The following is a 72089-nucleotide window of genomic DNA, read 5'->3' as shown; positions in this document are numbered from 1 at the left end:
AGGAGATGTGCAAATTGGACAAATAGCAGTCACAGACTGCCAAATCAACCGCAGAAATAAGTACAATTCATTGTAACTGTTTTATGCAAATGCTGGAAAAAGTAATACTTCAGACACAATTAAGTACTTCAAATAAGCAAAGATCAATAACTTTCATACTAAAAACAATATTGCCTATACATGCGGTCTGAAGTCCTGACCTCAAAGACTGGCAAACAAACTCAAATGCTATAGTACTGATGTCCATAATTAATATTTCAATTCCATCAGGACATTTCACTTACATTTTTAAGTCTCCCCAGCGTTACTTTTTGCTTTCGCGTACTACATATCAATGAGCAACTGCTCACGAAATACAAATAATCTTACTTTAACATTTACTATATAACGTTTCGTGGTAATTGCTGTGTTTTCAGTTTTCACACATACTATGCCGATGATACACAGACGAGAGACTCAGCATAAACACTCTGGTTTATTCTAAGCTATGTATACTTTTGTTATGTCTTAATAAAATATGATAACAACAATGTTATCTTGTTTACAGTTTGTATTGCTTTGGATTGCTGTATTGTTATTATGCGTCATACATATTGCTTACAACAATATTTTGAATGATGGAAGCATGTACTTTGAGTGCTTGAGCGAATGGTATGCCATAAAACCGACAGCGTTAGTGTTTATTAGGTATAGATATTAGTGTTTAAAGCTGATTTCCGTGTATGAATTGCCAAAGGATACCAGCTGTGTATCTCCTGAAGTATTTTAGCTTCAATTTGTATCTTTATCAGATCACCTTCATCTCACTGAGATATGTTGTCCAAAACTATATGTGTGTAAAAAAAAATGGTCTGACATAAGATTATTTCAAGTCACCTCCAATCAATTCTGGACTATTTGCCTCAGTAAATTCAGTATTTGGACTCGATGCCATGCATTTTTTTCTAAAATTGATAACGAATATATAACACATAACATTACAAGCCTTACATACACTCATTGAACGACGGACAAAAACCAATACAAAGACTTACTGGCACTCAACATAATACGGACATATAGCATTACAATATCTAACTGGCACTTAACATAATACGGACATAAAGTATTACAATACCTAACTGATACTCAATGGCATACGGACATATAACATAACAAGGCCTAATTGACACTTAACACAATACGGACACATAACACAACTATGCCTAACTGGTACTCACTGGAATACGGACACATACAATTACAATGCCTAACTGACACTGTACACAATACGAACACATAACATTACAATGCTTACTGACACGCAATGGAATACGGACACATAACATTACAATGCCTAACTAACACTCAATGGATTATGGACACATACCATAACTATGCCTAACTGATACTCAATGGCATACGGACACATAACATTACAATGCCTAACTGACCCTAAATGGCATACGGACACATAACATCACAAGGCCTAACTGACACTCAACAAAATACGGACACATAGCATTACAATGCCTTACCGACATTCAATGGCATTCGGACACATAACATTCCGATGCCTAACTGACACTCAATGGAATACAGTCAAAAAACATTCCAATGCCTAACTGACACCACTCAATGAAAGACGGACATACAACATCACAATGCCTTACTGACACTCAATGGAATACAGTCACATAACATAACGATGCCTTACTGACGCTCAACCCAATACGGGCACATAACATTACAATGCTTGACTGACACTCAATGTAATACGGACATATAGCATAACAATTCCTAACTGACATTCAATGGCATTCGGACACATAACATTCCAATGCCTAACTGACACTCGATGGAATACGGACATATAACATTACAATGCCTAACTGACACTCGATGGAATACAGTCAAATAACATTACAATGCCTAACTGACACTCGATAGAACACATTCACATAACATTACAATGCTTACAAGGCAATCAATGGCATACGGACACATAACATAACAATGACTTAATGACATCCAGTGGAATACGGACACATAACATAACAATGCCTAACTGACATCCAGTGGAATACGGACACATAACATAACAATGCCTCACTGGCACTCGATGGCATACGGACACATAACATGACAATGCCTAACTGAATCTCAATGGAATACGGGCACATAACATTACAATACTTAACTGACACTCATTGGTATACGGACACATACCATAACAACGCCTTACTGGCACTCGATGGCATACGGACACATAACATTACAATGCCCAACTGACACTCAATCGCATACGGACACATAGCATTTCTATGCCTAAAAGACACTCAATGGAACACGGGTACATAGCATAACTATGCCTAACTGACGCTCAATGGAATACGGACACATAACATTACAATGCCTAACTGACGCTCAATGGAATACGGACACATAACATTACAATGCCTAACTGACGCTCAATGGAATACGGACACATAACATTACAATGCCTAACTGACACTTAATGGAATACGGACACATAACATTACAATGCCTAACTGACGCTCAATGGAATACGGGCACATAACATTACAATGCCTAACTGACGCTCAATGGAATACGGACACATAACATTACAATGCCTTACTGACACTCAATGGAATACGGGCACATAACATTACAATGCCTAACTGACGCTCAATGGAATACGGACACATAACATTACAATGCCTAACTGACGCTCAATGGAATACGGACACATAACATTACAATGCCTAACTGACGCTCAATGGAATACGGACACATAACATTACAATGCCTAACTGACACTTAATGGAATACGGACACATAACATTACAATGCCTAACTGACGCTCAATGGAATACGGACACATAACATTACAATGCCTTACTGACACTCAATGGAATACGGACACATAACATTACAATGCCTAACTGACGCTCAATGGAATACGGGCACATAACATTACAATGCCTAACTGACACTCAATGGAATACGGGCACATAACATTACAATGCCTAACTGACGCTCAATGGAATACGGACACATAGCATTACAATACCTAACTGACGCTCAATGGAATACGGACACATAACATTACAATGCCTAACTGACACTCAATGGAATACGGACACATAACATTACAATACCTAACTGACACTTAATGGAATACGGACACATAACATTACAATACCTAACTGACACTTAATGGAATACGGACACATAACATTACAATGCCTAACTGACGCTCAATGGAATACGGACACATAACATTACAATGCTAACTGACGCTCAATGGAATACGGACACATAACATTACAATGCCTAACTGACACTCAATGGAATACGGACACATAACATTACAATGCCTAACTGACACTCAATGGAATACGGACACATAACATTACAATGCCTAACTGACGCTCAATGGAATACGGACACATAACATTACAATGCCTAACTGACGCTCAATGGAATACGGACACATAGCATTACAATACCTAACTGACACTTAATGGAATACGGACACATAACATTACAATGCCTAACTGACGCTCAATGGAATACGGACACATAACATTACAATGCCTAACTGACGCTCAATGGAATACGGACACATAGCATTACAATACCTAACTGACACTTAATGGAATACGGACACATAGCATTACAATGCCTAACTGACACTCAATGGAATACGGACACATAGCATTACAATGCCTAACTGACGCTCAATGGAATACGGACACATAACATTACAATGCCTAACTGACACTTAATGGAATACGGACACATAACATTACAATACCTAACTGACGCTCAATGGAATACGGACACATAACATTACAATACCTAACTGACACTTAATGGAATACGGACACATAGCATTACAATGCCTAACTGACACTCAATGGAATACGGACACATAGCATTACAATGCCTAACTGACACTCAATGGAATACGGACACATAGCATTACAATGCCTAACTGACGCTCAATGGAATACGGACACATAGCATTACAATGCCTAACTGACGGCTCAAATGGAATACGGACACATAACATTACAATGCCTAACTGACACTCAATGGAATACGGACACATAACATTACAATGCCTAACTGACGCTCAATGGAATACGGACACATAACATTACAATGCCTAACTGACGCTCAATGGAATACGGACACATAACATTACAATGCCTAACTGACGCTCAATGGAATACGGACACATAACATTACAATGCCTAAATGGAACTCAATTGAATACAGACATATAATATCATGATGCCTTACTGACTATCAATGACAAACGGACACACAACATTACAATACCTAACTGACACTTAATGGAATACGGACACATAACATAACAATGCCTTACTGACACTCAATGGAATACGGACACATAACATTACAATGCCTAACTGACGCTCATTGGCATACGGACACATAATATTACAATGCCTAAATGGAACTCAATTGAATACAGACATATAATATCATGATATCTTACTGACTATCAATGACAAACGGACACACAACATTACAATGCCTAACTGACATTCAATGAAATACAGTCAAATAACATTACAATGCCTAACTTGCACGCAATGGAATACGGACAAATAGAATTACAATGCCTAACTGACACTTAATGGAATACGGACACATAACATTACAATACCTAACTGACACTTAATGGAATACGGACACATAACATTACAATGCCTAACTGACACTCAATGGAATACGGACACATAACATTACAATGCCTAACTGACACACAATGGAATATAGACATTTAACATTACAATGCCTAACTGACACTCAATGGCATACGGACACATAATAGTACAATGTCTAACTGAGACGCAATGGAATGAACTATCTTTGTTCTTTATGTGTGTAAACCTTTGCTTTCCAGTGTGCAATTTCCTTAAAGATGGGATTCAATCATATGAGTTATAACTCAACTAAAAACAGCCGTCAAAACAGTCGGTACGATCAAAGTTTTTTTTGTAAAGCTTTAATCACTGTTTATCTATGTTGTGTATTTATGAGACAATACATATATTGAGTTGGGAATTGCTTGTGTTTTGCTGTTTGTTTTATTATCTAATAGAAGGTATTTCGAAGTGCCGGTCCAGCAATCGTACACGGGACCACTGCTTGCAATATATATGCAAAAAGCTACAGAAAAATGCTCAGTAGCAAAACGTTTAAACATAAACCCGGTTTAGTGGCAATGGGCAATGCCAAAGACATAGAACACAAATTCACAGACAAGAAACATAGAACAGCACACAACTCTACAAACAGCACAGTGCATAAATACTATATATATTTATATAAATAATTGGTATGTTTATCAAGAATTGTTAGGTACCGCCTTGGAACGGTCAGTAAAATGTAAATTTACTGGGGGTTTAAACCAGTTTATGTGCACAAACCTCACTCTTATCCCAACAATTCTTAATAAAGATAAAACGCAAAAGATAAATCTTATCAAAGTATGCATTAACTTGAGGAAACTTATCAATAAAACAAATAATAATAATAAGCGAAAAGGTAAACCCCAAGTACTTCAATGATAAGAGATCCCAACTCTATCTGCAGACGGAGGGAAACAATTCAGAGCACCTAATGCAAATACTTTTCAAAGATACGATGCAGTCATCGTTAGAAACCAAAAATATCACACACAGTCTGCCTTAAAAGGTTTTACACACAGTTTTACTGTGTGATCATAGAGTTTCATAATAAAAAGCATCATTGTACTAAAACTAGGAACAAATAAAGAAAAACATTATTAAAAATAAAAGCAACTAGTATATGCTATTCTCTCCTTCCAAATGATTTGAAAACGTAAAATATTTGAAGAAATTTAAGTCACAGCCAAAACACTCGGGAGTCAGTCAACACTTGTCCGCGAAAAACGGTTTTAAAGATAACATGAATTAGCAAATTATTCATAAAAATCAAAGCACTGAAAGTTTAGTTATGAAAGGGTGCTATATTCAACCCAATATTTTGTTTCAGGTATTCATCTTCAAAAACAAGAAGGCAAGTGCTCTTCAAAATATTGCCTTTATATCCACGGTTTAAATAAAATCCAAGTAATTCATTAAGTCTATCTGTCCAACTACCTGCTGGAAACATTTTAATTTTACGAATTTTCTTTAAAACATCACCATAAAAATCGGGATGAGCAATACTATCAGCAATGAGCGATTTAAGACTACTAATGTACTTCTATATGAGATTATAATGATCATTAACAAATTTTGAGAAAGTTTTCCTTAATTTAAAATTTCGGAAACCCTGTTTTAGAAGTTTTTGCGTCATAAGTTTACTGCGAGAGCTGATTTTTTTTTTACATCTGTACATATTCTAGCAAATCGAATTTACTGTGCAATAAAAACACCATACGATGGTTAAATATGAACATCGCCATCTAAAGAAGGGTAATTAATTATTTTAAAATTAAAATAATCACGTTTATCATAAAGATTGATGCTCAATATATCTTCCTTTACTTCTAGTTGCAAATCTAAATATGATGCTTTTAAAACGGATATATTAGATTTATTAAGTTGCAATTGTGAAGGGTATATCGAATGAATGTTATCTGTAAACACAGGATTATCTAAACTTAGAATATCATCAATATATCTAAACGTGCTATTGAATTTATCAACAAGAGCTAGATCTCCAGACTTAAATAATTTTAACATATATTCACTTTCATAGCAGTATAAAAAGAGGTCTGCAAGTAAAGGTGCATAATTGGCTCCCACTGGAATTCCAATAGTTTGCTTATATATACATTTACCAAATTTCAGAAAAGAATTATTGAGTACAAAATTTAAAACTTCAATGACATCTGTGCATGTCCAATAGATATGTTTATCTGAGCGATCATTAGTAAAAAAAAGCCTTAACATTAACTGCCATGTAAGAAGTTTTCTCCCTCGCAAAAGTTTTTTCGATAAGAGTAGTCAATTTGTTTGTAACTAAAGATTGTGGAATAGATGTATAGAGCGTTGAAAAGACATACGTATTAAGTACTGAGACTTTTTACCGTCTATTTTCAAAATCATTAACTAAATCTAAAGAATTATTGATAGACCAAAAGAGATTAACTCCAGAATTCTCATAAACTTTACTACAGTATTTTTTCACATGAAACTTTATAGCAGTTAAGCAGGATGTAAGTAAAATTGAAACTTGTTTAGTAGAGCAAGAAATAGAATGAACAATAAATCGTGATTTATACGGATTTTAATGCATCTTAGGCAACCAGTGTATTGTAGGAATGTTATCATCATTAAAAAAAATTGAAGTCAGACGCTCTACCAATGGCGCTAACTGCCCCGGATGCCGCACATACTCTCTGATCTTTGCGACTCAGTACATTATTATAATATGATAATAACTAATACTGATTATAATAAGATTGAAAAACATAATCGTCATCGTCATGCTTACAAACGTATTGTTACATCCTTATTACTATCGAGTCGCAGCAATGATGATGTCGTAAATTAAATTTGGGTTATACTTTCGCACTAACCTTAGCGATGAAATGTTGCATGGTTTAGTTCCAAACTGAGCTGGCTTTCCAACATTTATTGGTAAAAAACCCGTTGCTGCATCTCTGAATCTGCTATCCAGGGTAATGAAATAAACTATATATGTTTCGTCTTTGACATAGCATCTTGTAAGAGCTTTCTTAAGTCATGTTGTTCCAGTAGCGGCAAGTCACACTGGAATTGGCTGAACGACGAGTTGGATGGACTATTTAATCATTAGATATAAATGAGCTGCTGAAAACTCCGGACGATTTAATTTCCAATCAGTTAATAGACAGTAGATTATTTGAATCAATAAGAGCTTTATTTTACAGAAACTTATTCAATTTTGTAATTGAATCTTAACTTAATGTGCAGATTTTTTTTATTGTTTTAAATAGCTGCGATTACCATCATATTATTTCAATAAAGATGTTAGGTGGACTAATACAGGGTTTGAGCTAAGAAATTGTATTCATTTTAATGTATTAGAAGTGACATTTCCATTCCTGACTTATTAGAAATTACTAGTCACTATCATACCTGATTATTTTTGCCCATTCATGTGTGCTTTTTTATATATGTTGTCAAATGAATTTCAAACCGTCTTTCAAATATTAAAAAAAAAAACTTAAATGACCATGGTAAAACAACCTGTATTCATGTAGACCTGTTCAGTGTGTGTATACCACGCGATAAATTGCGTCATAAATGCTCCGTCGGAAGGCAATATAATGCTTCGGATCATGACTTTAAACAAAGATAACTGATATTTCTTCACCATTTTTAGCACAGTCTACGCCGCTTACGGAGCCCCACCTTCGGTCTTTTACCAGAGTTTGATTGAGATTTTAGTTTCTTAAAACACTTCGACAAACCTTTTCACAATACGACCGTCTGACGGAGCACTGTCAAAACATTATTTGGGAAACAAGTTTGTCGAAGTGTTTGATGAAACTAATCACCTTATCTTTAAGCGGCATAGACTGCCCTTTTTTTTAAAAATGGTGAAGTAAAAGAAAAGTTATCTTTGATTTAAGTCTTTATTATAATGGTGCCCTCCGAAGTAGCATTTATGACGTGGTATACACACACTGCTATTATAATGTTCTGAAATAAATGTTTGTGGTGTTGTATTGTTGTAACTGATAAACCATAAAACAAGACAAAATCTAAATCCCCTACTACCAACTGGTTGGTATCATCCGGCCCCATTTTTAGAACATTCCTACCCCGTTATAAAACAGGATCTAGCTAAGCTTGCTAGTTTTGTTTTCAATGACAAAGAATATGTAGTTTCCTCCTTTTACAATATGTTGATACTTTTTAAAAGAAGGTAGTTTAAGGATATACTATGAAGAAAAACTCTGAAAATTGGTTGTTTGTTGCCTTATTCCTTTTCGAGCTTAGGGTCATGCATTTCTACTTAATTTGGTGAGACGTTGAATTGGTCAACGCTTATTTCATGTTGTGTAAAATTAAGTTGCAGCATAATATGATTTGGCTAAATGAAATAAAATACGTAAACCTGTTACGATTAAGATGTTTCGAGGTATTTTGGCATGTAGTGGTATTTGTTTAACATAACAATGCGATCCATTCTTCTTGTTTTTATGTTTAAACTATAACTTATAGTGTAAACAAAGGCGCATATCATGATACTCGCCATCACTGTCAAAAACGTTATCATGACAGCTTTAATCGGATGTGTATACAAGCTTGCGCTATCTGTATCACTTGGGGTCACCATATTCGCTATACTGTGTTAAACATGTGCTAAGGTGTGCATTAAATATGGATGTTTCTTCCCTAGGTAAGATCTTGTAAATTTAATATTGGTGATTTCGGAGTAAAAGACAGATGATATGGAAAAAGGATTGCTTATCTTGTTGCGTTTTTTGACACGTCCGTGTATTTAACACATTCTATACAACTGTGTTCGGATTGGCGATGTCATGTTTACAAACATAACACCTTCATGTATAATCGTCGGAATTGGCTATGTCTGCTCTTTCCTTACTTGATGTGTTATGTTTTGCCCGATGTCAAAGTTACACAGTCATAGGCTTTGTGGAACTTGCGATGGATGAAGGGTAAACTAACATATAGCTTTGAGATTAAAAGTGGGCACCATAAAATATTTTTTGTTAAATATTATTGAGTGAAACAGTAACATATTTACACCGTTGTGTTTCCATGAGACTTCTTAAATATTGTATGTGCACAAGTAGACGGAAACAAAAAATATGATCTTTAGATACGGATTTTCAAAATTCATGTTTTAATTGTTTTCCATTGTTTTGTTGAATAAATGTGTTTTTAAAGATGCAACTTTTTTCAAAACCCTTAAAATGGGTGATGTTATTGTTATCAGGGCAAAGCAAAAATGACAGTAACAGTAACAAAAATGTTCTGGCTTCCTTTTTTATTTAACTCATACACAGTTCAATGAATATGCAATTCGTTCCTGACAATAAATTGTCAGATTCTTTTGAAAATGGCGTTAATGGAGTTGATCAAGGTTGAAGAATTTTCCAAGCTACTTTGTTTATTCTTATAGTACATACTACAGTTTGAGAAATAATTCAGTACGTTTACATGATTAGCGAATTTTACAGACAGCAAACTGCGGACACTAGTAAAGGAGGCTGTCGACGTCAAAGCAAAAGCATACTGCCCTTATAGCAACTTCCGGGTTGGCTGTGCTGTTCTTACAGCTGATGGATCAATATATACAGGTAATTGCGATGTTTAATTTTTAAAAGAAATACTTCACACAAGTTGTCAAAAATGTCGCTTAAAGCTGCACTTTCAAATATTGACTGTTTTGACAATTTTTTTTGTCTTGGAATGAACCAATTTTCGCGTTAATATCTGGAAACCAGTGATACAAGACAGGTGATAAATGATCAAGTCGCGGTTTTTCATAATTACGTTCGAAAATTAATATTTTATGGCTAAAAGCGTTACTAACGCTTGAAGAAAAATGAATTCTTCGAAAGTGTCCAATTGGGATCTGTTCTATTGTGAGTTATCTTAAATGACCGGCTGTCAGCAATAAAAATATATTTTGTGTCAAAATGTTCCAGACAACACAATCAACATGTCTTGCAGGTTCTTGATGATATCTTTTCATACCTACCCCACCCGTTTTTGAAAAAGTTGTAACCCTAACATTTCTGTTTTCGCCTGACATGCCCTTGCGGAGCGCTAAATGTGGAGTACACAACATATTCGTCCATGTTGTCTAAATCCATTAAAAAGGTTGTAATAATGTTCTACAGACCAATATTCCAGGAGTGAACGTTGAGAATGCCTCTTATGGTCTTACGGTGTGTGCAGAGCGAGTAGCAGTCATGAATGCAGTCACGGCTGGGAAACAAGACATAAAGGCCGCGGCAGTTTCCTGGTATGATTTTCAAATCTGACTAAAGAACGATCGCACTGGGGTCGTATTCAATACAGTTATTATCCTTATACTTGGACAGTCCTCATTGATTTCATTCAGTCGGTTGGCCAACTGCTTTACTGTCCATTCGAAACACTAAGATTCTTCTATTACAATTAAGTTAAATATAAGGTGGTTTGTGAATACCCCTGACGTGATGCAGAGTGTATTGAGAATAGGATTTCTCTTCAATGTTCTCTTTGCAAATTGAAACGACCAGAGAAGTATTTCAATCCAATCCGTTAAGTTTTTTCCACACTTAAATGTTCTCTTTCCAAACTGTTCTAGCGGTTAGTTCTTACATACAAACCATGTTAAACACGTGTTTGGACATTCTCCATGTTACAAAATATAGAACATAAAATGACCATGACCGTTTTGCATCATTATTGTCATTGAGCTTCTGTTCCAAAGATCATTCGCTTAAATGAATATGCCACTCTCAAATGAGTATATGGTCCCAAATTTCAATCAAAAGGAAAAGTCGCAGAAAGATATTATTCATTAAATATGTTTACTTTTTCAGCGACATCAAAGGAGATTTTAAAGGTCCATGCGGCGTTTGTCGACAGGTATTTGCAGAGGTATGTTATTATGTATGTAATAGGGCACAATATTGCTTGATGGAAACAATTTCTTTGTTGTTATTTTTTTTTTAATGTAATGCATTTTGATGTCAAACGCATGTTCAAAAGAATAACGCATGATTTGTTTACAGATTAGAAATATTTGCTATATTTTGAAGAAGAAAAACAAACACACCTAAAAGCTTATAGTTTTTTATCTCTACACAAATGTTTTTGTTTTGTTTCTATCATAAAAATCAAATAAGTTAAATATAATAATGCATTAAATTAAAAACATGCATCAACCTCTTTTTAATACTTTTTGTTTGAACAAGGAGTTTTTAAAGCGTTTATAAATACCAAGCAAGGCTAACAAGCCCGTTCGAAAATTGGTATTCCCCGCCCGAAGGAATTATTAAGCCCAATAGTTCCAGACTCCAATTTAAGCAAAACTCGGCAAAAAGTACTCGTTTTAAAAAGTCATTATGGATAGAAAAACAACCCCGGATGTATATGGACGGTTAACAATGTCATAAGACCTTACATTTAACTACGCTGCAGTAGATTCCACTTTTTTCACAGTTTTTTGTATGACGAAATAGAGTGTGGTATATCATTGGGATTGTTAAAACTAAGATACCAAAAGCTGGAACCCTTGTAGCAAATGTTGATTTTGTCCCAATTTTGTCTTGAAACTCACAAATTCTATTAGCGTTAACACCGCTTATAATCATTTCAATAATGTTTTGATGTTGCGTGATTGGTTGATTGACATTATCATGTGATGTTATCAATGTATTGTTAAGGGGTCAAAATATCTACTACTTTTAAAAGTCCTGTTGGCCTTGTAGGCGTATGTTTTCTGATTTGTTCTTGACTTTACCGGCGTGATTCGCACCACACTAAAACCAAATTACAATACTAATACTACACTGTATGTTTCAATTCGATATCATAGAGTAAAATAATAATAAATCAAGTGTTTTCAGATGCATTACCGAGTAAACTATTTTTTGTTCCAAAAACATGAGCGAGCACCTTTAAAATTGCTCAGAAATAATGCCTTTGAAGCTGTATTCTGTATATCCAATCAAATAACTGATTCGTAGGAAGAAACGGATACGTCTTTTAACAGATTTATAATACAACATACATTTAAAGCCAATGAAATTGCAGTTAAGCAATCATTTAGTAAAATGATTTATCATTAAGAATTTCAACTTTCCCGGTTGTTTCATGGTCCGCCCACTGCCACTCATCCGATACACAATTCCTATGTCAGATTTTATGGAGAAAATGTGTAAGCCAATTAAATCTTAATGGTTAAAAAGAGCTCGTTCGAAAAACTCACTCCGCCCATTCTTAATCAATGAGAATTATTTCATTCATGTCACTTAACTATTACTTAAACACTACAATTTATATTACATTTAAACAATGGATATCATGGGCACCCAATATCGTTAATATCATTTCTCACAATCACAGAATAAGAACACTTGTACTTCATCAGAATTACAGTCATACCTAACTTGCAGTAAATTGTTCTTGCATGTGTTCAATAAATGTTCAATACCTGAATTTGTTAACTAAATTTGTTTGAAAAACAACATGTTTTCCTGTTATTTCTGTTGCTGTTTTCATAAATCTCCCAGCGTAAAATGAGGAAGTTTAAACACATAATTTCGTGCATTTTCTCTTGTGCCTAGATAAGCCAGAGGCAAAGGTGTAGGCTTTCCCGCAGTCGCAGATATGACCCTTAAGTCCCATGTGCGAGTCTTGGTGATCCCGAAGACTGCTGGAGTCGGTAAACCCCTGGCCACAAATGTCACACTGTAGCTCACGCTGCGCATGCGTATTGCGCACATGCTTCCTCAACTCCCAGTCTGTCACAAAGGTGGAGTCACATTGGTCACACTCAAATTGCTTTATCTCACCATGGTGATTGCACCTGTGAACATATTGAAGGTACAGTCAAAACTCGCTATGTCGAAGTCGTTGGAACCTCGGGAAATACTTTGAGATAAAGAACATTCGATATCACCGATAGAGTGAATAACTAAACAGAAAAAAACGAATAAACGACATAAGCATAACATCGAGATAACAGAGTTCGACATAGCGAGTTCCAACTGTTTATATATTTTTATATAAACAAACAAAAAGGATCTCGAGCTACCACTGGTGTGAAAACTACCTCTGCGCAGTACGTAGTCAAAAGACAAAAAAGTATCACGATGACATCTGTTACTAGATATTCTGTCTGACAACAATTCTACCAAGTTCCATTTGAATAACTTGGAACGATAGTTAAGGTAACTTCCTCAGCGGAACGCTTTGTCAACACAAGACAAAGAATAAGACCATGCTGTTTTGAGTCCTATGCTAAATATGGTCCGCGGTATATTGGACATTTTTCTCTGGTATAATCTCATTAACCCATAACATCCGAGGTTAAAAAGGGATTTGGTTGATTGAGTCCAACAAGATTAGAGCCATTATAAGATCAAGATTAAAATGTGCGTAATATATGCATCTTATTGATAATTTTGTAGTCAGTAGTTATAGAAATACTGGCCCCAATACCTCGAAACTCCTTTAGTCCCTTATAATATGAAAAAGCTAATGTTTGCATTTCATTAATTTACTCAATAGTTACTTCTGTAACAGTTTTTTCAGACTTATTAGAATAATCATTAAACCATTTTTCATATATCAAAATCAAATTTAAACATGAATTTTTGATTTTTTTCTATAACAGGATTAAGCAAACTCACTATTTTTGCTGTGCTATAATATGCGTTATATTGACTTATTTTAGAGTTTTTATAAATTATATAAGAAAATTCTGTATGCTAATTAGAAGAAACCATTTTTCATTTATCAAAATCCATTATTAGTATGTATTTAGGCTAATTGAAATAAGCGACTTAAGCCCGTTAGGCTTATCATGGTTCAAGTAGACTCCTGGCCCCAATTTCTCAAAACTTCTTAAGTCCTTTATAACAGGATTAAGCTAATCTCACTATTTTTGTTATTCTATAAAATGTGTTATATTTACTTCTTCAAGAATTTTTAGAAATTATGTAGGAATAATCTGTATGATTATCAGAATAAACCATTTTTCATTTACCAAAAAAACATTTTCAGTATGTATTTTGGCTTATTGAAATAAGCGACTTAAGCCTGTAAAGCTTAAGAAGTTTCGAGAAATTGGGGCCTGGTCCCAATCAAAACGGCAATATCACGCATATACTTAAAGTGACACTCTTATTCAAAATCATTTCATACACATGTAAAACAAACATAATTTTTGAGTGATAAACCTTTACCTTCTTACTAAATAATGCATTTATGGAATATTTTAATAACTATTAACAATAATATAACCGTGTATTTAATAGATGAAAACCACAATATTATTAAATGATTGGTGAATGCTAAAAGATTTACTGCGATATGCTATGGTTTTTTAAGGTAGCAATACCGTGTTTTCTGCACCTTTCTTTTGTATTAAACTCGTTATCATTCATAAGCATAACTGTTTTCGACATCTGTCCATCCTTTTTGGTATATTAAAACAATTGTATTCAATGTGTTCAATCTTATTTGGGAGTAATAGTGCATCTTTAAGTAATCTGCATCTGAACTCATTTTAACACATAACTTTTTTTTTCAAATCTTCTTCTTTTTTTAAATTGCATCCTTTCATAGAATATGTTGAATGAAACTTTGGACACGATTTAAAATAAGAAGTATTCTACAACAACAACAACGGTTATTGAATACAACTTATGTTTTTTTAGCAATAACTCAAGTACATTTAGCTCTAGCATGAGCTTTCGTTGAAATATTGACACAAGATTTGAATCAAAACATTCTTTAAAAATATTAATGTATTAAATATATTTTTAAAAAGGGTTCACATACACTCTTTTGAATCAAACTACATGTTCCGATGTGGTAAAATGAGTTGAGATTGACATTGAAAAAGAAATGACGATTTTCATGATAATAGGGCAAGGCGATTTTATATAGAAATATACTAGTTGTAGGTTTTCTTCGCTTCATATTATTACAATAATAGATATTATTGAGCACCTGCGTGTATCGTTTCTGGCGAATGGTCTACCATTGAATTTTATTAATTTGAACAGTTTTTTATACGGCGGTCAATATTATAAAGTTTTTGGCAATACGAAAAGACGCCGTCACTGACGTCGTTAAGGCTTTCACAATACATGCTTTGAAAAATGACAGACAAGCTTATAAACGATGATGTATTGAAAAGTATGTACAACCTATGACGTGTGAAGTCGGCGACAGTGTAAAATGACTTTCCACAACACCCGTACTGAGCGTCGTTTTTATGGCGGCGTCGGTGCACGTGGAATCCAGATCTGCTCCGGAAGCCCTTTCCACACGTAGTGCATAGATACCGGCCGGCTTCCGTTCCTAAAATATAGGTGTTCAGTTGATTAGTTTATTCACTTAATTAAAGCGAGGCTGTGTTTTATTGTAACAAACACTCAGCTAAACTATTAAACTAAATCTAAACCAATCACCATAATCATCATCCCGTCTTTGCACACCGTTGCAACATGTAAATGAAAATATTATACCTTACATAAATGTGTCCCTTCTTCGTATATATATATAAAGTCGATCGGTCCGTATATCAATGTATTTTGATAAAAATCCAGTTTTATGACGTCAGTGTTCCATATCATATTTTTGGCCGATCCGAGCCTCGCCAAAATGTAATATGGACCACTGAAGTAATACAACTGTAAAGTGTGACTTGCTTTTTGCTAACCCAACGGTCCATATACACCTTCGGGGGCTTACTGGCCGGTCCTTATATTGTCATATGACCCTAAGTGGTGTGTTGTATTTCATAAATGAATGATCAGCGAGTTAATGCCGCCATGTCAGAGGTGAAATACAACCGAACATAATCATGAAACTGGACTTGGATTCAAATCCAGGTTTTGTGTGTGCGTTTTTTTACTTTACCAAAACAAACATCACACGATTGACAGCCCTGAATAAAGAAAACAGTGTATCAAATTGTATTACTCCTGCTAGTATACAGAGTGTTGTTACATACTGAGTCCATAATATACAGGTCTCTTACAAATTCTAGCCTTAAACTGCTTAAAATAAAACCTACATTATCAGACAATGGAATTTCAGATAGGGAATCATTAGTTAGGTTATAATTCTAACATTCTGTTTATTTCCTTTCAGTTTGGCCTTGACATTGAGTTATACCTTACAAAACCGGATATGACGTACAAAAAGGTCCTAATACGAGACCTCCTTCCAATGGCGTTTACACCGAAAAGCCTCGAAGAGGAACGAATTTAGTCGGAATGCATGGTTAAATGTAGATGTATTGAAAATAAACTGACCAAAATCGATTTGTTTATTTTGCTAAAAATTGCAAATAATACATGCAATTATATAGTTAAAAATTTTCTACGCCTAACTCTCTTATATACTTTATTAAACTTACAAAGACAATAAGATTAGTTGGTTGCAAACGTGAACTTAGGTTTATATAAAATATGTTTGGTATTTGTTTCAGGTTTCATGCACCCTAACCCCCCCCCCCCTTCCCCCCCAAATTAAAATTTCAGTTTAATTTTATTACGGAACTGGATTCTTGAGATTTTGCTGTTACCACCAAAAAACATAAATTATATGCATTTGAACACATTTACAGCCAGTTTTAACACCACTAGTATTGTTAAACCACTTCATTTGTAACTTTTGAAAGATAAAAAAGAGGCAATAAAATCTAAGGTTTGAACACAGGGTAGGTCGGTAAACCTGAAACAAACTTATTTTTACACCTTATATTTGAGCACAAGGCGACAATGAAATAAAAAAATGCAAAATAATAACAATCTGTACAACAAGGAATACACATGAGCATAATGTATTAATAATGTGTAGATCGGGGAAAATATACATAAATAACTTACATGAAACAAGAGCTCACATAGTAACGTGACAAGTGACTGCGATTGGGCATTGTCAGACTGATATAGCCATTTGTCTATAATGTAAATTTCGAGACAAAATTATCTTAATACCGTAATAACTCAACTGCATAGCAAACGATTGCTATTAAGATAATGCTGTTGAACAATTGTATACAAAATGTGACCTTAAGCGTATATGCTATGTTTGACACACCTTTATAAGTTCTTTGACGATGAAGATTAAAAAAAACTTTCTCGTTACCGCCACTATAAAACAATTGCTATAGTTTCATCCAATAATTTTCAAATAAGAGTGGGTGGTAACATTTATTTCTTCTTAGATGAGTTTCTACGTTGAATGTGTGGTCATGCTCTTTCTTATTGCATAAGGAACAATATACATGTATTCATGACGAACCACGAATACAATCGTAACCATTCTCCTGTTTTACATGTGAATGGTATACATCGACGCCGTAAGTATGAATGAACGCCGTTCACGGACAGTACCGGACATTCCCGGACCGTACCGGACATTCCCGGACCGTACCGGACAGTACCGGACCGATACGCAAATACAGACCCTATTTCAACATTTTATTCGAGTCAATACAATTTAAGAGCCGGGGGAAAAGGAGGTCGGCGGGATGTAAATCTAGCCATCAATTTATAGTCGCCTAACAAGGACCAAAAATAAAGCTTCATCACATTTTTTTTTTAATTCATATCCAGCTGCATTGTCAACTTAAATGTGCGACCTTGACCATTGAACGGGAATTGATTTTGAGAGACTCTCACATGCTCATGTCTACCTAGGCCTTAAATTCATTCAATTTGATTCGGGTTACCCGACCCTATCTAGGAAATAGGCGCCGACCCTACCGTTTTTAAAGACAGTTGGTGCCCAAAAAAAAGAACAAAAATGAATCGAGTTTTAATATGTAGTTTAAAACTCTTAACGCGTTATACAGAATATTACTTTTACAACACATGATGAAAATAAAAGTCTTATATAAAGACTTATAAAAACCAAAACAAAGAGAACCTACCTACCCTATCTGCTTTGGAAAAGGATACCCAAATCCTACCCAAATCATATTTTTAGGCCTTATAATGCTGCGATGTTTAATTGATATCCGATTGATTGTGACAAAGTTACATAAGGACAGGACGGTGTGCTATGTTAAAAACATACAACATTATTATGAACATTGGCAAAAATACATGAGCAAAAGTAAATACATATGAACAGAACTATAGCAACTAAAGGAACAAAAACATTCCTAATGGAATGAGGCGAATCCAATGTCTGTTAAATTCAATGTACATCAGTAAATCCAGGGAGCAATGATGGGAATGAGTATAAATAATCGCAAAATTCTATATAAAAATATGGCAATAATTATATAGGTGATTTAACATTGTTCTGTACAACACGAATATATATTTTAATGAGAACACAGCTTGGTAAGTCATATTGGACGAGCCGCTAGGCCAATATAACTTTCCAAGCTGTGTACGAGTCCAAATATAGTCGGTATTGTAAAGAACAATGTTAAATTACCTTTTTATTCTATACCTATAAATATTATCTCAAATATATTCTGTATTGTATCATTATTATTATTATTATTATTATTATTATTATTATTATTATATATTATTATTATTATTATTATTATTATTATTACTAGTTTAGTAGTAGTAGTGGTGGTCGTAGTAAGTATAGTAGTAGTGGTGGTGGTGGAGGTGGTGGAGTTGGTGGTGGTAGTAGTAGTAGAATTCGTACACAGCTTGGACAGATTTTTATTATGATTACTCGTACACAGCGTGGAAAGTCATATTGGACTCGCCTAGCGGCTGTGTACTCGTCCAAATACATATCCGTATTGTACACAAGAATGTTAAATAACCTATAACTATCACATATTCATTCTATATCAAAAATACGACAATGTTATTAACTATAACATAACTATCACATACGTGGTAGACAAACCTAGAAAACTACAATGATACATGTGTCATAAACAATGGCATACATCAGTAAGTAATATTCAATGCGTTGTACACAACGATATCGATTTTATGCGAGTTTTTCAAAAAAACAATTCCTTGCAAAGGTATCACCTCGTGTCTAATCACTTCAATGCCTGTGTTTCTGATTGATATGTCTCCTTAACGAAGCCTTATGTTTGAATCTAATCCCACAGATACGACAGACCTGACCCTTCTGTGTCGTGTGCGTTAATATGTGCTCATTTAGTTCAGCTCTTTGTATTGCTCGGAAGGGACATTTATCGCATGAAAATGCTGTTAGCTTCTCCTCTCGTTGCTTGTGAGCCTTTAAATAAGCGTTAGTGGCGAACGTCTTGCTGCATCTTGCACACTTGAATTCCTTCTTCTGGCCGTGCGCACGGACTCTGGATAAAGCATTGAAATACATTTTAGTTGTTTCATGTTTGTTAAGTTGAGTAGGAAGTCGGACGTAATCCAATAATTCCCATTTGGTAAACCTGACTGAGGTATTCACGTGTCAAATATGCTGGATATGGAATACGTCCAACTCCCATGCAGTAAACATTTCAACAGGAACACCAACAAGGAGAACGCTAGCGAAAAGCAACTCTATTCGGTGACAGTTTTCAATCATTCGAGGAGCATAACTTGATTAATAATTTGGTAAACATGGTTCACAATAATGAACATCTTGGTGACAAGATTCATGGCAGTGAACATCAATGTGACACGGTGCATGTTATTGCATATTCATGTGACAAGGATCATGGCAATGCACATTCGGGGGGTGAGAAGTTTTAAGGTTTTAACCATATATGTGACAAGATTCATGGCAGTAAACATCTAGGTGACAAGGTTCATGGCAGTGAACATCTAGGTGACAAGGTTCATGGCAGTGAACATCTAGGTGACAAGGTTCATGGCAGTGAACATCTAGGTGACAAGGTTCATGGCAGTGAACATCTAGGTGAGCAGGTTCATGGCAGTGAACATCTAGGTGACAAGGTTCATGGCAGTGAACATCTAGGTGACAAGGTTCATGGTAATGCTTATTCGGAAGAGCAGTTTCAATGTTATAAAAATATATGTGACCTGATCCATGGCAGTGAGCATCATAGTAACAAGGCTCATGCAAATACAGATTCAGGTGACAAATATCTAGGAGGCAAATTTGCTTATAATGAAAATTTAGGTAACACGTTTCATGATAATGTCCATCAAGGTGACAAGTGCAATAGTAATATACATCTAGGTGACAAGGTTTATAGTAATGTACAACTAGGTGACAAGGTTTATGGTAATGTACATCTAGGTGACAGGGTTCATGGTTATGTACATCTAGGTGAACAGGTTTTTGGTAATGTACAACTAGGTGACAGGGTTCATGGTTATGTACATCTAGGTGAACAGGTTTTTGGTAATGTACAACTAGGTGACAGGGTTCATGGTTATGTACATCTAGGTGAACAGGTTTTTGGTAATGTACAACTAGGTGACAGGGTTCATGGTAATGTACATCTAGGTGACACGGTTCATGGTAATGTACATCTAGGTGACAATGTTTATGGTAATGTACATCTAGGTGAAAAGGTTTATGGTAATGTACAACTAGGTGACAAGGTTCATGGTTATGTACATCTAGGTGACCAGGTTTTTGGTAATGTACAACTAGGTGACAGGGTTATGGTTATGTACATCTAGGTGACCAGGTTTATGGTGATGTACATCTAGGTGACAGGGTTCATGGTAATGTACATCAAGGTGACCAGGTTTATAGTAATGTACATCTAGGTGACAGGGTTCAAGGCAATGTACACCTAGGTGACCAGGTTTATGGTAATGTACATCTAGGTGATAGGGTTCAAGGTAATGTACATCTAGGTGACAGGATTTATGGTTATGTTCATCTAGGTGACCAGGGTTATAGTAATGTACTTCTCGGTGACCAGGTTTTTGGTAATGTACATCTAGGTGACAAGGTTTTTGGTAATATACATCTAGGTGACAAGGTTTATGGTAATGTATATCTAGGTGACAAGGTTTATGGTAATGTATATCTAGGTGACAAGGTTTATGGTAATGTACATCTAGGTGACAAGGTTTATGGTAATGATCATCTAGATGTCAAGATTTATGGTAATGTACATCTAGGTGACAAGATTTATGGTAATGTTCATCTAGGTGACAAGATTTATGGTAATGTACATCTAGGTGACAAGATTTATGGTAATGTACATCTAGGTGACAAGGTTTATAGTAATGTTTTATGGTAATGAGCGACTAGGTGACAAGGTTTATGGTAATGAGCGACTAGGTGATAAGGTTTATAGTAATGTACATCTAAGTGACAAGGCTTCTGGTTATGTATATCATTGTGACAAGTTTAATAGTAATGAACGTCTAGGTGACAAGATTTGTGGTAATAACCATCTATGTGACAATGTTTGTAGTAATAAGCCTCTTACTGGTTTATGGTAATGCACATTTAAGTGACAAGGTTTATAGTAATGTTCGTCTAGGTGACAAGGTTTATAATTATAAACGTCTAGGTGACAAAGTTTATAGTGATGAGCGTCTTAGAGACATGATTGATGGAAAAGAACATATAAGAGACAAGATTTATGGAAATGGAAGTCTTAGAGACAAGGTTTATGACAATGAACGTCTTTTAAAGACAAAGTTTATAGTGATGAACGTCTAGGTGACAAGGTTTATAGTGAAGAACGTCTTAGAGAAAAAAATAATATGAAAATTAACGTCTTAGAGACAAGGTTTATAGTGATGAACGTCTATGTGACAAGGTTTATGGTAATTTACGTCTAAGAGACAAGGGTTATGGTAATGTACATCTAGTTGACAAGGTTTATGGTCATGTTCATCAAGGTGACAAGGTTTACGGCAATGTTTATCTAAGTGAAAAGGTTTATGGTAATGTACATCTGGTGACAAGGTTCATGGTAATGTACATCTAGATGACAAGGTTTATTGTAGTGTACATTTAGGTGACAAGGTTTATGGTAATGTACATCTAGATGTCAATGTTTATAGTGATGTACATCTAGGTGACAAGGTTTATTGTAATGTACATTTAGGTGACAAGGTTTATGATAATATACATCTAGGTGACAAGGTTTATGGCAAAATACATGTAGGTGACAAGGTTTATGGTAATGTACATCTAGGTGACAGGGTTCATGGTAATGTACATCTAGGTGACAAGGTTTATGGTAATGCTCATCAAGGTGACAAGGTTTATGGAAATGCTCATCTAGGTGACAAGGTTTATGGTAATGCTCATCTAGGTGACAAGGTTTATGGCAATATACATCTAGGTGAAAAGGTTTATGGCAATATACATCTAGCTGGCAAGGTTTATGGTAATGTACATTTAGGTGACACGGTTCATGGCTACGTACAATTAGGTGACAAGGTTTATGGTTATGTACATCTAGGTGACAAGGTTTATGGTAATGTACATTTGGGTGACAAGGTTTATGGTAATGTACATCTAGGTGACAATGTGTATGGTAATGCTCATCAAGGTGACAAGGTTTATGGAAATGCTCATCTAGGTGACAAGGTTTATGGTAATGCTCATCTAGGTGACAAGGTTTATGGCAATATACATTTAGGTGAAAAGGTTTATGGCAATATACATCTAGCTGGCAAGGTTTATGGTAATGTACATCTAGGTGACACGGTTCATGGTTACGTACATATAGGTGACAAGGTTTATGGTAATGTACAACTAGGTGACAAGGTTTATGGTAATGCTCATCAAGGTGACAAGGTTTATGGAAATGCTCATCTAGGTGACAAGGTTCATGGCAATATACATCTAGGTGAAAAGGTTTATGGCAATAAACATCTAGCTGGCAAGGTTTATGGTAATGTACATCTAGGTGACAAGGTTTATGGTAATGTACATCTAGGTGACCAGTTAGGTAATGTACTTTAGGATTATTAATGTACATCTAGTGACAGGGTTTTCATTGGGTGACAAGGATTATGGTAATGTACATCTAGGTGACAAGGTGTATGGTAATGTACATTAAGGTGACAAGGTTTATGGTAATGTACATCTAGGTGACAAGGTTTATGGTAATGTACATCAAGGTGACAGGGTGTATGGTAATGTACATTAAGGTGACAAGGTTTATGGTTATGTTCATCTAGGTGACAAGGTTTATAGTAATGTACATCTAGGTGACAAGGTTTATGGTAATGTACATCTAGGTGACAAGGTTCATGGTAATGTTCATCTTGGTGACAAGGTTCATAGTAATGTACATCTTGGTGACAAGGTTCATGGTAATGTACATCTAGGTGACAAGGTTCATGGAAATGGACGTCTTAAAGACAAGGTTTATGAAAATAAACGTCTTAGAGACAAAGTTTATAAAACAATTAACGTCTTAGAGACAAGGGTTATTGTAATGTTTGGCTAAGAGACAAGGGTTATGGCATTGTACGTCTAAGAGACCAGAATTATATAAATAAACATCTAAGAGACAAGGGTTATAGTTATTGACGTCTTACTAAAATGCTTTGTGGAAATGAACGTCGAAGTGACAAGGTTCATAGTAATGAACATCAATGTGCCATTGTTCATGAGAATAAACATCTAAATGGCAAGAAAAATATTAAAGAACACATAGATGGCAAGTGTATTCATGTGAGTAGCCCGAAATAAATTCTAGTTATTGACAAATAAAACCTCTTCAAACATTTCGACCATGCTGCCGACAACACAACGGCTATGACAAAATCTTACATGTTGGCTAGTAAAATATGGATAGACGAACACTATGCCATAATACGGCGTCTAATGTCAACGCATTGTTTCTGCCCGCAACGACGGTATGAAAGGATGAATTTAAAAGGGGAATCATACAAGATACTTTTTTACAAACAACTAATAAAATATATAATGTTACACTGCATTTTACACTTTAATTTTTTACGCCTTTGTAAACAAATTGCTTATTTTGAATTGCATGTGGATTTTGTTTGGCATTTTAAATTGTCAGATTTTAGTGATAACAAATTAAATCATGCAAATCAAAAATGGCTTTCGTGATACAATCGTCTTTCTGCAATTGTCTAAGACATCGCTCAGAAACAATGCGTTTACCTTTGTCACCGGTTCCTTACTTGTGACATAGTAGACTGTCCGCTGAAGGAAATCCCGTACCGCAACAGTTAAATGGAGCCTCGTTTCGGTGCAACCGCTCATGAGCCATCATATTCCGTTTATACTTGAATTCTTTTCCACAATGGCTGCACACGAATGGACGCTTCTTATCGTCTTTGATCTCATCTTTTTTTTCTGAAAGTGATGCAACCGGAATTCATGTTAATATAATCGATGAACATATTACAATCAATTCGAAACCATAAATGCTTGGCTTTATTACCTTGTTGCCTCGAACTGGATCTTGGGGACCGATTTCTTTCTACTGAATGCAAGCAATCCAACATAGCTCGAGGCTCGAGTTCTTCGCGGGTCCCTTGTAGTTCGAGCCAACAGGGTTCGATTTTATACGAACATTGGTACAAAAAAACGGATCATATAAATGTGCATTATTTAGTTGTATACATGCCAAATGTCACTTGTACAAATTGTCGTCCATTTGTCTTTGAGTGCAAACTGTAGAAGCGCTGGCACAATTTAGAGGCATTTTATTCACAAATAAACGATGCATCCGACAACCCCATTTAGGTCCGTTCGCAATCATGTTAACGTGACACTCTTATTCAAAATATATACATACACATGTAAAAAAAAACATTATTTTAAGTGATAAACCTTTAACTACTTATTAAATAATGCGTTTATAGAAAATAACTTATAACAAGATTGTAACTGTGTATTTTTAATAGCTGTATACGCAAAAATATCAAATGATTGGTGAGTGCTTAAAGATTTAGTGTGATCTATTATCAACTCTTCAGACAGATATACCGCGTTTTCTGCACCTTTCTTTCAAATTAAACTCTGTTTCCTTTATAAAAACCATTGTTTTCGTTATTTATTTATCCTTTTTGACACATCAAACCAAATGCATTAATTGTGGCAAATTATATTTAGGGTAAAAGTGCATCTTTAAATGTCGTTGCATGGTACCCCTGCCCCATGTTTGTTATGAAATGATTTAAGGATAGATAATTGCTGTTTTAGAATTTGTAAACTAAATGACTGCTATTACATTTTTAATTTTTATCTTTGTTTCAACTACAATAAACGTAAAATGATATATGCTGAAACATTCATGGTAAATATGTTTCTTTGCCCTGTGATAAAACAGGTTGTGTACATTTTAACTTGGCAACAAACAATGTTGAGGTAAACTATACTACAAACTGTAAGGTAATTATATAATATAAATGTGTTACTAAGTGTGCTTGTTAAAGAGACAAGACTTATCAACAACAAAACTAACAACCGAATGAGGTAAACGAAACTGCACACTATCGTGTCAGTCTATTCCTACTTTTAAAACCCGCCTAGTGAGGAAACACATTTTTTTTCCATTTTTATTTGACACCAAACACATGAAGTAAATTAGACTACAGGCTACATGTATAATGTCAGTCTATAATATCATGTTTCTTTTCATGCCCACATTGTGAGGAAACACTTTGTCCATTTTCCTTTGGCAACACATGAAGTAAATTAGACTACAGGCTACATGTATAATGTCATTCTATAATATCATGTTTCTTTTCATGCCCACATTGTGAGGAAACACTTTGTCCATTTTCCTTTGGCAACACATGAGGTATATTAGACTACAGGCTACATGTATTATATCAATAATTATATCAATAATCAGTCTATAATTGCATGCTTGTTTCCAGTCCGCCCTGCGAGAAAATATATTTTTTTCCATTTTCACTTGGCAACAATAACATGAGGTAAATTAGACTACATGTACTATGTCCGTATATAATTGTATATTTCTTTTCAAGCCCGCCTTGTGAGGAAACACTTTGTCCATTTTCGTTTGGGATCACGTAAAGTAAATTAGACTTTAAACTTTAAAGTATATAATTGCATGTTTGTTTTCAAGCCCGCCTTAATAGGAAACACACTTTGTTCATTTTACTTGGAAGCAAACACCTTGGGTAAACTATACTACAAACTTAATTTATAATTATGTGAGCCCTTTCCCAAACAGATTTTCAATTGGCATCAAACACATGAGGTCAAATAGATTACACATAGCATGGTCAGTCGATAATTATGTGTGCCCAGTAGTGTAAAGCGTTTTGTCCATTGTCAATTGGCAACAAGCACATGGGTTAAATAGATTACAAACTAGAGATTGCTTTTTTGTAAAAGCGCTTGTCTCTCCGATTGTGTGGTCGTAGCTGAGAAAAAATAAATTATGGACATGAAATTTGTAATTTTGGACTGGAGACGAACCAACAGTGAAGGTTGGTTTATTTAACCGTATTAAATAGTGAAGAGAAAAATGTGTTCATTAATCTTGGAAAATGTAAACGAAGTTTGCATTGTATGAAGTTAATTCCTGGGCGCAAGCGTTATTCAATTATTGATCGGTAACCATTTTTTAGTTCAAGGTCATCGTGACCTTGACCTTTGACCTACTGATCACAAAATCAATAGGGATCATCTACATGACCAACTTGCATACAAAGTATTAAGTTATTGGGTGAAATTGTTCTTTAGTTACTGAGCGGTAACCGTTTCTTCACCGCAAGGTCACGGCAACCTTGACCTTTGACCTACTGATCTCAAAATCAATATGGGTCATCTACTAGTCATGACTGACTAGCATACCAAATATTAAGTTCCTGGGTGCAAGAGTTTTTTTTATTTATTGAGCGGAAACAAAGAGTGACGTACAGACTGACGGACTGATTAACGGTCTGATTTCAAAATCAATAGGAGTCATCTGCTAGTCATGACCAACTAGCATACCAAGTATTAAGTTCCTGGGTACAAGCGTTCTTTAGTTATTGAGAGAAACCATTTTTAAGCTTAAGGTCACTGCCAACATATCGTTTTTCCTGAAGGTAACCTTGACCTATGACCTTTTGATCTCAAAATCAATAGGGGTCATCTACTAGTCATGAACAACTAGCATACCAAGTATGAAGTTCCTGGACCCAAAGGATCTTTAGTTATTGAGCGGAAACCGTTTCTTCACCTCAAGGTCACGGCGACCTTGACCTTTGACCCCAAAATCAATAGGGGTCATCTACTAGTCATGACCAACTAGCATACTGTTTTTGCCAGTATTAAGTTCCTGGGTCTAAGTGTTCTATAGAAATTGAGCGGAAACGAAGTGTGACGTACAAACTGACTGGCGGACTGACTGACTGACGGACAGGGCAAAAACAATATGTCTCCCCATTAATGGGGGAGACATAAATATATGGTCAGTCGATAATTATGTCCGCCCTGTTCCGAAACAGAGTTAATCTATTTTCACTTGGCAATAAAGGCATGAGGTAAAACAGATTACAAAGTATATGGTCAGTCGATAAGTATGTGCACCCTGTTCCGAAACAGAGTTAATCTATTTTCACTTGGCAATACACACATGAGGTAAAATAGATTACAAACTATATGGTCAGTCGATAAGTATGTGAACCCTGTGGCGAAAAGCCTTGTGTCCAGTCTCATTTAGCAACAAACACGTGAAGTAAAATAAACAATGCACTCCTAGGTCCGCCCATTATTGCATATTTGTTATCATGTGCAACTTGCGATGAAACACTCTTTGTCCATTTTCACTGACCAACAAAGACAATTGAGGTAAACAAGAACACGCCAGACTATTTCACATTTGCACATGTGTTATCATGTGCGCCTTCAGGTTGCAGCTTATGTTGAATCTTTTATGGCAGATTTCACATCCGAAAGGCTTCTCTCCCGTGTGAATGATCATATGTCGCTTCAGATTAGATCTAGAAGGGAACGCCTTACCGCAGAATCTGCATGTTTTAGACAAATCTGCCGCAATACCTGAAAATACATAGTTTAAATATTTAATTTCATATAATTAAAAATAATAAATCATTTTACATTGACATTACGCTAGCCGAATATGTTCCTATTGAACTACTTTTTTACTTATAATAATTCAGTTTCTTATCAAACAAAAGATCCGGTACTTTGTGACTTTATGATATTTTGGTGTTTAATTTATAATGTGCACATCGTCATACATAGCGGAAAAATTCGAGTGTATGCAGAATTGTGTATCAGAGTATAATAATCAAATACGAGTACTTGATGAACATTGTAACAATGGCGTCGCCGAGCGAACGTCAGCTCTCCTTTGTTTCGTTTTTCTAGTCGAACAAAGGGCATAATTTGACCATTACAAAAGCCAGAATGATGGACATACGTATACATGTGTGCAGTGGCTCTGGCAACATGTTGACCAAGTTTCATTGTAATACCATGTACGGTTTGTGAGTTGCGGCCAATGTTAAGTTAAGAATGACAATGACATCAAGGCAATCACAATTCATCGCCTTTCTTTCTTTCATCGAAAAACGATCTAAAAAGGCTATGGAAGAGAACCAAAACTACAGCGACGAAACCAGTTGCTTTGAGATGCACCCTTACTCCCAAATAAGATTTACCAAAATTAATACAATTGTTTTAAATTACCGAAAATGATGAATACATATCGAAACCGATGGTTCTTATGAAGGATACCGTGCTTTATTTCAAAGAAAGGTGATGAAAGCACCGCATTTCTACCTTATGAGACGATAATTGATCACTGTAAATCCTATAGCACTCACCAGTCATTTAATTTTTTTGCGTGTTCAGCCATTAAATACACGGTTACAATATTGTTATCAGTTATTTATATTTTCCATAAATGCATTATTAAGTAAGTAGATCTGGCTCTGTTTAGAGACATGTTATCCACAAATAAACGATGCATCTGACAATCCCATTCAGGTCCGTTAGCAATCATGTTCACGTGACACTCTTATTCAAAATATATACATTCACATGTAAAAAACATAATTTTCAGTGATAAACCTTTAACTACTTATTCAATAATGCGTTTATAGAAAATATTAATTACTTAATAACAAAAGATTGTAACTCTGTATTTTAACAGCTGTATACGCAAAAACATTGTGGCAAATCTTATTTAGGCTAAGAGTGCATCTTTAAATGTCGTTGCATGGTACCCCTGCCTCATGTTTGTTATGAAATGATTTAAGGATAGATAATTGCTGGCTTAGAATTTGTAAAATAAATGAATGCTATTACATTTTAATTATTATCTTTATTTCAAGAACAATGGACGTAAAATGATATACATAAATATGTTCAAAACGTTCATGGTAAATATGTTTCTTTTCCCTGTGATCAAACAGGTTATGTACATTTTAACTTGGCAACAAACAATGTTGATGCGCCTTTAAATGTCGTTGCATGGTACCCCTGCCTCATGTTTGTTATGAAATGATAGATAATTGCTGGCTTAGAAATTGTAAAATAAATCAATGCTATTACATTTTATTTTTATTTTGTTCTTTATTTCAAATACAATGGACGTAAAATATATGCTGAAAAAAATTTGTTTCTTTGCCCTGTGATAAAACAGGTTATGTACATTTTAACTGGCACAAACAATGTTGAGATAAACTATACTACAAATTGTAAGGTAAGTAATTATATAATAGAAGTGTATACTAAGTGTGCTTGTTAAACACGATTTATAAAAAACACACTAACAACCGTATGAGGTAAACGAAGCTATACATTATTATGTCAGTCTATCCTTGTATATTTCTTTTAAAACCCGCCTATTGAGGAAACGCATTTTTCTCCATTTTCACATGGCAAAAAACACATGAAGTAAATTGGACTACAGACTACATGTATAATGTCATTCTATTATACCATGTTTCTTTTCACGTCCACATTTTAGGAAATACTTTGTCCATTTTCATTTGGCAACGCATGAGGTAAATTAGACTACAGGCTGCATGTATTATGTCAGTCTATAATTGCATGTTTGTTTTCATATCCGCCCTGTGAGAAAATATTATTGTTTTTCCATTATCACTTGGCAGCACATACATACGATAAATTAGACTACAAAATGCGTGTATAATGTCAATCTATAATTCAATGTTTCCTTTCACGCCCAAATTTGTCCATTTTCCTTTGGCAACACACGAGGTAAATTAGACTACAGGCTGCATATATTATATGTCAGTCTATAATTTAATGTTTCTTTCACACCCACATTGTGAGGAAACACTTTGTCCATTTTCTTTTGGCAACACATGAGGTAAATTAGTCTACAGGCTGCATGTATTATATTAATAATCAGTCTATAAGTGCATACTTGTTTCCAGTCTGCCCTGCGAGAAAACATATTTTTCCATTTTAACTTGGCAACAATCACATGAGGTAAATTAGACTACAAACTGCATGTACTATGTCCGTATATAATTGTATATTTCTTTTCAAGCCCGCCTTGTAAAGAAACTCACTGGTCCATCCGCACTCGGCAACAAACACACGAGGTAAATAAGACTACAAACAGCATGTATAATGTCAGTCTATAGTTGCAAGTTTCTTTTCAAGCCAACCTTAATAGGAAACACACTTTGTCCGTTTTACTTGGCAACAAACACATAGGGTAAACTATACTACAAACTTTAAAGTCAGTCTTAAATCATGTGCGTCATGTGTTCCGAAACAGGTTTTGTCCATTTTCACTTGGCAACATACACATGAGGTAAAATAGATTACAAACTATATGGTCAGTCGATAAATATGTGCGCCTTGTAGCATAATGCATTATGCGGTTTGTTCATCTTCACTTAGCAATAAACACATGAGGTAAATTAGATTACAAACTATATGGCCAGTCGATAATTTTGCGCGACTTCTAGCATAAAACGTTTTGTCCATTTTCACTTCGCAATAAACACATGAGGTAAATTAGATTACAAACTATATGGTCAGTCGATAGTTATGTGCGCCCTCTAGCATATAACGTTTTGTCCATTTTCACTTCTCAATAAACACATGAGGTAACTTAGATTACAAACTATATGGTTAGTCGATAATTATGTGCGCCCTAAGTCGAAACAGAATTAATCCATTTTCATTTGGCAACAAATATATGAGGTAAAATAGATTACCAACTATATGGGGCAGTCGATAATTATGTGCGCCCAGTAGCGAAAAGCGTTTCGTCCATTTTCAATTGGCCTCAAACATATGAGGTAAAATAGATATATGGGCAGTCGATAATTATGTGCGCCCAGTAGCGAAAAGCGTTTTGTCCATTTTCACTTCGCAACAAACACACGAGGTAAAATAGAAAACGCACTTCTAGGTCTGTCCGTGATTGCATATTGGTTACTATGAGCACCTTGCGAAGAAACACTCTTTGTCCATTTCCACTGACCAACAAAGACAATTGAGGTAAACAAGAACACGCCAGACTATTTCACATTTGCACATGTGTTATCATGTGCGCCTTCAGGTTGCTGCTTATGTTGAATCTTCTATGGCAGATTTCACATTCGAAGGGTTTCTCTCCCGTGTGAATGATCATATGTCGCTTCAGATTATATCTAGAAGGGAACGCCTTACCGCAGAATCTGCATGTTTTAGACAAATCTGCCGCAATAACTGAAAATACATAGTTTAAATATTTAATTTCATATATTTAAAAATAATATAACATTTTACATTGACCATACGTTAGCCGAATATATTTCTATTGAACTACTTTTTTTTGCTTACAATAATTCAGTTTCTTATCAAACAAAAGATCCGGTACTTTGTGACTTTATGATATTTTGGTGTTTAATTTATAAGTGCGCATCGTCGCTCATAGATCGTATGCATCTAGTATTACACTGTTTCGTGACGTATAATCAATGAAAATTGTCTTCGACAGGTAAGGAGTTTTATTGCCCGGATATTCCAGACTGGAACAAAAAGCCAGCTGAAGAACGTGTAGACTACACCAAGTATGACCTTATTAAAGAAGGGGTTTAAGTGGCAAGTGAGAACAAATTTTATTCGAAACTAAAGGTAAGTATATTTGTAACAGGCCAGCATTTCCGGTTAATAGAAAGGTATAGTCGACGTGTAGGGTTCGGGTGTAATGCCTAGGTGGATTAATGTCGAAGTGGATAAATGGACAACTACACTATCTTTTCATCACAAGTGTATTCCATGACAACAGTGTATCAATCACAACCGTGAAGATAACAAATCTTTCCATGGACATAATGAAAATGGACAATGGAATATCAATAAATACATAGTTGTTATAATACATCGCATGTTTATACATATACTATTAAACATTTTACATTTCGTAAGTAAAGGATTGCTCAACGCCCTTGATGCTGCGTTGAAGATCACTGCTAACACAATTATATTTGGAAGTACATACATAGAGTAGTCGTATATCATTTAATCTGAGGGATAGCTGTTTGTCATTTTATTCGTTCTAAATTTAGATTATGTTACAAAACCTAGCTTGTATTATTTTATTATTTTATTTTGGCCATTTGTCAAACAATGGAAACGATAAAACAGATATTTTTGCTATGAACATGGTACATAATATTTATAAAGGAATTTTTCTTCTCAACAATAATCAGTCCCCATGGAAATAATCGTTGAGTAAAAACTGTTTTATAACTTGTGTCTGAAGAATAATGAACGAAAGACCACTGACGTGAAACCTCAGTCAAAGCCAGTGAATGATGCATACGCCCGACACGCCCCGTCGACGTATACACCATAATTATATACCTTTGATATGTAATGTAGAGCATAAAGCAGCCCTAGCTTACTAAATTTGTTGCTTGTGGCCTCAGCTGTTTTTTGTTTTTTTCACATTTTGGGACATGGAGCAGTAACATTTCATGATTCCATGACAATATATCTACAGACAAACAAAGCTTAATATAATGAAAGGTTTGTTTTTTATATGAATCGTTTGATTTGCGGAAAAACTTTCACGCCCGGTTCAGACATGGATTACCTCGATATAAATGCGAAGCATACGCATATATCGTTTCCAGTGCATTTGTTTTCAAAATATATATCAAGCACAATAATCTTAGCGGTTATTACAGCTTCAATGTGATTTGTGTCTTCATTTTGGTCTTGTTTCACTTTCGTTTAAGTGTTATGATAGACTATGTCTGTGTGTTTCGACGGAATTTTACTACTATTTGGACGAACCGATGATATCGTTGTGCTAGTTTCATTTAGTTTTAAATTCTTATCGCACTGAAAGCGGTTAATGCGTACGCTTCGAATGTATGCCATGTTTACTTATGTCAGAAATTGGTGTGGAAGTGATTCGTCAAATGAAAATGAAATTCTTTAAATTTGCCTTTCCCTAAAGGATGTTTAGCTTTGCTTGTATGTGGAAAAAAAGTGTCGTGGAAAAATATCTGGTAAAATATGAATATCTGATCAAAGCTGTAACTATGTAGCAAGCAACACGATATTGAGTAGAACGTTTCTTGCCTTCATTAATCCTTGTGTGACCATTCTCATTTTGATTCTTTAGTTAGGGGAAATAATGTTGTCACGTGACACGCAACCACATCTGTCGCTTCCGGCTGTTACACCTGCTGTATACGCGATTGGTATCTAAACACACACTTTAGCTCCCGACAAAAGGCAACACATGGTGTTGCATGATATGGCAAAGCTTACGAAGTATCTATGCTTCTTATAAATATATCATAAAATGATAGAACTGTGTATGTTGACATAAGATAAAAACAGATCACGAGTTTGCACAATGACATTTCTGCAGAATCACCTGTTTAACTGTTATGTATTGTTTTTAAAATCCTGCAATTTGAGTTTAAAAGAACATCTCAGAAAACTAGAATCATATTTTACATCAAAAATGCCACTTCAACACACATGCAATAAATATTTAAGGCCTTTTACGTGTTTATAACACATTGCCGCGTTTGGAAAAAAAATGTTTGTTAACTCTTAAAAACTCAAACGTTCTGAAAGACAGAACGCTAATTTTCGGAAAGTTTATGAATTTTTGCAGTCTGTAGGATAGGTCTCGAATATAGGAGCGAGTTAATAATGTAGAATTATGAAAATAACTTACCTGTTATTTGCCCTACTTCCTGTGTGAAAGTTATTTGTGTGTCACTGACATAATTGCTTACCCACATTGTTTTTGATTTCCAACATGGTCACGATATTAAGAAACCCCCAATTACTTTTACTGAAGAAGACAAACTTCTCTGCACTGGAGATAAACATATTTCATCATTTCTCATTCAGGAAAACATGACGCTCATATATTACTGCAAAATGAACCAGACGAATATTTGGGCAATGTTTATGAAGTTGTGTTAGGATCAAGGAATAACGAGATGTCAGTAATGCGAACCAGTCTTTATGGACCAAATTTCGTTAGCCGTGAGGTACGCATTATTCAACAACAGCTCAAATTAAAAGAAAAAATCTTGCGCACATTTCCTTTTTCGATCTTACAGGAAAACAATCAAAATACATTCATATTTCTTTTGTGGTTTCAGACCTATGGTATCCTTAATGAGACTGAATATCAATCGTTTTGGATCAAATGGAATACAACTTTGGCGGTACGTTCACACCAACAAGCGCTTATTGAACTGAGCTGTATATCACACATTTGAGAGTGCAAGGGTTAACTATTCAATAAATCCGCATAGAATTAAAACAAATTGAGCGAATTTCATTGCACAATCAAGACAATAGTTAAGTTAATAGTTAAGACCACGACAAGCCTAGTGAACATGTTTCACTTCTCAGGAGATTTATCATACAAACGTTTACTGGCATTAAGCTTTGACAGATATGACTTTGTGAACAAACTAGGTCCAGCCTTGTCTATCGATCAAATAAATACATTATTTGTTTGTTTGTTTTTTAGTTTTTTTTATCAATGACCAAAGGTCCACAACGTGCATGGTACTGAGCAGAAATGCTATACATGTATTACAGTTATATAATGTTGTGCTCTTTTGGACCAGATCGGGCAGGGAACTAGGATTGATATAAACAACATCATTTTGTTTACACACCTGGATTTTCCAATCAATTCGATGCGAATCAGTTATGGATGGGGCAGTGACGGCTTCTTCAGATTTTACGAAAATTGTGAGTATCATTTATGAATAAAAGTATTTTATATGAAGTGAAGTATTTAAATCTATTCAACATTGTATAAGTGAATAACAGTTGCTTATACAAATAACAGTCCACCCGTGTGTTTTTCACAAGGTCTCCTAACATACCGCGCACTTTATTTCAGCGGATGTTGTTACTAGCCCTCAGACAGCGACATCCACAAAGAAAGAAACTTCTGATAGTCGATCGACTCAGAACCGAATAACAGATGCGTTGCTTCCAGGAAGTGGGCCCATTCTTTCAAGACAGGACGAGGACAAGCCATCCTTTATTTTGGTTGTTCTTGCAACATCAACTGCTTGTCTTGGCTTCGTACTTTTGTCAACTTTAATTGGGTTTTGCTGTTTATGGAACAAGAAGAATGCAACGGAAATGGGTATTTCAAATATAAGTTCAAAATAAGTTTTTAGACGAAAATTCCAGGAATTTCCATTTCGGAAATGAAGAACAAAGTAGGTCGCCATGATAAATCAGTTTAATGTCCTTTATATAAACAACAATCAAGAATTGAAATAATTTCTTCAGTAAATTAAGCACGCTCCTTAAAAAGTACATAATCAAATAGTAAGTAAATGTTAAAAAAGATTCCAGTGTTTAAGCAGAAGCAGTCAATTCATCATACTATGCAGATCCGGGTTTGGAAGACGCCAGTATAATGGAACGGTTGTTTTTTAAAACGGCGTGCTAAATTTTCACTGATATCTAAAATGATATTAAAATAAATGGTTATATTACAGGCTAGAAAGTGTTCTTTTTGCGTTTTGTATAAAAATTTCAAAGAAAATCATCTTTAGTTATTTAATATATTAAACTATGAGAAACAATACAGCTGAACATTTCATTGTACCTGTTCAATGAAAATCTGTATATCATTAGAGTTATTTTATTGGAGCATAATCAAGCCCAATCATTGAAATTGTCATATTTGCAGGGACTTATTCACAGCCAAATCCAGGCAGAGGAGAACATTTCGAAGGAAGGGAACCCTACTGTATATGCCAGAATCAGGAACACCACGCTACTGTGTCGTTTTAACAATTTATATGACGGATGACAACTTAATGTTTTTGAAATCATTGTTGCATAGACTGGGCCTATATGTTTTAGGGCTCATCAGAATGTTTAGTTAAAATTCCAGTTTAAGAAACTAGCAAATACACATATAACAGTTTCAGAAGAAATAGAGCATGTTGAACAACACTATCGATATAAAACATTAGAAACTAGTTTATGCATCAATTCGAACACTGTAGAGAGCAAACAAAGAGAGATTGATATACAGAAAGGGTGCGTCAACGAAAGTACATTCAAACTGAATGTTTAACTGATTGTACGGATCGGTTACCTTCATTTAAACTGAATACTTCAACGAGTATGTTGACAACGTGTCTCCAAAAAAGTACACGTTCATACACTAACGTACGAAATAAGTGTATTTACGTCGCCAACATTGGAAATCATGACGTCTTCATGTACATAAGTGGTTGATAGTATGTTTTTTATGTTTTGCTTTTTGTCTAAGGTTAAATTCATTTGGAGATCATTCTTCGTAATTTGTTTTTAAGATTTTTAAAAACAATGCCATATACAATGAGTTTTAATGATAATTCGTAAAGATTAATTTTCCCTTAAATAATAGAAGCTTTTAGAACCATCCGATTTGCAGTAAAACAGTTAAACAGTCTTAAATACATACGTATATCAAAGTATAGTGTCCTAATTAAAATGCATTATGGTAAACTTACACATTATTGATGACATAAAGTTGACACTTTATTATCCTATAACACAACTGTAGATCAATAAAACCTTTAAATGCATTCGGTCTCTTGTATAGATATGTTTTACTATTTTAGCTCGATTGGAACGAAAGGCGAATCGATCTCGAGTCCGTGTCATAGAAAGACACAAGTCCTGGTGTCCATTTTTGAATGGTTATGAGAAAGTTTCCCTAATCGGACTCGAACCTACAATCATTTTTGTGAATTGATCAGCCCTCACGTATTAACAAGTTCAGAATGTTTTATTACTTCAAACACTCGAATTTTAACACTTAAATAAGCTCCTTATGTGTAATCCTTGTTAGTTAGCTAACTAATGTTTTTATTAACAAATATGTTAAAATGACCTACAATACCTTTATGGCCAGTTTTTCAACCGGCGAATTAAATCTGGGTAAATCCGAGTTAATTTGTTTTGCGAGCTGGGTCATATTACACTGAGACCTTCATTTTGAGGACAGACGATGATCAATCAAACCAGGGATTTTTTATTGAAGAGTGAAGACTGCTAATATGCGAGAAAATCGTATCAATTACATTTCAGTTGATAAACACGAATCTAAAGAGATGTACCCCTTCCACACTTCAACCACCAATCTTTTTAAAAGAATCGTAAACATAATTAGTTCAATATAAAACAAAATTCAACATACGTGCGTATTACCTGTGGTGTATTAGGTGTATAAAAGAATAAAAGTTCAAATATATGTGTACATTCCTCGTATATTTAAGTTCGATATGTCCATATACTTCTGTGTTTGAATAAAACTCCAGTTTTATAACGTCAGCGGATCGGATCTCTCCAAACAATACAAACCGCTGACGTCATAAAATGGCGGCTTTGAGATTTCACAAATGCTAAAAATTCATCACGTGTAACCTTTGCCAGGTAAAATATACATCAAAAGCAATTTGCCAATGTTAAATGGATACATATATACACACCACTTCGGGACAATACATCCTTATAAAAACCGAACAATCATCCCCCTAAGGTGAATGGATCTCGGATAACGAATCGGTCCATATAGATCTTTTGAGGCTGACTGACCGGTCAAATAATGCTTCAAAGGTGAGTAATATTTCTTGATGAAAGCATGTTTGTGAGTAAAATGTGTAATAGTGCATGCATTTGTGCGTTTGAATTTTGTGCTGGTATATAACGTGTAATAATACATGCTTGCGTGCGTTTGAGCTTTGTGATCGTATATAATGTGTAATAGTGCATACTAGCGTGTGATAGAACTTTGTGCGGGTAAATAATGTGAAAAAGTTCATGCCTGCGTGCGTTCGATCTAAATGTTCCTATATATTGTGTTATAATGCTTGTGAACAAATTGTAATAGGGAATGATTGCGGGCGTTAGAACGTTGATATGTGTGTAATTTGTACTCATGCAGGGCGTTAACTAACTGTTACTTGCTAAGGTTAAACGTTATCACGCAAATTGTTTACGCATAACATGCACTGCCCTAACGTGTTAATTATGTAAACCGTCCAGTTTTTAGGGGTACTACCATTTTCTGACGATTTTACCATCTGCAGAGGCCAAGAAAAAGGATAAAAACATTTGAAGGACTTATGCAAATGATACCGAATGTAAAAAAACAAGTCACAGTTTAACTCACGTCTTCCTTACGTCAACTATAAAATACCGGGTCTGGTGTTTCATACAGACAAATGCCGGTCGTAAACTTTACGTGAGTTTACTGAAAAATACACGTTTGCTATTGTTAACGCCAGGTTTTTCTCAAATAAGTGTGTTGTTTTTAATCTAACGTTTTGCATGATTACAAACCGTTTCGTTACCTTCGGCAAAACATAGGAAAAATAAGACAAAGAGCAAATTGGTAAACCCGATAAAACAGGAATATGTTATGCTTCAAACATCGACTTTAAACGTTGAAAGGCCAAAGCCTAGAAACGACGAAAGATTTCATTATATACCAGAAGTGGTTTACTATGGAACAAACATCGATTGGGAAAATTGATGGCAAAACACGGGATCCTACAAAGTTCTTTACAATTTTCTACAGTATGTAAATCAAATGTATAATGAATAAACCAACATTGAAAATAATAAACAAAACTGCCTTAGTCAAAGCAATGCCGTTTTCTTTTTACATATTGAAATGTAGATTACAAACCTCTTTAAAGATGGGTAAATCTGGGAAAATCTATGACACAATTGGATAAAGTCTTGATACACAAATATTTTAATTGAAGCATATGTTCAAAGCAGTAATAATTTACTTATAAAACGATATATACTGAGGTAAATAAAATATGAAATTGCATAATAAACTATGAGAGTAACCTGAGCAAGTATCAACTTGTTTTCAATATGAAGAACTACAGAAATAAGTCCAGTAGCCGAATATTTAAACATAAACTCCTTGTAATGGTACTGGGTAGAGGCTACCAGACAAATCGGCCCCTTACCAAATCGGCCCCTAGCTCAAACGGTTACCTTTTCGGCCCCTTACCAAATCGTCCCCATCCCGTAGACGTTTCGGCCCCTGATTACCGAGACATTTCGGCCCTTATTTTTTATTTTATTTTGTATATCTAAATACATTGTTTAAGTAAAAAACATGTAATTTCATTTTATTTTTTATTAATAGACAAAGCTATATACATGCATACAAAGGTATAGATAAAAATAGATTTAAAGAAAATATCTGTACACTTGAAAACATATTTTTATTTTATTTCTAAATATAAGTAAAAAACATGTAATTTCATTTTTTTATTTTAAGAGACAAAGCTATATACATGCATACAAAGATATAGATAAAAATAGATTTAAAGAAAATATCTGTACACTTGAAAACATAAAGATTTATTCACGAGATATTTTTAATAGTCTTTAATGATAAATTAATAATTAACAGTTATTACAAATAAAATTTCTTAGATTTTCTAGCATTTTATATTAAAAATCAGGGTTAATAGTTATTTATATTTTAATCATATTTTTATATCAGTCATATCAATGTTTTTCATGCATATCTGTCTATTTTTAAATTTAAAGATTTTATTTACAACTTATTTACAGATCTCATTGACATTTATAAGACGACCTACAATGTTTTTCTTTATACTCAAGATAAAAAATAAAATAAAATTAAGGGGCCGAAATGTCTCTATTGAAAATCACTAAGGGCCCGAAACGTCTCGAGTCATTTTAATTAAGGGGACGAAATGGCAGGGCCGAAACGTCTTAGGGGCCGATTTGGTAGTAGGCCGATTTGGTAAGGGGCCGATTTGTCTTGCTGCCGGGATAGATGACATGGACATAGAAAACAAACAATCACAAACCTGAGACATTGATAACAACACAAATCTCAATAAACAGCTCAATAGGTACATAGTTTACATGAAATTAGGTGTGTTTATTAAGGATTCTAAGGTCCGCCTGTCCGCCTTGAAACGGCCAGAAAAATGTTAATTAACTTATCCTTCCGGATGTAAACACAGTAGGTAAAATGAAATGTGTTAATGTGGTACATATATTCCCATCCACCGTCAAGTTTTTAACAAAATTACAGGAACAACTACACTACATAGACAACCCATATAGCCAACAACAGGTATATGAATCATATTATTGACAAAATCATGAGTAAATATTTAAAAGAAGCAACAAGGAAACGACTTGGTAAATTAAATTATAAAGTAAACCATCCTGTTTAAATGCGAAGGAACAGTGCCTTGACCTAACACACAGTAAAGCCACTTGGAACTATACGAACATAAACACAATTTAAATTTAATACTTAATAATCTCTTTCAAAAAATAGTTTATAAATTTTACAATAACAAAATGACGTCTTCATTCTTATACTTTAGATATAACATGAATGTGTATGAATATGTGAAGAAAGAAATATCATATCATACTTAAAAAAGAAACATCTCGAAAAATCTTTAAGTTTATAAAAGGTCGAGGAAAAAAAACGTAGCATACAAGCGTAAACACAAACATCTCGAAACATCGTTCAGATTATAAAAAGCCATGATTAAGTTCTGATTTTATAATAAATAAGTAGACGTTTGTTTAACCTACATATTTGCATCAGGCGATGTGGTGAGGTGGAGATGATCATATTACAACTATATGAAAATTTTAAAACTACGTACACTCACTAAGGCTTTAAAACCTTTGTAAAGATAGTTAAGGTTTAAATATTTTCTTCCTGTTTTGATTACTCATTTTGTTTTCGCGATCTTGTTGTGAATGGAGTGATAAGATTCACAAAACAAAAGTGGAATTAGCTGAACAAAGGAGAATTTAGTTTAAATATAACCTGAATTTCAGTTAAATGCAAACGTTAACATCTGTGTTCCTTACATTTAGTGTGTGTATAAATAAACTGAAGGGATATTACTTTTATATTGAATTCAAACAGGAGAACATAATGCAGGTATATACAAATTAATTGTTGCTAAGTCTCTTCTCTATTTACATAAGACGCTTGATACAGAGTAATAACAAAGCTGATCACCATTAAGACACCATTAATAACTCATAAAAACTATTACAATTGCTTTTTCCACTGTACTATGACTTAAACTTCTGCAACACACCAAGACACACTAAGAAGCGTCCGGAATAATTTATTACAATAAAAAACACCGATTCATATTAAAACATTTTTCTTTATGTCCAACAATGACGAATATTTCATTTCATTATTCTACAAATAATATCCATACCTTACCATAAATGTTTGTATATACTTCTGTATGTATGTTTTTCAATGTATTAAACAGACTAATCTTAGACGTCCGCCCTATCATTGTGAAAGGCCTGTTACTAATTATACAGTGAACAAGAGCATGTATTCCAGGTAAACACCCATCTGAGACGATAGGTTTGTCCCATCATTATGAAAAGCCTGATACATAGTAAACTAACTATCAGCCACTAGGACCTATACAGTCATATAAGTAGACCGACACTCAATCATTAGGAACTATACAGCGGCATTAGCAAACAGAAGCTCAGTCGCAAGGACCTATACAGTCATATAAGTAGACCGACACCCAGTCATTAGGAACTATACAACAGCATTAGTAAGCAGACGCTCAGTCACAAAGACATATACAGTAGAATAAGTAAACAGACGCTTAGGTACTAGGACCTATACAGTGGTGAAAGTAAACCGACACTCAGTCATAAGGAACCATACAACAACATTAGTAAACAGACGCTCAGTCACAAGGACCTATACAGTAGAATAAGTAAACAGACGTTTAGTTACTAGGACCTATACAGTGGTAAAAGTAAACCGACACTCAGTCACAATAACCTATAAATTATAATAAGTATAAAGGCGCTTAGCCACTAGGACCCATACAGTGGTATAAGTAAAGAGACACTTAGCCACTTGGACCTATACAGCGGCATAAGTAAACTGTCACTTAGCCACTTGGACCAATACAGCCAACTTAGTAAACTGACACTCAGCCACTTAAGCGTATACAGCTGAATTAGTCAACGATCAGCCATTACGAACTATACAGCGGATTGAATAAACAGACACCTAGCCACGTGGAACTATACGGTGACATAAGCTAACAGACGCTCAGTCACTAGGACCTTTACAGCAGCATAATCAAACAGACACTAAGCTTCCATGAACTATACAGGGCCATAAGAAAACTGACACTCAACCACCTTATTTTGTGTTTTTGTGATTGTATTCATAAATGCATAGAATTACTCAGACTCCTTCACTTCAACATTTTATATTAATGTTTTATATTTATTCATACAGACTCATCTAAGGCGATACGCCCGTCCGATCATTATGAAAGGCTTGGTACTAATGATATTGTGGACAAGAGCATGTACACCAGGTAAAAACTATTATACAACTAATACAAGGTATTTGATAACGTACAATTTATTTTAAGATAATAAAAACACGACATACGTTTTATTTAGAACTCAGCCTATAAAGCTTCATATATAAATATGATAGCTAACCACCCGTGTACACATGCGCAATGATTGGCAACAATACAATTCAATTTCAATTAATATAAGTAAGACGTTCGACAATGTAAAGTGTTTATAACAACGACAACAGTTCTTGTTACAACGTATAATTCGGTGATCCTGTAATTGAACAATAAAGCATTATAAATGCATTCCATAATCCTACGAAAATTTAACTGAAGTACTTTAGTATATCCCTTATTCTCGCTTACAAGCCAGTTGCGATATTACCGCATTTCTATATCGTGTGACCATACAGTAAAGTGCATATTAAACAAAATTACTGTAAAAGTCACTCATCAACTTTATTGATATTTTATAAAACGTTTTTCTTTTAGTAAAGGTAACATTCTTGAGTTTCATTATGAAATGCATAACCGTCCCACTCCCGTCAGAAATAATAGCGTAGCACTGAGTTCAATGTCTATCAGCCATATTTCAAGTCATGATACCATGTAGTATAAAATAAATAAATGACCATTTTCGTCGCGTTAAGTGCTTTCAACGGTAATCATTATGTAAAAAATATTTTTTTCACTTTTTGTCGTTTTCCAGTGACTGTGATTTTAGACGGGGAGGTGGTGGACTGTAGTGCTGACTGTGTGTGCTGTAAAGGAGGAATTTCTGAGTGTAGGGCTGATAACTATTGTTATGTCGGGTGTGTTGATACAATATATGGTCATAGATGTCACAACTATTGTCCTGGAAACTGCTATACGTGTGATTTTACATTTGGTAAACCATGCTACACCTGTAAGGACACATATTATGACAAAGACAGTTTCTGTAGCAAGGACTGTTCATTCGGGTGTACTAATGGTACATGCAATGATGACGGAACTTGTAGCACGTGTACACCCAATTTTGAAGGGAATAAATGTGACAATTGCATACAAGGAAAATATGGCCAAGATTGTTCAACTGATTGCGATCATCAGAACTGCAAATGTTCTAATGGATCCGACTGTATTTCTTGTAAATTGGGGTTTTATGACCGGGCAACATTCTGTCAAGCACCTTGCTCTACTGGATGTCAGAACGGCGTTTGTAATGATGATGGTAGTTGCCAATGCCGTAATCAATTCATTACAGGCTCCTCTTGTATGAGTTGTTCTGCTGGATATCATGGAGAAGACTGCGACATGACTTGTCCTATTAAATGTAGTGGTGGTGTTTGTATGAAGAATGGTACATGCAAACAATGCACTCCCGGATACTATGGGGAATATTGCAATATAACATGTTCCGCCGGATGCAGTGATGAGGATTGCATAACAGATGGGACATGCATCTGCAAAAAGAACTTTACCGGTACAAAATGTGAACGATGTGAAGAAGGAACATACGGACTCGATTGCCAGAAAGTATGCAGTATCGGCTGTTATAGGTCATCATGCGCCAAGAATGACGGGTTCTGCGAATGCCGTCCGAATTTTACGGGAAATAATTGCGATACCTGTAAAAACGGACTGTATGGAATGTTATGAGACTTACACTGTTCAGATACATGTGTCGGTGGGACGTTTTCTAGATCTGATGGATCATGCATGATGGGTTGTATCGATGGATATTCAGGTTACAATTGCACAGATTCTTGCAATTCAAACTGCACAACATGTCAACAATATGATAAATCGTACTGCACGTCCTGCTATAATGAATATATCGGATCATCATGCAGATGTCCCCCGAACTGCGCTTGTGATGAAGTCAGTGATCAATGCACTTCTTGTGAAAATATGTACTCGAACCCAGGATACAAATGTCAATGTCATACAAAGTTCTGCATAATGAATGACTGCAAAGTCTGTATTAATAGAACATACTATGTTCACGAGGGCCTTAACAGTTGTTGTCCGTGCCCTACTGCCTGTAAAGACGCAATTTGTTCTTCTCAATACCAATGTTTAAATGGGTGTGTAGATGGTTTACATGTTAACGATTGTTCCAAGAAGTGTGCAGACATTAATATAATGTGCCTAAGTTGCTCGCAGGATACAGGGAGTTGCACCCGCTGCGATGAGTGGTTTTATCCCGATTCAAATGGCAATTGTGTTGCCTGTAGTGCAACATGCACCGATAGTAAATGTGAAGGAGGCAGTGGTCGATGTATTGCAGGCTGCATTGACGGATATGGGGGAAACCAATGTGAGGACAGATGTGATATCCTTTGCAGGACGTGTGACAGAATGACTGGTGAATGTAATGGTTGTATTCATCCATCTTTGTATGGACCATACTGTAATTTATCATGCAGCTCCACTTGTATTAATTCTGAATGCGACATGATTGGTGAATGTGCGATCGGTTGTACAGAGGGCTATACAGGATTGACATGCACACAGCAAGGTACGTGGTCAATGACATTAGCTTTGCATGTTCAAGCAATACAGCATGCATATAAACAAACCCGATGTTTCATAAACAATATTTCATAAACTGTATGTGCCTATCTAATTTTCTACAACCAATTTTATAAATATTTTAAGTTACAACTGCTCCTTCTGTAGTCACGGTTGGACTAACTGCAGGGGTAGGGGTTATCGGACTTGCTGTTGGAGGACTTGTTGCTGCATCGCTTACTGTGTACATTCTCAAAAGAAGGTACTGCTATGTGCGGCTGGTATAACTGGTTAAATTAGTCATTTAATAGACACAGGAGTGTTATTAAAATCCAGTGTTTTCAACCATTATTGCATTAAACATTATACATTAAAAAGGTGTATGCTGTGATTCATAAGCGACACAATGTTCTTAATAGGCGGAGAGGGAAGAAACCCAAGGTTGCGGAACTTGGAGGACAAAGACCGTTAGAAACTGGTAATTCGAGTATAGGTAATAAGGAAATTTTAAGAGGTTACTCAAACTGCGTTTATGAAGCGTATTTTAGGAATAAAGATTAAATAGTATTAGTTCAAAGTTGATATAAAAAGTAAATGTTATACCTTAATGCTTTGAAAACTCATAGCATAAACTTTCCAATTTTTTTTTATTTGTTTATATTTATCAACTAAATATTATCTGTCTGGCTGTTTCAAAATATCGTTATGTTTTGTAGACAGCCATAATTTGTACGATCAATTAAACAAGAAACAAATATGTACACCACAAGATAGACAACAATATGAAATGATCCAGTCTTCCACAGTTGATAACAAACAAAATGGAGAAGAAGAGAGGGATTACGAGTTTGCTGGTGATAACGAATATTACAACGAATGTTAAAGTGTGTAAAAGTGATTTAAACGTTACATTTAATAAAGTATTGCAAATGATTTATATAAACAGTGTGGTATTTACCTTTCTATCAAATTATTTCTATATTAACCTTTTACCCCTAAGACATTTAATGTTTAATTTGTTCTGCAACAAAATAACTACTTGTTTTCGTTTATGTGTCATTATTATACATTATTAAAACATCACATGTGTCTTAAAGATGCACTAGTATTCCCGAATAGGATTTAACACATTCAATACAATTGTTTTTATGTACCAAAAGGATGAACAAATCTTGAAAACAATGATGCTTATGAAGGATACCGAGTTCAATGTAAAGGAAATGTCCAGAAAATACCGTTGATATCTTATGAGACCATAGAAGACCATAGAATATCGCACTAACTATTTTAGGATTCACCAATCATTTTTTTTTTCGTTTACAGTGTCGCGTAACGCCAACGCTCACTTAGCTTTCGTGATAGTTCGTTCAGTAACCAACCAACAACTGTTCAAGTGTTCTAAGTCTTTATTGTTCCACGTTCTTTCTAAGTATAATAATCAGTATATAATACAGCATGACATTTAAGGTAATCCCACATCCTAACTGCCGTCCATTAAGGACCCAAGGCCGCGTTGCTTGCCGTGCCTAAGCCAACTCTGTTTTCACATCCCAAATCATCTCTTTTATACTAATTTGTACTAATTTGTTGTCTACCTATGACAGCTTTACAACCACAGGAATACACGTTTTTGTAATTAACATGACCATTTTGTACATTTGTACCAGGTCGGCTGTCAACCATCTTCATATTCAAATGACAATCAAATATGCCCTACATTACTAAACATGCAGTATGTAGACACATATCCATTTAATCAAATCTTAATTATATCTTAATTATAACGTATTACGTCACATTCTATAGTATTAAACTCTGTTACGTGACATTCGTCCCTTTTTTATCAAGATTTTTAAGAAAATCTTTGCGTCAACCCCAAACAATGGTTATAATTGAATAGATAAATAAAATCGTAAGAAACTATGTTTCTCAACCCCAAACAGGTAAATTAAAAAAAGTAATTCTGACAAAAAAAAATACGCAAAAGAAAATCTGTGCCTAAATCTCAAACAATGATATCAAATTGTATTTCCGACAAAAAACACGCAAAAGAAAATCTGTGCCTAAATCCCAAACAATGATATCAAATTGTATAGATACCGTCCCTTTTTAATGCAAGATTTTCTTTTCGTAAGCAATAGAAAGTAAACTGACACGTTATTTGTCAAAATGTCTGACATAATATAGACTAATTGGTAATTAGCCCTCAGGTAATTAATAAACATAGTTAACAATTAGAAAATAACACTGCAGATTGAGTACAAGTAATTAACACTGACAGTACTGTTGTCAAATTTGGTAATTAGTCAATGTTTTATGTAGCGCTGTTTTTCATGTTATCATTCTGAAGACAGGGAATCATCGTTGTTGTTGTTGCTGCTGCCGTGTTGTTGTAGATGTAGAGTTTATAGCCAAGGGGTTGTTTGATTGTAGAATGTCCCCACCGACTCGAAATGTTCTGCCATTATACGACTGCTAATTCCGGAAGTGTACTTAGATAGATCTGTGCAAGTGTTCATGTTATTGAAGATGCTAACGATCTGAAGTTGGTGTTGTCCATCACACAGGAATCATCACGGTCCTAAAGACTTAATCATGTGACGTCAAGCTGAACACAGGTCATACGAGAATGTGTGCTTAGCTCCTCTGGATATTCCGAAGTGTTACCAATTGGTTAGCACATCACATACGCAATACCAGAATATAGTTCGATCCTTTATGAAACACCGATGACCACTTAACACAATATCGCCACTAGGTATATTATCTCGATATCCGCTGAAGAATAATGTTGATATTAACTGTTCGTATCACGTGACATATTACCTGTACTTTTACCTTTCATTGACTTAGGTGTTGCTATTACCATGAAATTTTGTGTTGATATTTTCAAGCAGGCTTATATTTTGAAGGTGGCCCCATTTATAATTAATTACTGTATCTGTGCGTAAGTGTTCGTATGTTTGATTTAATGAATGTTTGACCTAAGTTGGGTTTTTTTGTGAAACGTTTTGTTTTTCATGAACAACATTTTATTTTATTAAGAACCTTTTTTAGGCAATATTTTACAAAGCTTATATGTTAGCTTTACCACACTAAAACAACCATTTATTCAACATGTGCATTACTTCCGTTCTGTCCTGCTTATCAGCAGATATCTAACAGATATTTCGAACAAGATTGAAGATTCGGTATGTTTATCATTTGACAACTTTTAATCTCATAATTATTCCATTATTTTAAGAAAACTAATACATAAGTGATTCAATTAATTTATTAAATTACTCACACCCTAATGTGACTTCACAGGAGTCCAACAATTTTGTTGAAATTCAATATCTTGAACTTATCATCTCCAATCACTTTTAAGAAACCTGGTCTTTCTTGACCACTATCTTTGTTTATCTTTGTACAACTTTGTACCTCTTCATAGTTATAAGAAAGCTAAACTCTAGCTTAACATGTTACCATCATGCTTATCATCGGATAACTTACAACTTTATAATTGATTCATTAGTTTTACCAAACTAATCTGTGAGTTACTTACATAATTTAATTAGATTACTTACTACCTAACAAACAATTTAATTAGTGATTTCGAAATTGAAAATTACTTGCCGTATTCAGGTGATACCATTTATTTAATGACATCTAAAAAAAAATACTTTCTATTTTGCATGCTTTCTCTCTCAGACCTTATTATGATCCAAACAATGATTTATTTATATGATTTTTAAAACTTTAAAACCATCACCAATTTACTCAATATTATATAAAATGATATATTGACAAAATACTACAATTATGTACACGACTATAAACTTACTTAATTTTAATGATTTCATATCATTAATGTCAAGTTAATTACAGGTAACATTGAAATCAATTACCTATCTGATTTATTTGACAATTACTTACAGTTACATGACAACTGAACTAATAAAGCCCACCATTTTTCTCCTTCTTCGACATAAAAACATCACATTTTGTACTATCTTTAGTGTTTGCACTAAACCCTGAGTTTAAGTCATTATTTTTTGTATTTATGCAACTTTCATTAATGTTAGACCTGCTAAATAAGTTTACTCAAATTCTTTTAATTACATTTCTTTCCATGTTAATTATTCAATTAATGTCCTTAAATGACTTAGTTTTCTTTTTCATCTAGTTATTCAATAATGTACTTAAATGATTCTTCGTTTGCATTTAACAACGTTTTTTTCACACCTGTTTTACTTTTTTTATCGAATTTCTCAATATTTTTATCTTTGTTACCTTAAATACTCATTCTTTAGTTTATTCTTATTTAAATCAAATGGTTTTATTGTACTTAATAATGTGGAACGTTGTTAAGTCAGAAATTAGATTACTTAGGGGTTCTTTCAAAAAAACAGCTTTGCTCTGATTGCATTTATTATCCAAAACTTTAAAATTTTGCCCTGTTAAATATCCCAAAATTATAGCAACACATGTCATATCTAGGCAAGAAATACAAAGTAATAAAACGTCACTAACTTTTGTCCCGTGGCCTGGTCGCGCTGCAATGTCCATAGTCACTCGAACCGCAGTTGTCATCATGTACCTTTTTCTTTTTCATATCAAATGTGATCCAATAGTCATAAGTACTTCGCCGTTGTGTTCCACGTCAACCCTGTTCTTGAATATCTTCGGTCAGCAGGCGCCAAACTTTTACGTGTCGCGTAACGCCAACGCTCACTTAGCTTTCGTGATAGTTCGTTCAGTAACCAACCAACAACTGTTCAAGTGTTCTAAGTCTTTATTGTTCCACGTTCTTTCTAAGTATAATAATCAGTATATAATACAGCATGACATTTAAGGTAATCCCACATCCTAACTGCCGTCCATTAAGGACCCAAGGCCGCGTTGCTTGCCGTGCCTAAGCCAACTCTGTTTTCACATCCCAAATCATCTCTTTTATACTAATTTGTACTAATTTGTTGTCTACCTATGACAGCTTTACAACCACAGGAATACACGTTTTTGTAATTAACATGACCATTTTGTACATTTGTACCAGGTCGGCTGTCAACCATCTTCATATTCAAATGACAATCAAATATGCCCTACATTACTAAACATGCAGTATGTAGACACATATCCATTTAATTAAATCTTAATTATATCTTAATTATAACGTATTACGTCACATTCTATAGTATTAAACTCTGTTACGTGACAACAGCTATTAAATACACGGTTATAATATTGTAAATATTATGTTCCATAAATGCATTATTTAAGTAGTTAAAGGTGTATCACTCAAAATTTATGTTTGTTTTATATGTAAATGTATTAATTTTGAATAAGAGTGTGACCTTAATCACACGCTAGGCGTGAATCTACATTCGAACTTATAAACAATATCGACTCATTCTCTTGCGTGCTGTTTCTTTTGTATTATTTTGCTGTTCATTCTATGTGTGGTGACTTTGTTCATATTCCTTGTGCATTGTTTGTGTTCCCCTCCTATTAATAACAGTTCGTTTAGATTAGTTTATATCATTATTTTATATTATAATCTTTGTTATTGTGTATAATAGGGAAAACAATAAAGTTAGTATACAGACTTCTCCCTTTTATCACAGAGTATGCGATTACGTGATCTATTGACCATGTTGTCTCTTTATTGGAAGCATCACACCCATTAAAACTGCCAGCGCGTTGCATTCCGGTCTCAAGTATAAAAACAATGATTTAATGTGCATTCATACTTAAATATTACCCTTATATGAAGTAAATTACCGTTCACTTTTGGAGGAGAAGAGATATTTAAGAAGCTTAAATTTCCGCAATACGCTTAAATTGAATACTCCGTTAGTTCAATACCGCTTTATACCTGTTGTCAATTTAGTTTAAATTTACGTCCTGTACCTGTGCTATATTTAACTTGTTTTAACTTTACGAATGAAGGTAAAAGCTGCTTCTGTTTTTATGAAATGTTATGGTATTCAACCATCATTGTGTATGAAAATTTACATTTTGTAACCCGTTTTCAGACATTTACACAGTCAATCAACTGCAATTGAATTAAACATTGCGTGTTAAAATGCATGTTCGCGTGTGTTAATGGGTAGAATTCTAACATGTTGATATAAAAATTTGATTATTAGGGCTAATACCTTCTTATAGTCGTAACAATCATTTTTTTAATAAAAAAAAATAATACGTATCGGACTCTAAATCAGAGGGTCCTGGGTTCGATCGCCGCTAGGAGTTCCATCGATAATAGTACTGGTTATAACCCAGGAATTGTATATGGATCTAAATCACAAGTCCACAGCAGACTTTCAAAACAGCACAAATGTTCCTCGCAAAAAGCTCTACAGAGATTATGTTACATGTTCCTGATCGTCAATGATCATTGCGGCGTAAGGTAAATCTTACCATTAACTTCACTCCTCCTACTTTGTTACATTATAACTCAATTGATACTACCGGAAAATCCAAAAAGTCAAAACATTAAACGAATACCCTGTATGTATAGACATGACGGACACTCGACGAGATAAACCAAGACATGACAGACACTGAACGAGATACACATCATGACATGAACCAAGACATGACAGACACTCGACGAGATACACATCATGACATGAACCAAGACATGACAGACACTTAACGAGATACACATCATGACATGAACCAAGACATGACAGACGCTGAACGAGATACACATCATGACATAAACCAAGACAAGACAAGCTCTTAACGAGATACACATCATGACATAGACCAAGACAAGACAGACACTTAAAGAGATACACATCATGACATAAACCAAGACACGACAGACACTTAACGAGATACACATCATGACATAGACCAGGACACGACAAATACTTAACGAGATACACATCATGACATAAAGCATGACATGACAGACACTTAACGAGATACACATCATGACATAAACCAAGACAAGACAGATACTTCACGAGATACACATCGTGACATAAACCAAGACAAGACAGACACTTACGAGATACACATCATGACATAAACCAAGACATGACAGACACTTAACGAGATACACATCGTGATATAAACCAAGACATGACAGACACTTAACGAGATACACATCATGACATAAACCAAGACATGACAGACACTTAACAAGATACACATCGTGATATAAACCAAGACTAGACAGACACTTAACGAGATACACATCGTGATATAAACCAAGACATGACAGACACTTAACGAGATACACATCATGACATAAACCAAGACATGACAGACACTTAACGAGATACACATCATGACATAAACCAAGACATGACAGACACTTAACGAGATACACATCATGACATAAACCAAGACACGACAGACACTTAACGAGATACACATCATGACATAAACCAAGACATGACAGACACTTAACGAGATACACATCGTGACATAAACCAAGACAAGACAGACACTTAACGAGATACACATGATGACTTAAACCAAGACAAGATATTCCACATTTGAACGTGGAAAAGCACATTCACTTGAGAAACGTACTCAGAATATGACCTCATCCAAATAAGTTCATAAACTTTGCTCGTTTATATAATGTATTGATCGTATGGCACTGTTATTGCAATGTCCAACATAGTACTGAATGTTAAGGCTGTCACTTGTTTGTCACAGATAAACAGACATTTTGTACTGAAATAGCGTATACAATGTAAATAAGGGATCAGCTAAATAGTCCGTAATGATTCACAAACGTGAAGGGAATATTGATTATGTTTTCCTTAAAACATACTATTTATGTGTTGATTTGAACTATATTTGAACGAAAAACGATTACAAGAAAGATTCCCAAAAAGTGCTGGTGTTTTAATGTGCTTGTATTAGCTTATCAAATTTGGAGAAAATTATACTAAAAGTCGATATATTGTTCAGTCAAGACCATACATAAACGGCAGTGATTCTTTGCAAGGAGTAAGAACCTTTTGTAATTTATACAATTCACTCGACATTTACGCGTTTGTCTGAGTGTATAATCTACTTGCACATGACGCTTTTTAATAGAAAAAATACGAAATAACTGCTAAACTTAAATAAATTGTAAACTATGTGGTACTTTAGTTAGTAAGTTTCACTGCATTCTACACATCGATGCCAAGCTTATGTCAGTTTTCGACAATTTTCTTCTTTTGTTTGCTATTTTATCATACGTGAGACAGCCCCTTTAATATGGAAATGACTTTTGTTTTGATGGATGCTTTGCTACTAAAGGCCAACAAATATCATATATCCGTGTAGCGGTAACTGTTATATGTGTGCACAAGCCTGCGTACCCTGTTCCACATGTAAGAAAACATTTAATGACTTGAGCAGTTATATTCATCGGAAAATAGACACATAGACTCACAAAAAATCAATGTCAAACGGACTTATTACATCACAATGCCTAACACTCACTCAACGGAATACGGACGCATAACAATACAAGGGCTAACATACACCCAACGGAAGACAGAAACATAACATCTCAAGGGCTTATAAACTTTCAATGGAAGACGAGCACATGACATCACATGGCTTTACACACACTAAACAGAATATTGACATATACATTCACTAACCTTAGGCCTAACACATACTTAACGAAAGACGGGCATATACCATCACATGGCCTAACACACACTTCCCGAAAAACGGGCATATACCATAGCATGACCTAACAAACTCTTAACGAAAGACGGGCATATACCATCACATGGCCTAACAAACACTTAACGAAAGACGGGCATATACCATCACATGACCTAACAAACACTTAACGGAAGACGGGCAGATACCATCACATAAACAAACAAGCACTTAACGGAAGACGGGCACATACCATCACATGGCCTAACACACACTTAACGGAAGACGGGCATATACCAACACATGACCTAACAAACACTTAACGGAAGACGGGCACATACCATCACATTTCTTTACAAACACTTAACGGAAGACGGGAACATACCTTAACATGGCCCAACAAACAATTAACGAAAGACGGGCATATATCATCACATGGTCTAACACACACTTAACGGAAGATGGGCACATACCATCACATGTCCTAACAAACACTAAACGAAAGACGGGCACATACCATCACATGGCCTAACAAACACTTAATGAAAGATGGGCATACACCATCACATGGCCTAACACACACTTAACGGAAGAGGGGCAGATACCATTACATGAACTAAGAAGCACTTAACGAAAGACGGGCACATACCATCACATGGCCTAACACACACTTAACGGAAGATGGGCACATACCATCACATGTCCTACCAAACACTAAACGAAAGACGGGCATATACCATCACATGGCCTAACAAACACTTAACGGAAGACGTGCAGATACCATCACATGAACTAACAAGCACTTTACGGAAGACGGGCACATACCATCACATAGTCTAACACACACTTAACGGAAGACGGGCATATACCATCACATGACCTAACAAACACTTAACGGAAGACGGGCACATAACATCACATTGCTTTACAAACACTTTACGGAAGACGGGAACATACCATAACATGGCCCAACAAACAATTAACGAAAGACGGGCATATACCATCACATGGCCTAACACACACTGAACGGAAAATGGGCACATACCATCACATGTCCTAACAAACACTTAACGGAAGACGGGCACATACCACCACATGGCCTAACAAACACTTAATGAAAGATGGGCATACACCATCACATGGCCTAACAAACACTAAACGGAAGACAGGCATATACTATCACAATACCTAACAAACATTTGACGGAAGACGGGCACTTAACAAAATAAGGCCTAACAAGCACTTTTTGGAAGACGGGCATTTGACATAACAAGGCCTAACAAACACTTATCAAATACTCAACAAAAGAATGGCACGTAAAATCAAAATGCCTAACTTACACTCAACGGAAGACAGACACATTACACACCAAGGCTTAACCGACACAGACGTACGACAATCACATCGCATTACAAGGTGTTGCAGACACTCAAGCAAAGACGGATTCATAACACCACTATCCCTTACATGCACTCAACGGAAGACAGATAATACAACCACAATGTATTACAAAGAGGCAACGGAGGAAGGACACATAACATCACAAGTCCTAAACGACACTCACCGGAAAACGAACACAATGCATCACAAACACCTAATGGAAGGTAGACATACAAATCATAACAGACGAAATACAAAAGACATGCACATAATATTACAATATTAAACCGACACTCGACGTAATACTATCACGAGAAATCAACGTTAGGTTGACCAATATCATCACAATACAAAAACCCATAATGAAAAAATATCGTTATAAAACATTTGCAGTTAAAGCCTCAAGAGGGTAAGAGAACAAAATAGTTTTTGGGGGGAAATTAAATCTGTAAACGGGTGGTAAATCTAAAAACCTTTCTTAACTGTTCTCTTTCAGTAATCTTTAGTTCAATAGTTTGACTATAACACCCTATGATCAAAATACAAGACAAGTTGAAACCAAAGCATGGAATGGTAATAAATAACGGATCGTTTTCTATTAATGTTAATATCAAGTTTTCAAATGTATGAAATTGAGATTAAGACATTTTCTTTTTAATCAAAATTATTAATGAGTCATTTAAGATGATATATGTACCTCCAAAATGATTGTGGTATTCCTAACATATACTCGTGGATATATCATACATCCTTCGATTTTGAACATCATTAACTAAACCAGGTAAATTAAAACGACTACGCTTTTATCTTACTTTTAGGAATAACAATACATAGCACAGCGTCTGTGAGTTCTGACAAAAACCAATGCGGCACCGAACTTTGTCGATTAGAACCGACTTGGAATGAGAACAGGGACGTCTCCAAATAATGAGGTCCCTAGAACACCGCTACGATGAAGCGCAATTATATTTTCTGTATAATCTCCTCTGTACGTTTCGGACGTGGCCAGAATCAGCGGGTTTTATTGTTAATGACCGTCAATGAAAAGTCTTAAAAATATCATGACTGCTATTCCAAATCGTTGTACTTCAGGGAGGTCTCTGTTTCGGGATGTACTTCATTTTATTAGATATGCTTTCAAAGTCGGTCGCATGTCTTCCGATTGAAGAAATGTTCATGTTAGCTGTCAAAAAGTGCGATCCCATTTATTTGTAATGCTTTAATCACTATTCTAAAGAAGGTGCAAAACGGATTTGCCTTTTTGGTTTTACGGCCAGTCCAGGGTTCGAACCTTGGATCTACTACATTAAAGCCAGAAGCTCTATCAACTAAGCTAACCGGCCCAGATAACTCACACAATCTCTATCTGATATGTGCAAGTCAGTACCGAGAATATAAATCCAACACAATATAATGTATGCAAATTTAAAGTAACAATATTAATGACAATTAATAATATTGGATAAAATAGAGTAAAGTATACGAATTACTGTTACATCATTAAAAGTGTTGGTTCGCCACAATGATAACGTTACGAGAATTGGAATGATAGTGTTCACACATTTTATTTCATCCCTCAACAACGAAGTATTGCATGTCTTTATATGAGACGTTAGTGGGCATTTGCAACATATTTTAAGCGAACATAGAGCTGAGTCTTTGTATCCCTTGAAGGATATGATTTGACCTATTTAGACTTTCTGATGTGCACTTTGACACCCTTGATTAGCCTGTTCTACGACTCATAGGTTGCCGAACATTTCGGATGATTCAAATACTACTTTTATCATTCTCGAAGTATAAATAACAATTGAATGCACTATTTGTATTAAATTCACTGTTGTTTTTTCCTGTATTTAAGTTGGGTGAAAATTACACTTCTAAATTCACTAGGATCAGACTTATTTGAAACAATTACAGTTCACATCATTCAAGCTGTAAACTTATCAACCTATGCCGATATAATCCATTTGTAAAGTCTAAATGCTTGTGTGTTGCTTTCTTAGCACTGTCACAAATCTAAAACAAACAACAAAACTGTAGTTGGAACCGATGTATGCTACCCTACATGATAGTAATTCGAAATATAAAGCAAACATTGTAAAATATAACTTTTCAAGTTTATTTTTTAGTGGCTGTTGTTGCTTTTTTAAATATATGGCGTAGCTGGTTGATGACAGAAGAACGATCATGAACACTTTACCATAAATCATTTTAAATAGAAGTACAGACTGGACAAAAAGCAGTCACATAATTATGCATCCCTCGCTATTATAAGTACAGACCCATCTTATTGTTTCATGAACATGCAGGTGAAGTAACTATGGATAGGTTTCATTCAAATCACTTCATCTATTTTTGTCTTATGGTTCGGACAATCAGCTTTCTTGCATACTGTAAAACTGAAAGCGGGAACAATTCAGCAATTAAAAAAGATATGATTTATATATTTCATGCAAATTGCACTTGTATATTCGTTGAAGTTCTTTAAATATAATGCGTGCAGTGTTAAGTGTTCACAATATATCCTTGGACATATAAAATATAATATAAATGACATCTAATAATACGTTTTTGACACCGAACAGTATGTGCTTGTAGTAAACAATAACGTTTGCTAAAGGGGTGATGGTTCTAAGCAGAGTCCTTCGCCAGAGTACATACATAGACATGTGAGATACTAGTGATAGGTAACCTCGTTTTCACTGCATTGCACAATGGGCTTTCAAATATAATTTCGAAGATATGTATTTTGTATTGATCTACAGTACACACGAAAAGCGCATGTGGAACTAAGATACTCTAGAAAGGTTTAGTAAAGGTACAACAGGATTGTGTGCCTTCCCAGAGCGAACTGGAAGTTGACGTGAAGTAACATCTGGGACTGAGTGTTTATGGAGTTCACCAACGATATGGCTGATGGTAAGAACGATTGCGCAATGTTATATTAATTGCAGTGAATATTAGGTCTATTCTGGCAGTTGATGAGACTGAGGCTGAGACTATATGTAGTTACATCTACAACAGACGATGGAAGCATGCCATTTCGGTATGGGAAAGTAAGCGAATGGTACATCGTAAAAACAACTCCTTAAACTGTTTTTGCAGCTTGTTGCTTTTTCAAATGATTGTGTTCCACATGAGTAACGTTGTCCTAAACTATAGCTGCGTATTCAATGAATGGTATGATATAAGATAAATACAATATTTTCCTGGGACCTATAATTAAGTGTGAATTCAAATTGCCTCAATATATTGGCTATGTTAATATTTTGTTAATACAGGCTTGAATTTCAGCGCAAAGCTTCCTTTTATTGCCGGTATAATTGCCCTGATTTGTTTTGGTTCAGCTTATGGGAATTAGAACAGCTTGTCATTGATCGCTTATATAAGGCGCGTGCAGGCCGGTAAGAAAATAGTTCATTTTCTGCGCGAGATCTGACCACCGTCAGCCAATGCAATAAAACGGGAAATATCTAAGGTACATGTACATTTTTACATCGCCACTTTCCATAAACAATTACCACAACTAGTTATGCTTGCGCCTTGTTAAGAGTTCAATATTTAACCGCATGTAACATTTCGAGACCAAACTTATGAAATACCTGCCAGCGGCTCACTCAAGTATAACAGATGTTAAATTCAAAATGTATCATGTATGCCCTGTCTCTACCGTATAAAGAATTTAAAAATATGTACCATTAGCATGTCATTGAAGATGTTTCAATCACTTAAATGGGGAAGTGTTCGGGGTTCGTGACATTGTGTAAGGCCAAAACTCTTGCCTTAACAATTGTCAAGTACTGCCTCATATTTGACTAAAACGAACATTGGCGTTCAGTCAGCAATACTATTGTTTGGCAATGCTTCTACATTTAGATGGCTGCTGTTAGGGGTGCGGGGACGCGTTTCGCACATAATGGCCATTGATCCTTAATGGAAGGTTTTGTCATACATAAAGAAACACAGACAAAATACATTTCAATATACAATGTTAAAGATCTGTGCATTTTGTTGATTCATCGTTAATTATTCCCCCTGATTCCTGAATTCTTAATATGAAATGTTTTAAAATAATACTTTATTACTGGTCCCTGGTTGTCATTCAACACAATTGAATAATATGTCATTTAAAAATAATTGCAAATGTTTTTCCAAACAATTGGATCATATGTCATTTATAAATAATTGTACATCGTTTTACACAAAATTGTGGCGGATCATTGGTCTAGTGGTCACTTGACAGTCAATCCAGGGGTCGCAGGTTTGATTACACGCCGCACCACCAAACAAATACTTATCGTTATCCGGGAGGGACATTAAATTGGGGTCCCGTGTGACAGTGCTATACACTAGTGCACGTTACTCAGGAGGGGTACCAGGCTGTGAGGTTGGTGACGGTTATTTTGGCTCTCAACTTTTCATTGTGTTTTCAATTTCTCTTTTTGAGTTTACGTTCTAAAATGACCAAAAACATGAACATACATTGAATTGTTTTCAATATTTGTCAACACGTAGATAATTTTAACTAGGAAAGCCTTTTGATCCAAGATTCATTGTTGCATTTTGAAAACATAAGTTGCCGATATCGGCCATTGTTGTTTACATTTTACCACAGTCCAGTGACCAAATATCGTCTCTCTATTGTCAATCATTCACGGTATAAACTAATTTCGTCGAGGAAAGCTTGTACGTCTAGCAGTATTTTGCAAAGTGGTATTATTTCCTTTTCGTAAGAATTATGTGAATTTAGTTATTGCCCGGTCTTTAGTGGTTACGTCTGCATTTCTTTGTATAAGGTTTACAATACTGAATTCATGTACTAGAATTAGACGCAAATATGTTTTTAACATAAATTAACAAAGAGAGCCAAAGCACACGAGACAGACTGGAAAGATGTGTTTATCTTAGTTTAATAAGTGCAATTTAATTAGTGCAAATATCAGTAAAATTGACAAAATTCAGCAAAGATTTGTTAAATTTGATAAACTTGACAAGTGTCCTAATAAACTTGACACACTAGACAAATTAGATGTTATCAAGAAGAGTGTCAATGGTCTGAACCTTAAGTTTTAAGACATGGAGCGAAGGCTCTGCGCTGTTGAAACGAATGGAATAGAGCGCAAACAAACTGCAGATGTCATCAGTACAGGATATGTTACACTAAAAGCAAAAGAAACTACTCACCAGAAGACATTGGATGAACATAATAAACAATGAATTCTCTCACATCTGAAAATGAAAACTTAAAAAGGTCACTCTATGATATCAGAGAGCTACAGACAGGACTAAAGGCCCAACTTCTTGACAGCAAGTGTAGATAGATGAGAGACAATTTAGTATTCACTAACATAGTGGAAGCCATTCAAACAGGTTCCACTGGTAAATTGTACGAAGACACTGAAACTGTTTTAATTGAGTTTTTGTCTTCATAATTAAATCTATACTCAATCAAATTTGAGCGTGTTCATAGAATGCCATCGAATCGCGATCCCCAGCGAAATACATCCCGTCCAATAGTTGCCAAATGCTCCTTTTTCAAGGAACGGGATGGAGTCCGTCGCTCCGGGTACATGTCTTAAGGGGACATCTTTTTGGTATAAGCAAACAATACCAAGAGGAGATTTAGATGAAGCGCGGCGAACTGTATCCCCTTTTGATGCATTTCCGGTGCCAGAAGAAAAAGCACACTGTATTTGTGCGTGACAGACTGTTTGTCGAAGGTAGGGAAGTAAGAGCCGAGGAAGTCGATACATCGCAGGACCGAAGGGAAAACAACGGACCGCCGACCGGAAGTTGCATTCGTGGCCGTATAGGCGCACGTTACCAACACCAACGTGGGAACCATACACAGCCCCTAAGAGGACGAGCCTACAATCTCGCACGCGGACGGCCGATTGACGCCGGGTTTGACCCCGAATCCACGCACCACTTTCATATTATTGTCTAAATGTTTGTGCTTCAAAACTAAATATCCCTAAATTAGTTCATCATATTAAATATGTCGATATATTTTTGAAACCCATTGTGACGTGTTTGATTTAATCAACATTGAGGATTATGATTGTTTTCATAATATTCGTTCCCCCCAAAACACTGAAAAAGTCTGGTGGAATAGCTATATTTATTAAAAAAGATATTTAAAATCATTTCTAGATCATACATACAGCTTGTCAGTATATTCAATGGTTTAAGCTTTCGAAATCTGTTTTCACATCTGATGAAGGCGTTATATTTGTTGCAGTGTATGTACCACCAGATAGATTTTTATACTGAATTAGAACAGTTTAATTGTTATAGCAAATATATAATACTGGTGGGCAATTTTAATGCTAGAACATCAAATTTAATTGATATCGATCAGCACATGTTGGATTATGTAAATATTGACACGTCGGATGTTTTTGATAGAAATTTGAGTGAAAAGCTTCAAACCAACAATATGAATTTAAACGTTGTTCTAAATATGACACTGTAAAATTGTCTAGGTACACAGCTGATTGACTTTTGTCGAACTAACGACCTTATTATTATCAATGGCAGAGCTTTCAATGACAAAAGTGATCATTATACATGCAAAGATATATCGGTTATTGACTATGTAATCAAATCGTGTGATTCGCTTACGTTTTTCCAAGATTTTAGTGTAAGTGAATATTGTCCCAATCTCTCTGATGTCCATTGTTGTCTCAATATCAATATGCATACTAAAGAAGATGCTATGGAGAATTTATCTAAGAGTGTTGGCAATCTAGATACAACTAAACTAGGTGAAATAGTAAATTCTGTTGAAATTGCCTTAGTAGAATCTGCCAGAGCCACATTTTGGGTGTATAAAACTTACCCTCTTAAAATTAAGAATACTAGTAGAAATAATGGATTATGGTTTAATAATGAATGTAGATCATCTAGAAATAAATTACGTACCTGTAAACGTAGATGTAGTCATATAAAGAACACTGATACAAAACATGATCTAGTCCATGCATCGAAAACATACAAGTCTATCATTCGAAATCTGTAGTAGCACACAAAAAAAGAAAGCATAGAAAAATCCGAAGAATGCGTAGTAAGTCTCGAAAAGATAATTGGAAATACATAAACAGTTTAAACATTAGAAATAAAACTGATGATGTTAACCTTGATGTATGTTTTGATTTCTTAATTAAAAGCTAATAACGTTGATGAAAATGAGCATGTTGAAGCTGAATTACCAAATGTGCGCACAGACCATAATCTTAACAATGAAATTACAATTGATGAAAATTATTGTTTGTATAAATAAATTAAAGTCCGGCAAGGCTATTGGTCTTAATAGTATATCAACTTAATAAATTTAAGCGTCTTGTGGTATGTTAATGCCTTTGTACCATAAGTTATTTAACATAGTCTTTGACACGGGTTGTATCCCTGAATCCTGGCTAATTGGCTCCATTTTACCAATTTATAAAAACAAAGGAGATAAAGATGAACTATAGACCTATAACAATTTTAAGTTGTGTTGGAAAAGTATTTACTGCTGTGTTAAAAACTAGGCTAACTTAATACTTAGAATGCTATAATCTTCTCAATAAAAATCAAGCGGGCTTTCGAAAACATCACTCGACTGTTGATCACATTTTTGAACTACATACATTAGCTGAAATTTGTAAACTTAGAAATAAAATGTTGTTCTGTTATTTTATTGATTTCCAGAAAGTTTTTGACTCTATACGGAGAACCGGCCTTTGGGGTTAATTAAAGTGTTATAGCATCAATGGAAAAATGTTAACTATTATAAAAGAAAGTAGAGTGGTATCAAATCTTGTATTTCAGTAAATAATATGTCAAACTTTTTCCCTTGTGCTAGAGGTGTACGTCAAGGCGAAAATCTTTAACCGATACGTTTTCTTTGTTTTAAGTGATCTTGAGAATAACTTAATGACAAAAAAATGACATAAGTTTAGTCCTAGCTGATGAATATTTCGACATGTATATAAAAAAACTGATTGTTATATTATATGCTGATGACACTGTAGTTTTCGCAAACACAGAGGATGATCTCACGTCAGTGCTAAATAATTTTTTTAGAGATTGTTTCCATAGAAAAAGACATTTTATCATAAATAACCACCAAATCGAGGTGATACATTTCAATATCTTGGAATTCTTTTCTTTAAAAACAAACAGTTTACATCTGCTAAAAAGCATATAGCTGAAAAGGCAAGGGAAGGCTGATTTAGTCTATACAGAAAAATAAGAAATTTGGACTTATCTATGGATTGTTTGATTCAACTGTTCTTTCAATTCTTACTTATGGATGCGGAGTATGGGAATACTCAGACGTTAACCTGTTAGAAAAAATGCATAAAGACTATACATATTACATGTTAAATGTAGTACTCCTCATATTATGCTATATGGAGACCTTCGGGGGATATCCCATTTCTATTGTTATCAAGAAACGAATTATTGGCTTCTGGTATAATTTGATATCAAATACTGATAAACTGTTTTCGTTGTTTTATAAATTCATGTACTCAGACTATGTTCATAATTCTAAAATGTACATCATGTTAACATTAGTGAAGTCTATTCTAGATAAATGTGGTTTAAGCTATATATGGATAAACCAAATGTTTGATGTTTCTAGATATATGTTGTTAAAGAAAATAGAATTAAGTCTTCAAAATCAGTACTCGCAAATATGGCATAGCAATGTCATTGATTCCAGTAAATGCCTTAATTACCGTATGTACAAACACGATCATAAATACGAACAGTATTTTGATAAATTGCAACCCTACCTTGTTCAACAATTAGTTTATTTTAGAATGTGTAACACTCATCTTCCTATTGAAAAACTAAGATGGGCCAATGTCCAACGTAACGATATAATTTGCAATGTTCGTAATTCTGGAGAGGTCGTAGAAGAATTTCATTACTTATTCAAATGCAGTTGTTGTTGTTTTGATCGATTACGAAATATCAAGTTCCAGAGCGGTTCCAAAGAAACACAAATTGTCCTAGTTTCGAACCTCTTATGAATGAAAATAATGACAAACACTTCGTCAATTCGGCAAATATTGAGCTTTTTATTGAATCATTTTAAAAACCCGTCCGGAATTCAAAACACACAAACTTTTAGATAATCATTGAACCATGTATTTTCCTTTTGATAAATGTAAAACCACTTTTTCACAATATATCTTCCCTCTGACAGTAACACGCCTGATTATTAAGTTATTAGTATACCATTTTATAACCTTATAGCGCATGTTTGTATGTGCTAAGTATACGAATAAACTTTTAAACTTGTAAACTTTCAACAGGGTTATATTCTGTATGTGCACTTTGCTCCAAAAAATCATCATCATCATCATCATCATCATCATCATCAGCAGCAGCAGCAGCAGCAGCAGCAGCAGCATCACTCAAACAAATAGTTTTTAACAAAGAGCACCGATAATCCTTAGCAAATGAGAAGTAGAGCAAATACTTGAACATCCATAGTTATGTATCCTCAGTTATTTTCCTTAACCATTGTCATCGACACAAGCATGAAATGGGTCATTCGATTAAGGAAATATGATAGATACACATATATAGATAATATATAAGCACATTCGCATTTACACATTCATGTAGTTCAATTCTGAAACTTAAGTAAAATTTGAACTTATTTGTCAAGTGCAGAATAAAGTAAATATTTTAAAAAGGTTCAGAAAACGCTTTGTAACAAAATGTGTTCTACGCTCAATTTGATGATAGTGGCAGGAGTTTTAGTCCTTTTCTTCGTGAAAAGTGACGGTAAGAAGTTTTGCTTATTTAAACATTAAAGTTTCATCTTATTAACGAGTATACGTATACGACACAATTTCGTAAGAACGAGAATTTCAGTTGAATACAAGGCGAATATTACAATTAATAAAATCTCTGATAAGCCTGGTGAAACAATCAAAGTCTAAACTAAAGGAATAATTGCTTGTGTGAGCATTATATTTCACCCAGGAATAACCAAAAGCAATAGTTATATTCACTGCTGGTTTTCACTTGACTTGTTTTTTTTTTTGATAACACAAAAATCTTTTCCTTTATTGAATGCCTAAAATTGTAATAAAAACACAGTTTTATTGTAGTTTTGTTTTGTAAAATCGCACCAAAATCATTATCGTACACCAGAGCGATGATGCTATGCGTACCATTAGCATACCTCTGACGAATGAGAATGATAAAATGGTATGCAGAACTAATGTCATTATGGAAATTGTGGGCTGATGTTTGATTTGGAAATGAAAACGAGTGGTAACAGTGCAACTCTTAGAATAAGTTCGCTGGTAACTCTCTATGAACTACCGAGAATTTCACACTATATCTCAGTATGACCAAATTCAAACGATTTGAAATATTGAACGCTTGATATATGTGTTAATAAGATGGACTATATGAGTTTATTTGGCGTCACAAGCGGTACCTTAATGTTATTGGCATGTTTTGATTTATCAACATTGAAGTTACATGTTATTGCGATTAATCTTTTGTATTAGGTTGGACTAAACTAAGAGTATGGAAATAAAGAAACGATGTTGAATTTCTTCCCTAAAAGTAATACGTTTTAATAAGCCAAAATTAGTTACATGTATATCGATACGTGAATATAATTCTGAGTATGAAATATGAAACATGCGAATGTTTTTGTATTTTAAAAATGGCTTCTATCGAGATCACGGTAACCTTTACTCAGAGCGAAAGGGAAAACAACGTTGATGTCAATATGAATTAACAATTTTGAGTTATTCACATGTTGAGTATAATCAAATTATTTCCAGTGACAAATAAACATGAAAACAATAATGTATTTTTGTAATTAGTAAAATGTATTCTGATATTGGTTCAGTGAAATAATTTCACGATGTATAAAACGTTTACTATGGAAGTGGTAGTAGGACTGGTAAATGGTTGTTAGGAAGAAATTGGCTGTAAGAGTAATGTGTGCGGCTGCAAGACTGATAAAATAATATGTATGTAAGAGTGATAAGTGGCTGTAAGGGTGATACATGGCTGTAAGAGTACTTTGTGGCTCTCAGAGTGTTAAGTGGTTGTCAATAAATGTGTGGCTGTAAGAGTGATATGAGTTTGTTGGAGTAATGTTTGGCTGTAAGAGTGATAAGTGGATGTAAGAGTGATAAGTGGCAGTACGTGTCATAACATGTTGTAGGACTGTTATGTGGCTGTAAGAATGATACGTGGTTTAAGGGGTGATAAGTGGCTGTAATAGTGATATGTGGTGGTAGGAGTGATAAGTGGCTGTAAAAGTGATAAGTGGTCGTGGGAGTGATACGTGGCTGTAAGTGTGATAAGTGGCTGTAAGAATAATAAGTTGTTGTAGGAGTGATAGTGGCAGTAAGAGGGAAAAGTGGCAGTATAAGTCATAAGTGGTTGTAGGAGTGATAAGTGGCAGTTAGAATGATAAGTGGTCGTGGGAGTGATACGTGGCTGTAAGTGTGATAAGTGGCTGTAAGAATAATAAGTTGTTGTAGGAGTGATAGTGGCAGTAAGAGGGAAAAGTGGCAGTATAAGTCATAAGTGGTTGTAGGAGTGATAAGTGGCAGTTAGAATGATAAGTGGTCGTGGTAGTGATACGTGGCTGTAAGTGTGATAAGTGACTGTAAGAATAATAAGTTGTTGTAGGAGTGATAGTGGCAGTAAGAGGGAAAAGTGGCAGTATAAGTCATAAGTGGTTGTAGGAGTGATAAGTGGCAGTAAGAATGATAAGCGGTCGTGGGAGTGATACGTGGCTTTAAGTGTGGTAAGTGGTCGTGGGAGTGATACGTGGCTGTAAGAGTGATAAGTGGCTGTAAGAATAATAAGTTGTTGTAGGAGTGATAAGTGGCAGTAAGAGGGAAAAGTGGCAGTATAAGTCATAAGTGGTTGTAGGAGTGATAAGTGGCAGTTAGAATGATAAGTGGTCGTTGGAGTGATACGTGGCTGTAAGTGTGATAAGTGGCTGTAAGAATAATAAGTTGTTGTAGGAGTGATAGTGGCAGTAAGAGGGAAAAGTGGCAGTATAAGTCATAAGTGGTTGTAGGAGTGATAAGTGGCAGTTAGAATGATAAGTGGTCGTGGGAGTGATACGTGGCTGTAAGTGTGATAAGTGACTGTAAGAATAATAAGTTGTTGTAGGAGTGATAGTGGCAGTAAGAGGGAAAAGTGGCAGTATAAGTCATAAGTGGTTGTAGGAGTGATAAGTGGCTGTAAGAGTGATAAGTGGTCGATGGAGTGATACGTGGCTGTAAGTGTGATAAGTGGCTGTAAGAATAATAAGTTGTTGTAGGAGTGATAGTGGCAGTTAGAATGATAAGTGGTCGTGGGAGTGATACGTGGCTGTAAGTGTGATAAGTGGCTGTAAGAATAATAAGTTGTTGTAGGAGTGATAGTGGCAGTAAAAGGGAAAAGTGGCAGTATAAGGCATAAGTGGTTGTAGGAGTGATAAGTGGCTGTAAGAGTGATAAGAGGTCGATGGAGTGATACGTGGCTGTAAGTGTGATTAGTGGCTGTAAGAATAATAAGTTGTTGTAGGAGTAATAGTGGCAGTAAGAGGGAAAAGTGGCAGTATAAGTCATAAGTGGTTGTAGGAGTGATAAGTGGCAGTTAGAATGATAAGTGGTCGTGGGAGTGATACGTGGCTGTAAGAGTGATAAATTGCAGTAAGAGTGATAAGTGCTTATAAGAGTGATAAGTGGTTGTATGAGTTATTCGTGGTTGCAGGGGTTATAAGTGGCTGTAAGTGTAGTGATTGGCTGTAACAGTGATAAGTGGTTGTAGGAGTGATAAGTGGCAGTAAGAATGATAAGTGGTCGTGGGAGTGATAAGTTGCTTTAAGTGTGGTAAGTGGTCGTGGGAGTGATACGTGGCTGTAAGAGTGATAAGTGGCTGTAAGAATAATAAGTTGCTGTAGGGGTGATAGTGGCAGTAAGAGGGAAAAGTGGCAGTATAAGTCATAATTGGTTGTAGGAGTGATAAGTGGCTGTAAGAGTGATAAGTGGTCGATGGAGTGATACGTGGCTGTAAGTGTGATAAGTGGCTGTAAGAATAATAGGTTATTGTAGAAGTGATAGTGGCAGTTAGAATGATAAGTGGTCGTGGGAGTGATACGTGGCTGTAAGTGTGATAAATGGCTGTAAGAATAATAAGTTGTTGTAGGAGTGATAGTGGCAGTATAAGTCATAAGTGGTTGTAGGAGTGATAAGTGGCAGTAAGAATGATAAGTGGTCGTGGGAGTGATACGTGGCTTTAAGTGTGGTAAGTAGTCGTGGGAGTGATACGTGGCTCTAAAAGTGATAAGTGGCTGTAAGAATAATAATTTGTTGCAGGTGTGATAGTGGCAGTAAGAGGGAAAAAGTGGCAGTATAAGTCATAAGTGGTTGTAGGAGTGATAAGTGGCAGTTAGAATGATAAGTGGTCGTGGGAGTGATACGTGGCTGTAAGTGTGATAAGTGGCTGTAAAAATAATAAGTTGTTGTAGGAGTGATAGTGGCAGTAAGAGGGAAAAGTGGCAGTATAAGTCATAAGTGGTTGTAGGAGTGATAGGTTGCAGTAAGAATGATAAGTGGTCGTGGGAGTGATACGTGGCTGTAAGAGTGATAAGTGGCTGTAAGAATAATAAGTTGTTGTAGGGGTGATAGTGGCAGTAAGAGGGAAAAGTGGCAGTATAAGTCATAAGTGGTTGTAGGAGTGATAAGTGGCTGTAAGAGTGATAAGTGGTCGATGGAGTGATACGTGGCTGTAAGTGTGATAAGTGGCTGTAAGAATAATAAGTTGTTGTAGGAGTGATAGTGGCAGTTAGAATGATAAGTGGTCGTGGGAGTGATACGTGGCTGTAAGTGTGATAAGTGGCTGTAAGAATAATAAGTTGTTGTAGGAGTGATAGTGGCAGTAAGAGGGAAAGTGGCAGTATAAGTCATAGGTGGTTGTAGGAGTGATAAGTGGCAGTTAGAATGATAAGTGGTCGTGGGAGTGATACGTGGCTGTAAGAATAATAAGTTGTTGTAGGAGTGATAGTGGCAGTAAGAGGGAAAAGTGATGAAAAAAGAATGATAAGTGGATGCAAGAGTGATAAGTTGCAATTAGAAAAATATATGGTTGTAGGAGTGATAAGTGGCTGTATGAGTGATAAGTGGCAGTAAGTGTCATAGGTGGTTGTAGGAGTGATAAGCGGCAGTAAGAATAATAAGTGGACTTAAGAGTGATAAGTGGATGTAAATATCTATGTTGGCTTCTTGAGTAATAATGGGTTTATTTTTGATAAGTGACTGTATTTTTTATATGTTTAATTTAATCACAGGCAAGGAGTTCTATTGTCCGGCTATTCCAGTCAGTGGGAATGAATCGAAAACAGATCTAAAAAACTACACTTATTATGACCTAGTTGAAAAAGGTATTTTCGTGGCAAGTTAGGAGGAAATTTTCTTCGAAACAAAAGGCAAGTTGATTTTGTCATGATTGTCACTCACCAAGCGATGTTCGACCATCTTTTGACTCAGCCGTCCGCCTTTGTGTTTTTAATATTCTAAAATTTATAGATTACATAATGAAAGTATCAAATTGATACTTTCACTGTTTGAAACAGTGAAATATCAATTTTAGTTTACTGGTAACATACTATATAACAACAGAAAGCATATAATAAATTATAATAAATAATAAATTATATTAACGTTCATTAATTGAATATTCATTTACAAAAGCCTCTGCACAGGAAATGCATGTAAATAACGCCGTTGTTATCTGGTTGATTCATCTGACTTCACAACAAAAATTGTCAACAAGTTGCATCATGACTGAGAAATATCTACTGAAGTTATTTTTGCGCAAGAAACGAATCAACGTTATTCAACTGGGTAAGAGTGACATACCTCTAGCTCAACTAAGTCGATTGACCCGACCAAAACATCATAACCACGACCATTCTCAGGTTGTATTATGATCGGATAATAACATTTAGTTATTTCAGCACAAATTTAGTTCCAAGGCGGTACCTAACAATTCTTGATAAACATACCTATTTTTTTTATGTATGTATATATATATATATATATATATATATATATATATATATATATATATATATATATATATATATATATATATATATATATTATAACGTTTATATTATTGTCATCAAAATATATGTCTTTATATTTGTATTACACTTACAACATATATACCATTTAAATATTAAATATAAGTCCACAAACATGCGTTTTCAATGTATATCTCTTCCACTTTCGAACACGGCAGTTTCGACTAGTATAGGACATTTTCTAACTGAAAAATATCGCCTCTGATTCTATTCAGATCACTGGATTCTCTGTAGAAACTTTGTTTCCTCTTGGAATAGTTATGATATCTCAGAAATAAATCATTTTGTATTATCTTATTGCCATTGTATTTCTACCATTTTATTAATAACAGTTGCTTGACATTTACCCCTGTCAGAGTAAATTTATACCAACTAACGTTTTTGAAATGAAACATTTTTCTCGTATTAACTGCAGACTACATAAATTAGATAAATGTCTACATCTGGTCTACCTCTTGAAAAATAACGAGTCGTTAAAACGGCAAAACAATGTATTCGGTCGAAATTTGCCAATAAAGGAGAATATTTTAGTTTTAAAACCCTAATGTACTATGACAAATTGAGATTTATTTAAATGTGTACAATTCTTCAGTCCTAATTATCTTGAATAATCTAGAAAATAACGTTCTTTATGCAAACAAATGACAACCCTTGACAAATACATAACACTTCATTTGTTGAAATAAGTTCATTTTCTAGCAGCAATAACAATATTGGTATATAAACCTGCGAAAGCAGTCTTCGATTTCATTCAACTAACGTTTATACCATGCAGCGTTGCTATTCGTGTTTGACACTGATCATTCTATTTGTTAGCAATGATTATGCAATGGGCAGTTTCGAAGTAATGACTGAAGAACAATGCCATCAGCTGATGGAAGAAAGTTGTAATGCATCCCGGATTCTCGAAATAAACGCTTGTAACAACCAGTGTGCAGGTAAGAAATTACATTCTACCAAAATGTTTAAGAGAAAACATTAAACAACATGTTACGAGGTTTTGTTCTGTTGTCCTAAATGGCTATAATGTTATTTATAATGTAT

The 72089-nt window shown here is 34.9% G+C and overlaps 4 protein-coding genes across 4 annotated transcripts; all 4 read left to right on the top strand.

Annotated features, from left to right (window-relative positions):
* Positions 1 to 9321: 9321 nt before the first annotated feature.
* LOC128205952 (cytidine deaminase-like) lies at positions 9322 to 17008 on the top strand. The gene is made up of 5 exons (XM_052908028.1): positions 9322 to 9384; positions 10190 to 10309; positions 10869 to 10980; positions 11546 to 11603; positions 16836 to 17008. Exons 1-5 carry the CDS (start codon positions 9366 to 9368, stop codon positions 16953 to 16955), a joined length of 429 nt encoding a protein of 142 aa, XP_052763988.1. The 5' UTR covers positions 9322 to 9365; the 3' UTR covers positions 16956 to 17008.
* Positions 17009 to 19608: 2600 nt separating this feature from the next.
* Positions 19609 to 24042, top strand: LOC128204784 (uncharacterized PPE family protein PPE21-like). The gene is made up of 5 exons (XM_052906189.1): positions 19609 to 19621; positions 20442 to 20636; positions 21296 to 21460; positions 22717 to 23538; positions 23771 to 24042. The coding sequence occupies exons 1-5, from the start codon at positions 19609 to 19611 to the stop codon at positions 24040 to 24042; spliced, it is 1467 nt and encodes a 488-aa protein (XP_052762149.1).
* Positions 24043 to 35171: 11129 nt separating this feature from the next.
* On the top strand, positions 35172 to 37621 carry LOC128206808 (uncharacterized). Its single transcript, XM_052909491.1, has 4 exons — positions 35172 to 35233; positions 35645 to 35771; positions 35926 to 36177; positions 36733 to 37621. The coding sequence occupies exons 2-4, from the start codon at positions 35717 to 35719 to the stop codon at positions 36834 to 36836; spliced, it is 411 nt and encodes a 136-aa protein (XP_052765451.1). The 5' UTR covers positions 35172 to 35233; positions 35645 to 35716; the 3' UTR covers positions 36837 to 37621.
* A 7458-nt stretch (positions 37622 to 45079) lies between these two features.
* On the top strand, positions 45080 to 47239 carry LOC128206948 (platelet endothelial aggregation receptor 1-like). The gene is made up of 4 exons (XM_052909693.1): positions 45080 to 45938; positions 46079 to 46193; positions 46351 to 46424; positions 46648 to 47239. Exons 1-4 carry the CDS (start codon positions 45137 to 45139, stop codon positions 46812 to 46814), a joined length of 1158 nt encoding a protein of 385 aa, XP_052765653.1. The 5' UTR covers positions 45080 to 45136; the 3' UTR covers positions 46815 to 47239.
* The last annotated feature ends 24850 nt before the right edge of the window (positions 47240 to 72089 follow it).

The sequence above is a fragment of the Mya arenaria genome, chromosome 10, assembly GCF_026914265.1.
Source record: "Mya arenaria isolate MELC-2E11 chromosome 10, ASM2691426v1".
In the NCBI taxonomy this organism is placed as follows: domain Eukaryota; kingdom Metazoa; phylum Mollusca; class Bivalvia; order Myida; family Myidae; genus Mya; species Mya arenaria.
Note: the sequence above shows the minus strand (reverse complement) of the source record. Positions and strands in the feature narration are given on the sequence as shown.

What these genes read in the sequence shown, in the direction of transcription:
- LOC128204784 (XM_052906189.1), top strand. An exon ending in TCTAGGTGACAAGGTTCATG is followed by an intron (nt 20,637 to 21,295) that starts GTAATGCTTATT and finishes ATGTACATCTAG; the next exon opens with GTGACCAGGTTTATGGTGAT. An exon ending in TCTAGGTGATAGGGTTCAAG is followed by an intron (nt 21,461 to 22,716) that starts GTAATGTACATC and finishes ATATACATCTAG; the next exon opens with GTGACAAGGTTTATGGCAAA.
- LOC128206948 (XM_052909693.1), top strand. Translation starts at nt 45,137, where the DNA reads ATGATGGGTTGTATCGATGGATATTCAGGTTACAATTGCACAGATTCT. An exon ending in ATTGACATGCACACAGCAAG is followed by an intron (nt 45,939 to 46,078) that starts GTACGTGGTCAA and finishes AAATATTTTAAG; the next exon opens with TTACAACTGCTCCTTCTGTA. An exon ending in AACTGGTAATTCGAGTATAG is followed by an intron (nt 46,425 to 46,647) that starts GTAATAAGGAAA and finishes TATGTTTTGTAG; the next exon opens with ACAGCCATAATTTGTACGAT.
- LOC128206808 (XM_052909491.1), top strand. Translation starts at nt 35,717, where the DNA reads ATGCGAATCAGTTATGGATGGGGCAGTGACGGCTTCTTCAGATTTTAC. An exon ending in CTTCAGATTTTACGAAAATT is followed by an intron (nt 35,772 to 35,925) that starts GTGAGTATCATT and finishes ACTTTATTTCAG; the next exon opens with CGGATGTTGTTACTAGCCCT. An exon ending in GAAGAATGCAACGGAAATGG is followed by an intron (nt 36,178 to 36,732) that starts GTATTTCAAATA and finishes TCATATTTGCAG; the next exon opens with GGACTTATTCACAGCCAAAT.
- LOC128205952 (XM_052908028.1), top strand. An exon ending in TGATGGATCAATATATACAG is followed by an intron (nt 10,310 to 10,868) that starts GTAATTGCGATG and finishes CCAATATTCCAG; the next exon opens with GAGTGAACGTTGAGAATGCC. An exon ending in AAGGCCGCGGCAGTTTCCTG is followed by an intron (nt 10,981 to 11,545) that starts GTATGATTTTCA and finishes TTACTTTTTCAG; the next exon opens with CGACATCAAAGGAGATTTTA.